The sequence below is a fragment of the Anguilla anguilla genome, chromosome 1 (genome assembly GCF_013347855.1).
Source record: "Anguilla anguilla isolate fAngAng1 chromosome 1, fAngAng1.pri, whole genome shotgun sequence".
NCBI classification, from domain to species: Eukaryota; Metazoa; Chordata; class Actinopteri; order Anguilliformes; family Anguillidae; genus Anguilla; species Anguilla anguilla.
This window is the reverse complement of record NC_049201.1, coordinates 53209469-53281557: the sequence shown is the minus strand read 5'-3', so window position 1 is coordinate 53281557 and position 72089 is coordinate 53209469. Positions and strand designations below refer to the sequence as shown.

General features: G+C 42.7%; 3 protein-coding genes across 4 annotated transcripts; 1 reads left to right on the top strand and 2 right to left on the bottom strand.

Moving 5' to 3' along the window:
- Positions 1 to 16244: 16244 nt before the first annotated feature.
- Positions 16245 to 22362, bottom strand: tent5aa (terminal nucleotidyltransferase 5Aa). The gene is made up of 2 exons (XM_035387597.1): positions 20629 to 22362; positions 16245 to 19955 (listed from the first exon to the last, which is right to left on the bottom strand). The coding sequence occupies exons 1-2, from the start codon at positions 21052 to 21054 to the stop codon at positions 19176 to 19178; spliced, it is 1206 nt and encodes a 401-aa protein (XP_035243488.1). The 5' UTR covers positions 21055 to 22362; the 3' UTR covers positions 16245 to 19175.
- An 11041-nt stretch (positions 22363 to 33403) lies between these two features.
- ibtk (inhibitor of Bruton agammaglobulinemia tyrosine kinase) lies at positions 33404 to 59327 on the bottom strand. Of its 2 annotated transcripts, none has more exons than XM_035421489.1 (28): positions 59028 to 59327; positions 55895 to 56893; positions 55063 to 55159; positions 54683 to 54807; positions 53460 to 53570; positions 53124 to 53288; positions 52848 to 52965; positions 52020 to 52200; positions 51753 to 51876; positions 51375 to 51552; positions 50024 to 50183; positions 48883 to 49482; positions 48218 to 48304; positions 47583 to 47665; positions 47233 to 47270; positions 46984 to 47080; positions 46594 to 46695; positions 43870 to 43987; positions 43668 to 43728; positions 43413 to 43540; positions 41760 to 41872; positions 41466 to 41599; positions 40184 to 40305; positions 39623 to 39718; positions 39298 to 39438; positions 38926 to 39135; positions 36253 to 36385; positions 33404 to 34762 (listed from the first exon to the last, which is right to left on the bottom strand). In XM_035421489.1, the coding sequence occupies exons 2-28, from the start codon at positions 56219 to 56221 to the stop codon at positions 34637 to 34639; spliced, it is 3975 nt and encodes a 1324-aa protein (XP_035277380.1). In that variant the 5' UTR covers positions 56222 to 56893; positions 59028 to 59327; the 3' UTR covers positions 33404 to 34636. The 2 variants fall into 2 exon arrangements, with proteins under 2 accessions (XP_035277380.1, XP_035277371.1); XM_035421480.1 differs by having other exon boundaries at positions 39298 to 39441; positions 59028 to 59325.
- Positions 59328 to 64861: 5534 nt separating this feature from the next.
- tpbgb (trophoblast glycoprotein b) lies at positions 64862 to 68244 on the top strand. The gene has a single exon (XM_035395207.1). It carries the CDS (start codon positions 65434 to 65436, stop codon positions 66568 to 66570), a length of 1137 nt encoding a protein of 378 aa, XP_035251098.1. The 5' UTR covers positions 64862 to 65433; the 3' UTR covers positions 66571 to 68244.
- The last annotated feature ends 3845 nt before the right edge of the window (positions 68245 to 72089 follow it).

Here is a 72089-nt window from a genome sequence, read left to right as displayed (position 1 = left end):
CAGCATGTCTGGGAGAAAGCCAGGGCAATCTGTCAGTGCTGTGGTTTGATCTTGCAAATGGCTTTGGCACTATACCACACAAGCTGGTGCAGCTCACACTGACAAAACACCATGTCACAGCAGAGTCAGAGACTTCATTGCTTACTACTACAGCAACTGCAGGATGAGAGCCTCCTCTGGAGCAGCCACAAGATCGAGGTTGGATGATCACAGGGTGCATGCAGCGCAAAGAGGCGAGTGATTCGAAGGCAGCCAGAGTCAGAATTGAGGTGAGGTGAGGACTGGGAGAAAGTGAAAAGCTGAGGAAGCAAGCAGGATCAAGGCTGTGCCACAACAGTCTGGTGGGAGTGGTGACTCGAGGCAGTGCTGGACTGGGATACTTTCCATCTTCCCATATTGACACTACCATAGGGAAGGAGATGCACCACCTAGTCCAGGAGGAGCTGTGGAGGAGAGGTCTTACAAAATGGTGGCAATGAGACCACACGGCGCCTGGATGACATGGGGCCATGCATAACTCAGGACTTCATGGGAACAAGCAGTCGTCTCCCTTGAAACAAACCATTACCTTCTTCAGAGCTGCGGAGCACCTAAGAGCCTCTGCAAAACCATCGGGAGTAAACTTGACCTCTGCAAAGGCCTGGTTAGTTTTTGCTCCTGCACACAGGCAATACGAATGACTGAAACGCCACACAATTTCCAGTGGAATTCAGGCCATGTGCAGTCTGACACTTTACCAAAAGGGTTGTAAATCTGCCGTGAGCAGCTAAAAAGATTAATTTACATTGTTTTAATCTTTTTGTCTGTCCAAAGAGATGAAAGCTTCATTGGGGCAGTTTTATTATGCGTACTTTTGGCTTCTGCAGGTGTCTGTACATAGTCCATTGAATTTTATCTACTATGACCGTATGACCTATCACCATAAAAAGGCCATATTTCTGAATTAATATCCATGAATAAAAGTGTGTCCTCAGTTTTGAGACACACTTACACACCCATACTCAGCAGAAACACGCACACACACACACACACACACTTTTTGTTTGTTTTTACTGTTTTTATTTACTAAAAGCTTTTTTCCCAGTGAAAACACCTGTGACTATGCTTATGAACACATCTGAGTAAGATGGTTCGATCAGGCTTGCAGGCAAGTTCTTCAGGAGAGTGAAACTGAAACGGCCTACTGAGACATATCCTTGTTCCATTCATAAATCTGAGGTCTTTTCCACAGTGGGACGGCCGCCTTGTCTGTACATGCCACATAGTTCACTTCATTCACAGTATGTGGAAAAAGTGTTTTTCCTGCTCTCGCGTCTTTAAGCAGAGAAACAGCTGGGCTCCTGCACCTCAGGGTTTGAGCTGGAGTGTAAATATGAGCTGACCCCTTCCTGCCCACCCGTCTACTTCCTCAAGCAATTGAATTAACTCTTTTGTGTGATTGATGTACAGCTCTCTCTCGCTCACACTTTCACATCCACAAATATGCATGTACATTATTACCATTACTGTAGAGTCAACAGTGTTGCAAATTACAATCTATTTTCAAATCAGTCTTTATGCTCTCTCTCTCTCTCTCTCTGACTGGTACAGAATGAGAATGTGAATAATGGCCTATGTGAATAATGGAAACTGTTCAGGTCATTTTGTGAACGTTTTCTACACGCTGTCACTGATAGACCAACCAGTAGCTGTGAACTCATCCATTATGTGCAGTACAGCTCTATAATTTGAGTTTATTGAAATTATTGTGGGTAGTTTGCTAGATCTGTGTGTGTGTGTGTGTGTGTGTGCGTGTGTTTGTGGGGGGGTTCTGAATTTACGCACACAGGCAGAGTGAATGGGGATAAATCTGAATTTATACATACTGGCAGAGTGAGTGGGGGTTACATGGCCCCTGTGGGTGTTTGTGTGTGAGAGAGAGACAGAGAAGAGAAAGAAATATCCTATGGTTTTCACCCTGTAGAACATGGAATCAGATTGTTGCCCTGTTGCAATGAGTCACTTGTAAAATGATCACTGGTAAAAGTGAATCAAAGTGTAAAATCCATTCCACATTTATACAGTTTCTACCCCAAGTCAAAAAGAGCTGAAAGCCTGCCGTCTGGCAGCATAATTCTCCATGGCTGTGACATGAACTCATCCTTTTTTAAATAATAGAACTCCCCAAGGTATTACACAATGGGCATGTTTTCATTTATCTTAAAGCACACATAAAAAGGACCAACCTGAAAACTGGCCTGTTTTAATACAGGCAACGTTTTAAAAAAACTTTCTAAATCTGTCATGATCCAAGCCAGTTGTATTGATTGGCTGGCTGCGAGCGATGGCGTTTGGTTGGCGTGTGGAGCTGGTGGAGGGTCCAATGGGGGCCACAGTGTCCACATCTAATGAGAAACAGAACTCATTTCCTCACTCGTCCCGGACCTACGACAACAGGCCAAAAACAGTGCACCGGCGTGGCGCTACACAACATCAGTATTGTTTCAGCTGTGAAACTGCTGTTGCCATGGAGCCACAGAGCCTGAGCCATCAATTTCACCAAATGTACACAATATACCATGAAAATACAGTAACCAGAGAGAGAAAAAGGAAATATGTGCTTCCATCAATGTTTTGATATGTTTTTTGTTTCTGTATACTTTCCTTTTGAACATTTTTAACGGAAATATAAGTCATTCTGATGAATATCATTCATCAAAAAGCGAGTGTGCTTGTCTTGGCACGAGGCCCCTGGTGTGATTGTTTGGTAATGAGTCGGTTGTCTCCTGCTGGCAGGTCTGTGGTGCATTAGCAGTCCTGCCTGTAGCATCCCACTGTTAACACAAGAAAAAATTATAAGCCCTGAGAAGCAGGAGTAAATTCCAGCTATGGCAGCTGATAAGATGGCTGTTCAGCTTCTGGTTCACAAAGGCTAAGCTGATCCAGGTTGGACTGTTTTAGCTTCTAACTGGCTCTGTCTGATGGAACCAACTGGGCTGGGTTGTACTCACACCCATTTGTCCAAATGCTGATTACATTTGACACATTATGAATTTATACAGCTGTACATTTATACAGACATTTTTTTAGATGGTTCATATTAAGTCCCTTGTTAAAGTCTGCAACAGCTAAGTCTCACAGATTATTCAAGTAAGCACCCTTCTGGTTCAGTTTCCTGCACAATGACATGCTCTGCTGCCAACCTAACCTTTAGTATATGGGTGGTTATCCTGATCCAATGTGTGTGTGTGTGTGTGTGTGTGTGTGTGCGTGTGTGCGTGTGTGCATGTGCTCTTGAGCCTCAAGATTGCTGAGGTGCACAAAATCCAAGATGAAGAAAGAAGAACATACGAGTGAGGAAAGTTTGAGCAATTACACTCTTCATTTCAATTGGTAGTAATTTCAGAAAGCCTGTGATTTCTATGAAGGCATCTGTCATCTTCAGAGATATACTTACCTGTGTGCAGGTGTGTGGCTGAGTGGGGATTCCACTGCCGAAGGTATGATGATGATAACGTGATAATTACTGTCATCACAGGGAGGGTAAGTATAGCTGAGAGCCATGCTGCAGAAGAAAACAGGGGACCTTCTGTCAAAGCAGGAGAGAGAGAGAGAGAGAGAGAGAGAGAGAGAGAGAGAGAGAGAGAGAGAGAGAGAGAGAGAGAAGCACTGTTATGGACAGAGTTCTGCTTTCACCGTAAAGCACTGGTTGCAGTTTATAAGCCTTTTACCAGCGTAGTTTTAACTTAAATGAACTCTCAAGTAGAGAGCAATGTTAAAAATTGCTACAACTTTCCAATGAACCATCAAAACTGATAAGACGTGTAAACCTTGCCAAGTCAAATCGCTCTCAGTCCCACTAACTGCTGTTTCTACTATTATCACATCTAATTTCTCATTCTCTGCTGTTTCAGAAATATATAGCCTCTGGCAAGAGGCCCGACAGTATTGCGTATAGAATTAAAAATAGCGCACACATTGTACACACATGTGCACATGTACTTTATAGCACTGTTTACATTTATAGCATTTTCTTCGTTGTTGTCATTAACCAATTTTATCTGTTACTTATTCTTTTTTTCCCCAAAATGGAAAGCTAAATTATATTCTTGGTCTGTATCACAACTGCAATTTTTTTCTGTTGGTTTTGGAGAACACAGACTCCAAAGATTGAATGCCCCCCCTACAGTCCTACATGCAGCCACCTCCCTTTTCCAGCAGCTGAACTGTGTAAGCAATGTGCCTGAAAACTGAACTTAATGCACAGCTGGTGTAGGTACACTGCAAGCATCAGATCAAACTGAGGAGCCTCTAATTGCACCATCACGTGGCATATATCCTGCTATTCAAACCTCCCCTCCTTTGGAAAAGCTATGGACAATAATGTACTGCCCTGTGGAACTCCAGGCCACAGACGTCATTGGCACAGTCAGGATTTAATTATGTGGGTACTTGACATTTTGGGTTTTACGCATTGTATATATAAATATGTGAAATAGCATATTGCATTATTTTTGAGTTTGTCTCACTTTAGAGTTTTCTGTAAATGGTTTTTAAAATGCCACACAGTGTCAAGTCTTACCATACATTTTCTTGTAGATACCTCAGTAAAAAAGAATGCATTACATTCCACTGCTCAGCAGCTGGTCTCATTCAGAATGGACAGCATACAGTAGCTTGCATTTTTCCAAATCTATTAAGAGGGCAGTATGTTTACTGACATAGTACAGATCAAAGTTTGTTGTTTAAAAATATTAAATTTTGGCTGCTAAAAGCCCATTTCACTAAGTCCCAGACACACTGTCTGAATACCTTGGCACAAGTGCAGTTTCTAAGGGAAATAATTATGTATATTCTCTGTTCGTGAGGGTGTGGTCACAGGTCAGCTTCAGTAGGTTTATTTGAGTGTATTCTTGTTGTTTTTGGTTTCTTTGGTCATCTGCTGCTTGGATGAGTTCACAATGCCATCTGGAAATAAAGAGCAGGAGCCTCATCATTCAGAGAGGCCAAGCCCCACTTTCAGAATCCTAGCAGTAATCAGTTCCGGCTATGACTCTCAGAGAAGCCCCCTTAGGAATGCCTGCATGACTGTATAAATGTGTGTGTGTGTGTGTGTGTGTGTGTCTGTGGGTGAGTGTTTGTCAGAATATGCTCACAGACGTATGTATGTCCCCTCTCTTACATGCATGCTGACTGTTCAACAAAAAGTGGTTGTTGGGTTGGATTGCATTTCCTCATCACTGCTCCTCTCAATAGCAAAACACCAAATTTAGGCTATTGATTTTCAGTGAAAAGTGAGAAAAGCATCCAACATTTTGTCAGTGTTTTCAGTTAACAGTCTTGTAGAATGCTTTTTTCACGTTCTACCATATACTCATCGGTATAAATAGTTTTACGGCATTTCCTTCTCTGAATATGTATTAGAGAGAGTTTGAATTTTTAACTGTAAAACTCTTCTGCTCTTCCAGTGTGGAAAGTTACTAAGGGGGAAACTGAACAAAAGAGAACAGCTGTCAGACACTGAATCATTTTAGTGTTCTTTTAGGAGAGTGACTACAGTCCAAGGCAGGCCCCGAAGTAGAAACACACACACACACACACACACACACACACACACAGACAGACAGGCAGACAGACAGACACTCATAAACACTCCCGCACATACACATTTACACTCACAGACACTATTCTCAAGAACATGTGCAAACCCACTTACACACATATACATATTAATACACATTTACACCCACTAAATATTCACATTTAAACTAACACATTAATCACATGCACATATTCACTGACCTACACTAACACACCAACATGTACACGTACATGCACACACAAACAGACACACACACACACAAATACAGAGAGAGAGAGAGACAGACAGACACACATACACACGCTCGCACAAAAATGTACACTCTCATACACTAATTTGTACACATTTGCACATATGCACACACACATTCTCTCTCAAGAACATAGGTGCAAACACACTTCTGCATGAAAAAAAATTTACACACACTTCAGTCAGGACCACTGTAATCAAGGTAAAATCTTTATTGACAATAAAGGCATTATATTTATGTTTGGAGGTATGACTCTGTTCTGGAAGCTCTCCCGCCAACCGCGCAGCAAGCGTGGATAAGGCCGGGAGGCCAGCAGCCAAACCCCCCTAGAGGGGTACACACAGAACAGATCCAGCAGCAATGCAAATTTTTTTTTTGTTTTTTTTTACACATAGGGATGGAGCAATGCAAATTCTTAACACATAGGGATGGAGCTGGGGTGGTGGAGGGGATTTACAAAGCAACGTGCAGCAAGCTTGCATGTAGGAGGAGCAGCCGAATGAGTAGAGGGAGGCTTAAGTAGTTTAAGTAGACCGTCCTGTTATGTGAATGTACTGTGATAGGTGAACATCACCCAGCTGAGCCATCAGCTGATTCGGCCGGAGCGGCTTGACTCTCGTGGCCTGCCAGAACTACGCGATGCTCCATATATGGCCATATTTACTATGTATGCTGCAATTTACCATCAAGGCCACAAAATTCTGCGACGCCGCATGTTTTCAATTTAGCAGGGTATTTACTAGGACTAGTCATGTAAATGAGCACAGCCGCAGAGAGTTCATTTAAATGCACGGCCAGTATTTCACATGGCAGGGAAAGCAGCATTGTCTTAATGCTGTAACAGAATCCATCAGTTCAAGCGAGCACAGACAGGCATGCTTCCTCCAACAAAGGGTGTGCAGCCAGACATTCACTCTGCAGTCCTTCACCTTGAACTGGGCAGTCACAGCATTGACCCAGTAAGCTGCATACACACTCTGAGAATGCAAAATGGAGACTCCTGACTGAAAAGAAGAGTGTCTCTTTCTCAGTGAGATGAAGAAGATCCCACGAAGTGAAACCCTCCCACCCTGGCCAAAGCAAAGGCCAATGACATATCACCTCATGTGGCTTTCAGACAGTCAGCCCTGGCACACAGTTGAGATTCGACACCAGATCGCAGGGCATATTCACATGTATGTGGGGGCATTCTCACACTTAAACATGCTGCTTGTCATCTTGGTCTTCGTCTGAGCCCAGTGATGTTCTGGTGGTCATGTTCAGGGGCTAATCGTTCCACTTCACCCTGCACCCCTGCAACACTGTTAATGGCACCCCTGTGGACGAACACACAGATAGAGTAAGACACGGGTGACAGTTTTTACATACACTCGGCAATCAGAGGTTAAGCTGTGCACTCGTTTCACATGCTACTTTCCACATGTTGACATTTTATAGATATATTTTACCAGACTGGGGCACAGGGGGGATAAATTAGAAATTCTGAAGTCCTAGTGGAAGCAAAGCCTTAAATACAAAGAAGCTGTTCTTCATCAGTCACGCTGGATCAGAGAGGTCAGAGCCAGAAGGATCCTTACAGAGCGCTGCTGGCTTATGTGACCATGCCACAGCTGAGCTCTGACAAACCGCACAGTAAAATGTTCAGTGTTAATTCAACTCTGTCTGAGTTTATATGAGTCCACTCTGGCCATAGTGGACTCATATAAACTCTGTAATAGTGGATTTAAAACTGAACCTTTTCCTGTACATGAGCAAAAGCTGCACAACTAAGTCATGAAGCTCAATTTCCCAAGATACACTGTGGCAATTACTGCCAATCACATGTACAGTCCTGGTCCAGCTGCCTGAACCACTCTGGCTGGCAGACAGAGATTACAGTGCTGTGTTTAAACACTTCCTCAACATGAGAAAGCGGTTGAGAGGTAGAGGAAAAGCAGTGTTGCAGCCGATGCCAAAAGATGTCAAAGTAAATATGACCAATAATTAGGACTGTGCCCTATCACCCAGATCATTTTAAGCGCCTCCAGATCTTCCGGCCAACATGGAAGAGCTACATTTTGAAGTCTTAGTGTTTGCCTTTAGAAAAAATAAACAGTTTTTAAGCTATTCATTCAGTGTATTATAAGATTGCAGTCAGACATGAAACATGCTCTGAGTGCTCTTATCTTTTTGCGTGCTTGTGTGTATGTGTGTGAATGTACGTGTATGCATGTGCATGCATGTGTGCATACATGTGCATGTATGTATATTTTTGTGCATGCATGTGAGTGCACATGTATGTATTTGTATGCCTTTAAACTGTATGTGCGTGCATGTGGATGGACACCATAGTGGGAAGGTCGTTCAGGAGGAAAGTATGGAGTTCAGACCATTTTGCTGCAGTAATGTCCACCCATAAGGTACTCCTCTGGAGCATCACATGCATGCCATTTGTTTCTTCTGAGTTCCTCTTTCTTCCATATCAACTGTTCTCTGTTGTTGACACACAAACCTGCCCTGTGTCTTGTTGCTGTCCAATGTCTGTACCCCCTGTTTCCCATCCCTGTGCCCTGTTGTCCAACACCCTTTTAATTCCTCCCTTCCTTCCTTCTCGACTCCATACAGCACAGCCCCCCACCCCCAACCACCATCTTCAAATCTCCAAAAGTCCCTGCTTTCCAAATGGCGTTCATAAACACACCATTGAGTTAATGCACGTGTCCTGACGCCCAGGTGCACAGTAGTGTTTACCTGCTGAGTCAGTGCCCAGGTGTGGCCCAGACTCCTGTTTACCCTCAGCCTGTTTGTCCCAAATGAGAGCGTGGCTTGACGTCGGTGCCGATAGACCAACACTGGGAGGAGGGCTGGCCCTGCACTCACTGATCCATCATCCTCACCATGGCTGACACCCTCTGGCAGTGGTGACCTGACACGGTTAAACAGTAAAGCAACACAACGCCACATAGATAAAGCCAAATCTCTGTCAGCAGCAACGAAGGAGTGAAGTTTAACAAATCCGACAATATGCTGAACGCCTACCCTCGAACTTTGGAAATTGAGAAATGTGTAGTTTCTTTACAGCTGGACTGAATTGAATCTTGCTGCTTTTGCTGTTGTGAATCTTTTATTATTATCATTGACAATGGTATTCCTGCCCCAGACTGGGTTTCTGTGCTGTTTATTGTTTGTGACGTACCACCCTGCTGTCGAAAATGGAAAGAGACAACTTTATTTCTTAATTCCCTGGTAAACGACAGAACGGGGGGGGGGGGGGGGGGGGGGGGGTTATAGTCTAATTTACAGATGTTCAGTCTTCCAAGATTGCGAGTGATGATATGTCACTGTTGTAACAGTATAGAACAACAACAGTAATGTGGAACAGCAGTCAGAATAGCAGTGTGGAGAATTGGTCAAAGCAGCAATGCTGAGCAGTGGCCCGAGCAGCTGTGTGGAGCAGAGTGGGGCAGTTGTCAGAGCCTTTGTGTCAAGCATTTCTCTTGTTTTTTATTTTTATTCCTGCCCAACTTCCAAATGCGGTACCTCTAAACACACACAGAAATGCTGTAAAAGCAGCCACTGGCGAAAAGAGCTGCACAGTAGATAGAACCAGCCAGCATTTTAGGGGGTTTGTACTGGTTATGCCCCCTGTCATCACTGCAGAAGACTGCCAGTGGTATGAGAATGAAGAAGAGGAAGATTTAACAGGGGTTCATGGGGGGAGGGGGGGGGAGGAGGGGAGTGTAATGCCATTGATAGGAGGGTCTCAGATCTTGGGTGAGAGCTTCTCACTCTGGTTCACTGTGATCTTTCTTAGCCAGAGGTTGTGCAACAGTGTGAGAATTAAGTATTTTCTCTCAGGTACATAAATACGCTTTCTTAAAGATGGGGATAAATCTTTAAGTCGATTCAGAAAGTCAAGCATGTGAGGGAGAGGAGTTATGAGGGAACAGTAAGAGGAAGGCAGAGAGTAGGCAAGGATTGGCTGTTCTGATAGTCTTCCTGCCCCTACTTCACTGTTGGGCTTTTCTGAGATTACTCACCAAACTAATTCCCTAGGTGACCACACACTGCGATAAGGGATAGTTGGTTAAACAGTATAATTCACATAACATTAACCCTGACATAAAAAATACATGCTTTTAGCCTTTTCTGTCTTCTATTTTTATTGCCATATATTTATTGTCACTTTATTAGGTACACATATCTAGTACAAAGTAGTACACATTCTTTGTGATATGGATTCAACAAGGTGCTGGAAATATTCCTGAAGGATTTTTGACCATATTGACTCAACAGCATCACACAGTTCCTGCAGATTTTTTGGCCACACTTTCATGCAGCACACCACCAGTTCCACCTCATCCCAAAGGTGCTCTACTGCAGTGGTTCCCAAACCTTGGTCTGGGAACCTCCTGTGTATACTGCTTTTCGTTCCAACCACAGTTGCAATCCCAAAATTTTTACAAGCTGTTGGACAAACACCAACTAAACCTCTTAACCATGTCTGCATGTTTTATGTATAGAGTTTCAGCCACATGATTCACTGTTTGGAGAAGCAGGCTATTTGCATTAACTAGCAGGTGTACAGTACCTAATAAATTGGCCACTGAATGTATATCTTAATATAACGCCTCAATCAATTCCTATTTTCACTTTTTGTCTCTAGTGTGAAACTATCCTTATTCTAAAACCTGTGAATACAGTATATATATATTTTATTCACAGTAGAGGCTTGAGACTAATGGCACTACTCCAGTAGCACTGCTCAATGTTGCCCTTGTTCAGTGGGTGAATGCTGAACTATTTTGAGCTCTGTGATTGATAGTGCCATCCATGTATTTGTGATACTCATTTCAGGCCAGTTCTCATGAGATCCAAAAAAAAACACTGGTAATTCACCAGCTCAATTCACTGTGCACAAATACTGACATGGAAGCACTGATAAATCACTTTTGAAATCACAAGAAAAATGGTTGCAAAAGTGTAGACATGTTGGGGTTGTAGAATTTTGGGAGTGGACAGAAATTTTACTGTGTGGAAAACAGGCAAAATGTGGCTTTTCCTGAAATGTGATTTTCTTTTTCCTCTGTACCTTTCACCTTCCTCTTTCCCCTTTCTCTTCTCCCACTCCTCCCTCTCCTGTCCTCTGACCCTCTCTCCCTGTCTTAGGCTCACTCACAAAGTGTGGATGATTATCTCCATGGCTTGTGCAGTTAGTCTCACTCACTAAAACCAGCCCTGCTAACCTCAATGAAACTAATCCCTGAGACATGAGGAACACCTTCTGTCTTGGCCTTCCCTCTCGGCACTGTAAAGAAAACACAAGATCCACAAATTCTGGATAAAGACAAACTCACCAGGCTTCTTTCTTTCTTCTTTCAGTTCAATTCAGTTAAATTTCATTCAAATAAAATTCTAGTGCAAATGAACTCAATCATCAGCATGTATGTAAAACATAGACAAAGTTATGTTCTTTGAACAGATATTTATAAAAAATTTTATTACTCTAAAAATAGAATATGGTCCCCTTTTGTTTTCCTATTTTCAACTGGATTCAAATAATATAATACCACCAGTCCCCATTTACTTTTGACTCTTACAAGGCAACCCAATTCCTGGTCAATACAGGCATTTTTCCCATTTTTTAGTCATTGAGATTAAAGGGTTTTAAGTAGTTTGTCAACTTCTCATGATAAAACATTTGATATAATAGCTTACAACATATGATTGTGAGATGGTTATTTAGGCATTTTCCCTGTTTTCATATCAAGCATGATCATTTTATTTTAGATCATTTTTGGTCAGAGTATACTTTCTCTTCCTTTGAAGTTATATCTACTGTATCTTATAATTTCCTTTGTTAACAGTGATGTATCAGATATGATCAGCAAAAACAATAAAATGATTTTTAAAAAGCACTATATTCATATTTACCTCAGTCATATTAGTCATGTTTAAGCTTATTTTACGCTGGATAAACAGTGGTATTCCAGTGTTTTGGCATCCCTGGTCAAATTGCATGTTTTGTTGATTTTTTAAAGTGAAAAAACATTAACACTAAAACATTAACTTCTGCATGCCAGGGAACAAACTTAATTTATTAATGACAATGCACAATCACTTTTTATTTGCTGAATTTAACAGATTGAAAAAATAAAACAGTAAATGTGACTTGTGCAAAGGTTTGGGCACCCTGTCAGTCAATAACACCACCCTTGGAAGAAATCTCAACTTCCAAACATTCTTGTAGCCAGCTAACTTTCTATTCTTGCTTCGGGCAATTTTCCCGTTCTTCCTTACAGTACTCTTCTAGTTCATAAATATTCCAAGGTCTTCTTGCATGCATTACATGTTTGAGAGCTCCCCACAGATTGTCAATAATAGAAAGTCTGGAGACTGCGAAGGCCATTCCAAAACCTTAACCTTTCATTCCTTTGAGTAATTTGTGATAGATTTTGAGGTATATTTTGCATAATTGTTGAAATATCCAACCTCTTTTCAGTTTCAGATTATTTCACAGTCTTAGGGACCTTTTTGTTGAGATTTATTTGAATAATTATTCCTTCCACCCACACAGTATTTCCTGTATCACTGGCTGCCACACCACCCAAAAGCATAATAGACCCACCCTCATGCTTAATGGTTGGCAAGGTGTTCTTTTCTTCAAACGCTTCCTCTATTTTTCTGCAGATGTATCTTTGGTGGTGGCGGCCAAAGAGTTCCATTTCAGTTTGATCAGTCCACAGAACCTTGTTCCAAAATGTCTCTGGCTTTCCAAAGTGTTGTCTTGCATATATGCAGACATTGACTTTGGGATGAGACCGCAGGAAAGGTTTCCTTCTGAAAACTCCCACACAGATAATTTTTGTGTGTCAGTCTCCCACTATTTCGGTATCAGCTAAACCTTTCTGCAGGTGCTTTGCAGTGATATGTGGGGTTTGCTTTGCATATATGATCGGTCTATGAGCAGTTTTATCAGAGATTTTTCTTGATCTCCCAGATCATGCCTTGACTTAAACAGTTCCCCTTACATTTCATCCATGATGTTTCTGACAGTTAAAGTTCTGAGCTGGAATCATTTAGATATGTTCTTATAACTAGGGCCACCAGTTTGTCTCCACCATGTTACCAGATGGGATTTACACTTGTATCTCAATGGTTATCCTCTAGGGGTCCCCATAGGCACTACACAGCACAGTCAAGTGACTGATTGTACAATTGAGTTTCTAATGGAGACATTTATAAAAACAATGAGTTGATTGGGAGAGTCAGGAACAAAAATGAACATGGATGGAAGTTAAATACCACAGAAGTCATGTCTTTGAACCAGCAATCCTCACTCCTGGTCAGCTGGGTCTGCTGTATGCAGTTTCCTCCTTCTGTCCATGGACATTCTGGTTAGGCTATTTGGCAGGGGGGGGGGGGGGGGGGCATTAACAGGGCATTTCTGTAAAAGAGCATGCATGCTCAGTCAACCTACCCTGCATACACAAAGGTTAATTCAATCAATTACAAACATAATCATAAAACATCAACAGAGTAAACAAAAAACTCTAAATTAACTATGACACTTGAACGCATTTACTGCATGAAGAAATGATGGTGTCACAAATTCTACTGAAGTCATGGTGAGCATTGCATCTCACACGTCATACAGAAATCATGATGTCACAAGCTCTATACAAAAATAGTGATGCCACAGTCGATGGTCAATTGGAAAGGTCACATAACTTCTTACGGAACACGTTATGTCACACATTCCATTCCTTACAGAAGCAGTCATGTCACACTTCATGCAGAACAGATGATGTCACACACTCAATAAAGAACTGGCTCTCACACACTCCTTGCAGAAGTGATGGTGCCACACATTCCACTGAGACGTGATGATAGACTATATCCATCATAATCATATTGGTTGCAGAAATGCAATGTTTTATACTGACAAGTCAATTATATAGCTGCTTGTATTTGTTTAAAGTGTACTTACATTTATCCTCCCGCTGAGACTCTTCAAGGTGACAGCTGATCCAGTGGTAATGTGCTAATTAACGCTGTGAGCAGTATTTAGTCACTGAACAGATTCAGTTCTGTCTGACTGCAACTGATGATGTGCAGAACGTGCAATCGATACAGCCACAAAGGTCTGTTGCATTCAGGACCTGTTTCTGGGGCAGTGGTTTTCATTACAAGCTTGTAGCTTTAGCACAGTCACTTCTGTGGTATTTGATTATGGTCTTTCTTGTTGTGCGGAGTCTACGGTTCCACTCTGTCTGTTTATTGTTTTTCAATGGAAAAAAAATGTCCTTCTTCAAATGACTGCCTGTCAAAGATGGGCCCACATCATAAATCAAACCAGGAGTCATGCCTGTCCACATCAGGGTGGCGGCAATCCCAGCATTTTTTTTCTGTTTTACCAGAGAGTGCTCTTGCGCCAAGCACAATGGTGCGTTCCAGCAGTTCCTTATTCTATGAAACGTTCATCTGGAAAAAATGCCTCATGGAAAAGGGAAGAGAATGAGAGATAGAGATAGAGAGTGAAATCCCATGAAAAGTCTAGCCATGCTCCATTCCATAAGTGGAAAATGCATTAGCAAAGAAGACAAAACTTGCCCCCCCCCCTCCCCCTCCTCCCCCTTCCACCCCCTAATACTTGTAACCCATTGCTTGAAAGTGGTCATAGCTGTCTCAGGGTCTTCCAATGTCTTCACCAAGATTGTCTCTAAAATAAACTGCTTCAGGACTGCTTGTTGCCAGGAAGTGTCACTACCTAATTTGTTGTCAGTCCTACTTTGATTCTCAGAACCACAAGAAATTAAAGTGAGATTACTTTATTTGAAGCCATAGTGAATCAAACTGGAGCAGATTTTTGAGTTAAAGCGAAAGCAGTTTGTACTAAACCAATTGTGCTGAAGTTATTACTGCAAAATCCAATAGTAGGCCCATTTCTGGCAGACAATGGTAGTCACATGATGGTAGTCACATGATTTTGGTTTGAAATTATGCTTGTTTTTTGGCAAAAGCACAGACTGACAAGAGTTATTTCCAGTTTTGTCTTTTTCATCCAATTTGGCCAAATTTCCACTGATTTCAGTGACTGGTGCGATAGAAAAGCCAAATGGCATTTTGCCATTTTTGTCTATTTTTCTTAACTTAATAAAAGCACACAGTCTGTGAAAAATTGCATATTTAGATTGGTAGTATAGCTGCTCTGTTTTGTCTGAAACAAATAATGTTCAGAAAGGGTGATGTCTTCTCGAAAATATGATTTTAGTCTGGTTGGCTACAGGTTTATAGAATCAATGATGCTCTTTGTTCTACAATTAAAGTTGGAGTATTAATGTATCCCTGTTTATTTTTTTAGTTGTTACTCATAGTGTTTGGTAGCTAGCTTTCAATTACTGCTATTTTTCCAACTGGTACCAAGGCTTAATGTAACATTATGATTATACAGAGGCAGACTATTACAGGCACTGTAATAGTCTCAGTGTATGCCTCAGTGTCTGCTCAGGTAAACAGCTGACCCATTTGGGAATACAGGGATGATCGCTGGAACACTTATGAGTAGAAACGGTGCTGTTATGTATGAGGGCTGCTCGACACAGTTTGGTCACACTTCCTGCGGTGAGTGCACTGGGGAAACTGAGCTGGCCCACAGTTACCTCCCGGAGCACAGCACAGAGGGGCACGCTATATAAGTAGATCTCAGAGATTATCTGGGAAACTGGAATAGGTCTGTGTGCATATGTGTGTGAGCAAGAGAGAGAGAGACAGACAAACACACACAGAGAAAGAGAGAGAGACCTCCTGTAGCTCAGCATTCTATTGCTCTAGTGCTCTAGTGTCTAAGCTGTAAACAAGCTTTAGTGAAACAGATAATATCCTTATCATCGCTTCCAAATATAGAGCACTTTCTCTCTCACTTTCTCGCTGCTTCCCCTAATGAGAATTACTGCCTTCCTCCCTGTTGACAACACCCCCCACACACATTAATGCCAGGGGCATTCTCACTGGTTTGCTTTTAAAGACTTGGTCAATTTACTGTCCGAACACTATCTGTATGCACTATGAGACCTGATCACAGTCGTCCATGTTGAAATTATATTGTACCTATTGGACTTTCAAAAGTTTGTAACACTGAACAGACAGAGGACTGTATGTGGAGATGGAACAGTCGTTCTGGTATGATGACCACACCACACTGGGTGGATAACCATAGTCCTTATCTGTCGACAATGCAATGCCCAAAATGCTGGCCTGATGACCATACATATATGTCATACAAATATAATTTTTTAAAGACAATCCATGTAAAATATTGGTAATAAAAATGAGTGCATTTGTCTTTTTTTTTTCTCCCACATACAAACCTCATTACTGTAGTATGTATTTTTCTGTTGCTTTACTCTTTAAAGAGAGACTGATGCTGTGACATGGTTTTTGATTTTTTTTTAATGATGAAAACAACTTTTATTTTCAACCCACAGGAGACATGTACATTTACAAAAAGCTGTTCAGAAATGTTCCATGTGCAATTTGACAAAAAAGCGGAGTGACAACTGTAATATTCAATCCATTTACAAAAAGTCATTACAAAAAAACAAATATGATAGGCTCTTTTTCAAGTACCAGAACAGATTGATTGCAAAATACACCCAAACAGAGGCAAAAGTAACAATGTGTCCGACACCGCATTTGGACTTTAACCCACTGGACGTTAAAAGTCAAGCTGAATCAGCCATTTCATATCTGCGGAACCAGACTGTTCAAACCATGTTCATTGCACATCCTACTGAGTATTATAAAGCTTACCAAAAATAAAAGAATAAATAGAAAACAGAGAGCAGTTGCTGGTAGGACTGTGCTGGTAAAAAGATGGAACACAATATAAGGGAACAGCGAGTTAAATTGTAAAGGGTCGGCACTGGCAGTGGTCTGAAATCGAACCAGCTCATGATGCACCCACAGACTCTCCTCTATGCAAAATACACTGCATTCACTGCCCCAGTGACTGTGGGGCAGAAGTCAGAGGTCAGGGTTCAGAGCTTTGGTATCGAGACAAAAATCAGGCCCAAAGAGAGAGGTAGGGTTCCTCTACTAAGCCACTGTATGCCAGGGCATACAGTCTAAGGACAGTGTCTAAAAAGAGATAAATATGAGACTCCAGTCACCTCTGCCGACACAGCTTCATGCTCCACCTTTTCAAGAACACATAGCTATGGCTTTACCCTCACCTTTCCCAGTAATGCAAATGTGATGGATGGGTGATGTTGAAAATAAAATGGTGTGTGGTTCAGACCCATGTGAAACTGACAAAGGGGAGAGAACCAGAACCTTCAAGAAAAGGATGGAGGTTATTTTCATGTGAATACTTTAGACCAAAAGAAGCAATACCTCTTCACCAGCTGCACCTCTCTCTCCAGAATCTCATATTATCAATTATAACTTCCTCCTGCAGTCTCTCTCCTCTCTTTCTTCCCTTCCCTCTCTCTTGCTTTCCCAGTTCTTGCTCTTGTGCCCTTCCCCTCACCTTATTCCGCCCCAGTGACATTGCAAGACATCCCCTTTCCCGATAATTCAGGACAGCCAACAACAGACCAATGTTGTATCGACGGCCAGCCAAAGTAGGGTTAGGCTGCAGGACCCCAGGGCACAGAGCAGTGGCCCAGCAGGTGGGTCAAGCGCAAACACAGCCCGGCTGGTTCAAGAGCTTCAGCAGTAGCTGCAGAATTCCCTGTCCAGGTGTTACATCAAATTCTGTCCCCACACAGAAAAGAAACCTATAGAGGCACATGCACGCACACAGGCATGCACGCACGCACAGACACAGCCTTCTTATAAATCAGGTCTTTATATTTAGTCTCAGGCAGCTTCATTCACCCTGCTGCCTGCGAGCTAGACTGTATCTTTCTAAGCTGGGCTGTACCTATCCTAGAACTGCACTGTAGTTTGTGAATTGGCCCTTACCCTGGGAAAGCAAAAATATGTAATTGTAGCATTGTAAAAAATGAGGAAGGTAAGGACAAATGCACATTGCAACAAAAAAACAACTAAAACACAAGTATTGCTTTGCCGCAGATACCTGCAACCCCCCACCGCATCTCGATCAATCAATGTAAAGAAAAAGATGAAAATCATGTCATTTTTAAATGAATGACAGCCAATGACAGTATATACACTGTATATACCACACTGTGAAAAACATTCAGATAAGAGACACGTTGAACAGAGTTCCACATAAAACGAGAATAAATAGGAATGTGAACCATAACAATGCTCTCATACACAACATACTTCCCCTTTTCACTTTTTTACTGCAGCTTTGAAACACTCGCAATATCTTGAGACATCCTCTCTACAACTGCTCACACACTACTGCACGATGCCACACTGCCTACATCTAAGCCAGCTGAGACAGCGAGCAAGAACCTTACAAGTACACTGACACCAGCGCTACATTTCAACAATTCTTTCATACATACATTCACAAGCTTTAGAGCTCCACAGTGTGTCCCTGACTGTGGAAAAAAAATGGGTTTACTCACAAAACAATACAAACTTTTAGATTTCTCTTGCCCACAGTAGGCAGTTAGGCACTTGATAGATATTAGACACATGCTTCACATATACAAACATAGCATTTTTTTATCTTTGTTTTGACTGGTTTGCTTTTATTTTCTTCAACGTGGGTATTTTAAAAAATCTTTGGTTTTGTAAACACATCATGGTAATTTTATCTGTTCTTATCTAATTTAGCTTTCCAGACTGCTGCTTGCACAGGGATGTGGCCTCACCTGCCTGCCGCCACGGTGGCTGAGGGAGTCTGACGCTACCCGCAGGGTGTTTGCTGAGCACGCTGCCAAGTGGCATGCCTGACCAAGCCAGAAGCCCTCGTGCATGCAGCTACAGTCAGTCTGAGAAAGCTCAGCGTCAAAGCTGCGCGCTAACTTCCGTTCCTGTTCTGCCGACTGCACAATCAGACAGAAATACCTCTCTGGGAGAAGGATTCTATGGCCAGTGTTTCAGCCAAGCATCGATGGGTGTTTAGATCAGGTCCCCCCCACCTTACCCAGCAGGCTAGCGGGGAGAGAGGGGCAGATGGCGGTTGGGGAGGGGGGGGGGGGGGGCTTGCTTGGTTTTAGACCTGTAGGTTTTCACCACAGCCCCCTCTGTGTCCTGTAATCCCATGGCAGGGACTCAGTTCTACGTATTGTCACCGACTCTCCACAGAGCAGACCCCATCAGCCCTTTGAAAAAATGTGGGAGACAAAACACACAACGCAGAACAGAACAGGAGGGAAGCCCACCCACCAAACTAAGGTGTACCCCTGGACCCCTCTCCCTCTCCCTTCACCTCTCCCTCGCTCAGTTGCAGGGCAGCCAGGTGGAGAAGGCGTGCTGTCGACAGGTGAAGACAGGCTGCACCTGGGCGATGTAGTAGTTGCTGAAGTTGCCATCGGCCACATACGGAGCGGGCTGGTAGTAGCAGGTGACGTTGGCCACGTTGGGGATGACGTTCTGCTCGGCCAGCACGCGCACGGCCAGCATGGTGATGAGGCTCAGGGTCTGCCGCCGCTCGTGGCCCATCAGGCACACCGTGCTCTCGTTCACCACCTCGTGCAGCGTCATCAGGTAGTCGTACTTACGGTCTTCCAGCCCCACAAAGTGGTTCTGCAGGTAGGACTCCAGCTTGCGCTGCTGCTCGCCGATGTCCGGGAAGTCGATGAAGAAGCGCGAGCACATGTAGCGCTGCAGTGACTTCATCTCGCTCTCGGAGGCCGCGTGGAAACCGCGCACCAGCAGGTGGCAGTACTTCAGCAGCCCGCCGCCCCGGATCTCCTCCGGGTTGCGGGTGCAGATGACCTTGTGCCGCAGGTGGTCCAGGGCGGCACCGAAGTCCCCGTACACACTCTCCCCGATGATGGTGGGGTGGAAGGTGGCCGACATGGGGTTCTCTGAGCACTCGTGAAACAGGAGCAGGGAGTCCAGCTTGATCTGGAAGGAGTCCACGCTGAACTCAAACTGCCGCCTCAGTGAGTCTACGAACTTGAGCTCCACATTCTTGCCACTGTTGTTGGACAGGGAGATCAGGCTCCAGCGGTCAGAGTCGTTACAGACCTTCACCATTTTCTGGACATAGGCCTCCTACATAACCAAGAGAGATTGTACACAAGCTCACCTTTCATTTTCCTCTTCTAGAGGTAGCATGACAATTTTAAAAGCAACACCAAATTACAATAAAATACTTCTATGTATCAATTATGTACATAAAGTGCAGCATAACAGGACTTAGAAAGAAGTTCCATAGAGGATATTTGTACTTTCTATTACTTTAACAATATAACCTATTAATAATGTCTCTATTTCTTCAAATTGCAGGAATATGACAGCACGATTGTAACTATGGTAGAAAGACATAGGAAGCATACTGAAAATAATACAAAATGCCGTAAATCTGTACTTTAATTTTCTACTTAGTAAAACACGACCCTTTATTTGCTCAGATTTAATATAGGTAAAAACCTTCCCTACCTACCTAGCCTACGGAATCTAGGTAGATGAAGTGGCAGGATCCGTTTTAAATTGGTTTAGTCAAATCCACTTAGTTGTAGAAAACCCAACATTTTACTATAGATAAACTTGCTAAATGCATTTCATTCCCTAGGCTACGCGCACATTAGCTACTTTTCCCAATACAGTTCAAAACCAATGAACCAATGCATTGTTTAACTTCGTTGTAGCCTATAGTCTATTATTTTCGATTTAGCACGGGGTTAAATAGTATCAAACACATGCAAATAAAAATGAGACGGTTTACCTTTAAAGTTAATGGGGTAATTTTCTCCTTGTTCACCCCTTCTGGCAAGAAATCCAGGAGACAATCTAAAACTATATCCTTAACAGTCTGAAATTCGCCTTCCCCTTTTAGATCCGCGCAAAAGATGAGGTCAAGGTCCTTGTACCCCAATCCGCTGTCCTCGTGCAAGACGTGGCTCGCCGCTGACCCGTTTAACCGTACATCTCGAACAGTGATCTGTTTCTCGTCCATTCGACTCCTCACTGCTTTTACTATTTGTCGTGGTTTCATCTCCAAGGTGGGGAAGTTGCCCCGACCGTGGATGGGGATGGTGTCCGTCAGGATCTTGTCCAAACGCTGGACTTGCTCCCAGCTGAGAACACTAAAGTTGCTGCCCTCCAAGTCCAGTCTATTTCCAGCAGCGGTACCATTATCGTCTTCAGCCATCACGATTAGAAAAGGACAAATACAGATTTAAACAAAACAAAACAAAAAAAAACTTCTTATTACCTCTGTCCGTGTTCAGGTTTGCACTCAAAGTCAGATATGGTATGGTTCAGATGTACCAAAGTGATCCACATCGGTGATTTGGTTTCTTCCAACTGCGCGTCCCCTCAGTTCGGAAAAAATGGCAATTGAATACTTATTCAAATTAGTAAGAACTGACCGCTGCAAACTTAGGCTCCTTCTCCGCGGTACTCTACTCTTGTGGAGTGACTAAAGAAGAGGACTTCACTTCGCAGTTATTTCTTTCTTTACTGTCTCCCCTTCCTTTTATGAACGTCAAATTCTCCTCGTTTGTCTGTCGGGGTCCCTAGAGCCCTTCTAGATCTGAAAATTACCGTCTCGTACTGGTTTGTATACCGTTGGTTTTCTGAAGTTCCGGCAGTGACTCCATCGCCTGAAGGCACGCCTATAATTTGCATGAATATTCGGGTTGCACTTGGCACGCTCCCCCAACGAGGATTCTTCTGCGGAATTCCTTCCTGAAAGCTTTAACTCATGAGTCCTACATTTTCGCATCTGCCGAGCAATTACAGCAAATTCAATTCAAGTTAGGACGGAATCGCACAAAAAGTGAACACTGAAATAAATTATTGTTTCGATGTATGCCAAATAGTCTTATGTGAATGCAATTTGAACTAAAATTTGGCCATCTGCAATAACTCAGTTTTATCACAGTTAACTATTATCTGTCCATTGAACTTTTATGCAGGTTTTACAAGCAGGTGGACTGAGCTGCGCCCCTCTGAGCTAAGATGCGAGGAATGTCAAATGAATACTGAAAAGCTTCGCCTCAAGCTACCTTCAGCAAGGAAGGTATATTTGACTGACAGCTGTCTTCACCAATCACTGCGTCGTATGTGGGTTCAGCCCCTTCTCTTTTCAAGTCTAATCAACGGTATACATGATATTTGTCCGAGTAAAGGGAGACCGTTAAATATATTCAACAGGCTGATTTTAACGTGCTGTTATGTACACCTTTATTCACCTAACAATTTGCAAGGTCGAGATCAAACATAAAGGTTTAATTTGAACTTTTCAATATAGAAGTGAATCTGAACATTGAAATTGAATTTTCCTGCCTTCGACGCAAATCATGCCAGATTGTAGCCTATTGTAAATTATGTATTGTTGAGTGGAACCATTGGAAAATTAATGGAAACCATTGTTTTAAGGATGGAAATTCTTAAAGTATTTTTCAAGGATGGTAGACCCATAACAGGCTCAAATTGCACCGTCAGTAATATCAAATTTTGACAATAGGCTATATTTTAAAATAATGACTGACCAATTTTATTATTATTATTATTATTATTCGTTATATGTGTACAAGTGCATATATATATATATATATATATATATATATATATATATATATATATCCGTCCAGGGACACATTCACTCTCTTAGTCCATTTCTTTGCCTGTAGAGATACAGTACGGTACGATACTCTGGGACTGGAAGGATCTATGTGGCCCTCTAGAGGAGTAAAAGTCACTGCCACATTTTATCCTATAAAGTGTCTCTGCAACTATATACCTGTATATACACTATGTACATATATGACTCGATAGAAATGCAGTATTTTTTGTACACACTCATTCTATGAGCCTCTACGTTCAGCTCATCCCAAAGGTGCTCTATTGGATTGAGATCTGGAGACTATGCAGGCCACTGAAGTAAATTGAAGTCACTATCATGTTGGTGGAGCCAGCTTGAAAAGATGCATGCTTTACAGCATGATGCATTATACTGCTGGATGTATCAATTTGAAATAAGGTAGACTGTGGCTATGAAAGGATGCACATTGTTAGCAACAGTGCTTAGGTATACTGTAACATTCAAATGATGTTCAATTTATATTATAGTGCCTAATGTGTGCAAATAAACCATTCTCCACACCATTATACCACCAGCAGCAGCCTGCACCCTTGACACAGGGCAGGATGGATCCATGTTTATGCCAAATTCTGATATGCATGGCACAGCAGAAATCAAAATTGACTTGACATGGTGATGTTATTCCAGTCTATTTCCAGTCTATGAGGATCTTAGCTGCCAGGAGTCAAAACCTGCCTAGTCTTCTGCTTCTGTAGCCAGTCCACTTCAAGGTGTGATGCAATGTCCGTTCAGAGATGCCCTTCTGCACACCACTGTTGTATACAGTTGTTGTTTGAGCATTTGTGACCTTTCTGTTAGCTTGAACAAGCATGCCCATTCTCTTCTGACCTCTTTCTATAACAATGAGTTTTTTCCCAGAACTTCTGCTGTCATGTGTCATGAGTTTAGAGACTCATGTGCCCATGAAAATCCACGGAAAGTAGCTGTTTCTGAGATGGCTCCAAAAATCATTGCTCATTGGTTGAACAACAACTGAACTTCTGCAGCATGTCTGCATGCTTTATATATTGAGTTGCAAGGTGTACCTAATAAAATAATTATTTATATATCTATATACTGTTTATGAGGAGGTGCATTCAGTTGTTAGACCAATGATTAGCGTGTGTCTGTGAAGCAAATAGATCAGTGTATGTGTGTCTGGGTGTATGTACTGTGCTATGTATGTGTGTTCTGGGAGTGTATGTGCGCAAGTTTGTCGGTGCCATGTTTATGTCCCTCGTATCATTTTTGGTCTGATAGCACAGGATTTGTGAGGTGCATTGCTGTCCAATAATTATGTGTTGATGAGAGCACTTGAGAGCACTGCAGGAGATTCACCACCTCACTACATATCTTCTGTCTGCCATCCCATCTCCTTTCCTGTAGTGTTACACTCTGTCTGCACCTCTGCCCAAAACACACCTGTGTGTGTCAGCAGCACCAGCAGGTGGGAATGACGTGCCCGGTCTATTGCCATCAGCCTCTTCTGTGGTACTGACCCACAACATCACTAGGCAGCCCTGATTCTTTACAGCTGCTGGCCAAATTGCAAAAGAAAAAAGTCCAGATGTTTTATTTCCTTCCTGCCATTTTATCAATTTTATATGGATTTAGTATTGCTGGTCTTCTGAATTGTATAAACTGCTTTGTTATCATCCAGCTGGGAGAGGGAAGGAGACAGAGAGGCTGTGGGAAAATCTTAGATTAACTTAGTCCAGGAGTACGGCATCTGAGGCAGAAAACCCAAACTAGGAAAACAACGCTACATCCATCTGACACCATTTTGACACCAGCTCTTATTTGAGGCTCACTAGTATCTGTGCCATGGGTCACCCATCTGGACCAAGGGAGAGCACTGGGAGCTTGTACAACTCAAACAGTTGCTCCATTGTGAGGCTTACTATGAGCTGGGCCCTTTTGTCAGAGATTCAGTTCTAGGCCTTGGCTGTGTCATCAGCCAACTATGACCCAGAGTCCACTGTAGTGGGAAACACTGGCCTCACTTTACCAGAGGTAGGGCATGCTGATGTTGGCCAGGATTGAAAATGATATCCTTACAAATTTATATTCAATGAAATACAATATTCTCCCAGCCACAGAAAATGGCACATGTTGACATGTCTGTCGTATGTAATTTCCATGTTGTGCTGGACTTGGAGAAGGGGCAGTGTAAAATGAGGGAAAAAGTTAGAGTAACCACAAAAATTTCAGAAAAACAGAAAAATCTAATGCTGTCTCCCATCCCCAACCCAGAGAGGGACAGCAGCAATAGAGCTGTAGGGTTCACGTGCTGACAGTAAGAGTTCTGGATCTGAGCAAATTCGTTTTTGACTGATGGAACGCACAGACAGTTTCTTTCTGGGGGGGGGGGGGGGGGCAGGAAGGGACAGGGGTGGGGGCAGAGTAGACTTAGGTACAATGTCAAGGAGGGGCACGTCATCCAGAATCCATCAGCAAGCGCAAAGCTCTGCGTCACTGCAGCCACCCAGTCCAGTAAACCCAGATTATCCCATTTACTCTAACACTGTATTACCCCAGAGGAAAGTGGCTACGAGGCATGTCCACTGTGACATACACCGATCACCAACTATGGCCGCACTCTCTTACACTGACCACAACTACACATTCACTTACCATGACTGCATACTCGCACAATTATCACTGACCACAACCACACATCCACCTATCACTGACCACGACCATACACCAATCACTGGCTGACCACAAACTCATACACCAGTCACTCACTATGAATGCACACTCACCCACCAATAACACACTGCGACCGCACATCACATCATATTACATTACACACAGGCATTTAACAGGTGTCCTTATCCAGAGTTACTAACACAAGTGTTACATGTTTACATAGTATCCATTTGAACAGCTAGATGTATACTGAGCAATTTAGATGTAGTGCCTTTTTCGCTCAAGGGTACAATTGCAGTGCCCCAGCAAGCCCATTTCCCTAACAATAATACTACACTGTAGACCTACACACACATTCATACACCAATCCCTGACAATGACCACACACTGACACCTATGCCAGTGATTGCAGTCACATTGCTAACTACACAATCATATACTCACCTGTGACTGCGAGTTGGATCACAACCGCACACTGACTGCAGTCATACGCTAACCACTGACCGTGGTCGTACACTTTTACCCTAAGAAAATAAGGAAAATAGCAGGAAAATAATGATCATACATACATACACTAATGCTCCAAAAACTGAAGATCAGGAAAGCTTTCGGAAAGATCATCCCTCGCAAATGCTATCACGCATCTGGAATAGTACATTACCCCCAATTGTTAAAATGTACATTTTTAAAAATAATAATTTAGAGGTTGTACTTTCCAGGTTTACAACGCTTTAAAATGTGCCGGCTCCCTCTATTATGTGCTTCACTTCCATTTTCCTCAGTTGTTGAATTCAAGTTTCCACTGAGACAAGATGTTGGCTTCCCTTGCAGTATCAGGATAAAATATCGAAGGTAATTAATTACAGGCAGGGCCACTGTTATACTTAAAGGTGCTACTTATTTCAGACTATGAGTGAATGAATATCCTCATTATAACAAGCACAAAGAGAGAGAGAAACAGGCTCTGCTTAAAGTAAGTGTTTAGTTGGAGACACTAAACATAGGAAATTTAATACGATATGTGCTTCAAAAGTTCTTTTCCTAAGTTCCTGCTACCAACCAAAATCCTGTTGAAGTGGGACATGCATGTTAAATTAAAAATGTGTAATGAATTCTGTGTGTCCTTATGTGCCCCATTACAGTACGAGAAGGGCTGAGGGGGCCTCTGGTCTTCTGGGGGGATGTGGGGGCATGGGGGGGGGGGGGGGGGGGGGGGGGGCTTCAACATCCAGTGACCAGGCTGCCTTCTCTTTCTTCATAAGAGCACATTTTACAGCCATGAGTTTGTCTTCTGGGTCTATTAAAAAGCAGCCTCAGACAGTCTGGCCTAATAAAACGAAGGAGGGGGCCAGAGGCTCTCCCGAAAAAGAGTGCAGCCGAAGAACGACTTTATGAGGCCCCAAAATGTAGACGTGAATGCCACATCACCTCCTCCCACTCATTAAGCCCTCAGCAGGGGCTTCATACTGAGACCTAATTTCATCTCTCATTTCTCATCTCCCCTTAAACTACCCCTTCTCAGCTGCTCCCAAAAACCAATCTGCCGTCTGAAATGATAAGGGACAAGCCTGGAAGACAGCCGGTGATTGGTGAGTGCAAATAGATTTTGAAGATCTAATTGAGGGGGCACGTTAATGTTTTAATTAAGAGGCCTTAACGAGCAGAGGAGATGCAGAGATTATGCTCAGTGTTTCATCCTCTTGGCCCCAGGAGAGACGGTAAGGTCCAGGGTCTCTTGGAGGAGTGATTAGAATTTCAATCTCATTAGATGGCATACAGCATACCTGTGCTTAGGCCTGCCAACGAGGCAATAATATGTGTTCATTCATTTATAAACATGAGCTTCATCAATGGACCTTCACCCCATGTACTGACTGTGCATAAAACAGGTGGAAACAGGACCCAGACTTAGGGCAGCCTGGTTTTAATACATAACACAATGTGTGGCATCATTGGGTAATGGGAGCGAGACATATAGGTTCCCATTCAAAGCACAGTGGCAGTGGAGTTTTGTGGGTCGAGGGCAGCCCATGATTGTATCATCTTGGCTGTTTAAATAGCAAGCGCCCAAGCCGGGACGAACCGGGATGAACGTCCAACTTTGAGGTCCCAGGAGGAATGGGAGGCTTCCTCATCCCTGTTTTTAAACCTTTTTCCTGAATCTTGCTCCTGGCCCAAAAGAAATTCTTGGAGAGATGGCCTCCAGATTCCTTGATCTGCTGCAGAGGGAGAGCAAGGAATTCCTGGAGTCGGCCGAGTCAGAGAATCCAGCAGGTTTCCGACAGAAGCAAGTCCCACAAATCTCAGACGTCACTGAGTAGGACAGGGTCAAGCTTTATCTTTGAGGTCAGGCGGAGATGTCAGACAGGAGTATTTATAGATGTTTCCTCACAGAGTCGTACAGGGTAATATGAACTACTCTGATATAGCGCATATCCTTCTCCCTCTTTGTCCAATTCTCTCTGTCTCTTACTCTCAATATTTCTCGCCAAATCAACTGAGAAACTCTCTATGCCACAATTCTCAGAGAGGGCAGATATCTCAGCTCGGCTATTGGCATCACTCTGGAACTATTCTAAAAAATACTTTTCACTACACTTCACATCATCACAGAGTCATTATGCATTTATTTAGTCCTCACCCCTGCACTAAGCACTGCAAAAACACCACACTCATCACATCATCAACCCACTTCCTGTCAGGAAGAAAAAACATGCCCCACAAAGGAGCCAATAATAATGCTTCCTAATTCCTACAGGCGACATAAAAATCTAAAAACAGTGAACCAAGCAAGCAAAGAACAATGTCAGCAATCTGGTCCATCAGAAAAGGACCTGCTGTAACCGTCTCCCTACCCTCCTATTGGCACAAGATTCAAGTGTTAAATAGAAAGTTATAAGCAAGAAAAACGTCCCTGATTCACTGGTATTTTTCATTAAAGCAGTCTTTCCGTGGATGAGTCCATGAGGGTTTTAATGAGGATTCTAACCACTTGTCTGCCATAGGAATCCACAGCAGGTGCAGTCTGGGAGATGAGACCCCTCAGGAATGGGTAATGGAAAGGTCTTTGGAGGTTGGCGTTTGATTATTAAGGGTTTGTGATTTATTTGGCATGGGCAGACTCTGCAGCTAAGGAGGAAGTGAGGCTGCTGAAGTGCTTGACTAAGTGATGCATTTAGCAGACTCTCTCTGTGAAACAGACTCTGCTGTACAAACACTGAAATTGGTCAAGCACCTGCCCTGAAATGGGCCAAACCCTCACCCGAATACAGGCCCTGCTGTATAAACCCTCAGCCTGAAACAGCCCAACACATGCAGGTCACATCTCTGTGCGATTCTAGACTGACCACAGCCATGCCTGTTTCACGACTGACAGCACCTATGAACCAGCTGATGTTCAGTAGCTGAGCAAGTGAGGAGATGGAGCTGCAGTCTAAGCCCCCAGTGAGCTGTCGCTGGGCAGCGAGACAGAACGTGTGGCCCTGCACATCCCAAGACGGCTGACGTCACGAAAAAAGTGGCAGGAAATAGCTGACACGTTCTGGGCACGTTGAGAAATGGGCTTTGCCTTTGACCTTAACTATTTAAAGTAGGCAGCTGATCCCTGCTAACTGGCTCCATGACCGATAAGTGGGATTGGAGGGCTGGACACAGCCGTTCTGCTGTGTGTGTGCGCGTGTGCGTGTGTGTCTGTGTGCGCACGTACGTGTGTGTGTGTGTGTACGTGTGGAGAGAGGATGATAAACAGGGGCTGGTGGCAGTAGGGGTGTGTAGAGGTCTTTAATAGAATTCCCATCTGATCCTGTCTTTTTTTATTTTTCTCTTAGTTCTCAATTTTGAAAGTGACATGACGCAAAGTGTCAAAGAAATAATTAGGCGACAAGGAGCATGCACTCTTTGTTTTTCCTCTGCCTTCACATTGGACCCACGTGCCGTCAACTCACAGGAAACGGCTGTCAACCGCTGCAAACTGCAGACTGCAGCATGAAGGCCTGGGCTCCTGGGTTCTGCACACAACCAGATCCTTACACACAACCTGCGAGATTCTATGCATCATCTACAGCGGCTACTGTATGTGCCAGATACATGCAGCCTGCAGTTCTGTGTGCGCTGTGTGCTGGGCCTATTCCCAGAGAGAGCAAATGAAACACAGCTCCGTTCCAGCAAAGCAGTGTTCTGCGGCTCCACTGCCTCTGACCTAAGGACACTGGTCACACGATGTAGCATAGAGGTGGCAATGGACAGCAGCTGGTTGTAACAGCTCACTTCTTTTTTAGCTGAGAGGAAAGAGAGAATCTGTTTGTGAACTGGAAAAAAAATGTTTGCACAAGAGGGAGGCCGTTGGCCATCAAGGTTCACCTCCCAAAAACCACAGTGGGCTGTTTCTAAACTGAAAAAAATAGAGAACTGGTTCACATGTTCTTTCCTTTTTTTCTGTTGAATGAGTCCAGCTTTGTTCAAACATAATTTATCTGTTTTGCTATTGAATATTTGTTGGTTCATTCAAGGGAAATACTAGTATAGCAGACCAATAGTGAATCCAAAAATGGTGACACACTGTGCAAGTTTAAAACTCCTGAGTGAGATACCTTACTCCTATGTATTCCTCAGGTTCCATTGTCCATTAATGTAGTATATAACAAATCCAACCAGTTAAGAGCAAGAAACCCAACCTAGCAATGACCTCCGGCGCTGAATTTCAGTAGCCCTATGGGAGGCCTAGGGATTACAGAACTCTGTTCTCATATTGATTACTGTTTGAGTGATTATCCTCCTCAGCAGGGTGTCTGTTATCCTTCTGGACCCAGAGGAGAAGCAACTCTAGCCTGCAGGAAGACCTAAGAGAGGTGTATCTTGCATCCTAGTCTGTCAACCCACAGTGAAAAAATGAATTTTGAAGCATTTCTCCTGATGATGATGCCTGATGGACTTTCCACTGGCTGGATGGAACAGTTGGCAGGGCCATTCTGCTGGGAAAAATTAGGAGTCCTGTCTGTGTAGTAGACTTTATGGAAAGGACATAGCTGTATTTTTTGCAAGTGTGTCTTTCTCAGAATTGTTTTTCTAATTTCATTTATTTGTTTCATCGTTTGAAGTGGTCCCACCATTGAAATGGCACTCAATTTTATTCATATTCTCATGTTTAGTAGGTGCCAGATTGTGAACTGCTCTTTACTTTGGGTTCATTAGGCTAGTGCTGTCTAACCATGAATGTCCTCCATGAATGTTTGAGCACATTGAGCAACCTAAGCAACAACACCACAGGACTGGGTAATCTCATAACTTCCTGTTTTAGATGCATAATGTCGATTAATAGAGTTCATGACCTGTTCAAGCCTTGCCCTGTTTATTGAGACTGACATAGATCTGCAGGACTTTCTGCTGCATGGAGATCTCAGTAACTCAGCCTACACCTCAGTTTTAAATTGAATCAAATTTTATCTGTAATGTACAATTTCATACTCATGGAGGTATGGAAGTGTTTCCTGGAAACTTGGGAGTAGATTGTAGTTAACAGTTAAAGCAGTGAAAAGTTTTTAAAAATAAAGCGTTAATCTCCACCACATACCATCCTCCAGGGACCAAAGACCCTGCCACCACAGGGTTCTCATTTAGCCATCCGCAATTCATCACTTTCAGTGACTTTAATTGAAATAAATGGGCAATTAGCATTCATCTCAGTTTCTATTTTCCCCTAAGACCGCAGGAAAGGGCTGTACCTGAAAATGATACTAATCACTGCTCTGATGGTAATGGACTTTATCCGATAGGGTCAGTGTGCCCAGGATTAATAGATCATTACTCATGACTCACGTAACTCTGATGATCTGTTAGCAAACAGAATGATGCAGACTGCAATCTGTAAGACACAAACAGAGATGGCTTGTTAGCTGTTAGTTTGCACTGATGATTAAGAAAAAGGACAGAACTGTAACAGTGTTTCACTTCTTCCTCAAATATCATAGATATAACAGCCCCCAACCAAAAGGAAATTCATTAAAAATGGCAAAAATAAAAGGTGATTGAGATAGCATTTCTGCATGGTTGCGTGGTTCAATCAGCATTAGCATCAACATCAATTGACAACAGTCTTACGATCTATCCTGTATACAATAATAATTGCATTTAGTATTTATGTCTTGCTTGTTATAGGTGTGCATTGCATTTCCATTGCTTGTTGGATCTCAAAGCACTATGCAGGAGCTGGCCAGTTACAAGGAATTTATTCTGCAGACAGCTATCTATCGAAGAGGGTAACAAACAACATATCATTGCATGTGGGAAAGTGACTCACCGGAAGTTAATGTTGAGGGTTCAATAGGAGGAAATAACAACCAGCCATGAATTAGACCCACCCCCTTTAAAACATCTTATTTCTTCACTCATACCCACAGACAGGGACAGGCATTAGGACTGAAAGAGGAAACAGATGGCAATATGGAGAGTAAGAACGTACTGTAAAAGCACTACATTGTAGTGTTGTTGTCTATATTGTGCCTTCAAAAAGTTTTCACCCAGTGAAAAAATTATTTCAATGCATTCAATTGTATTTGTAAAAGGACAAAATACGAAGAGGTTCAAATGAGGTGAATGCTTTCTGAAGGCACTGTACTTGTTTGTGCTTTTGGCAATATGCTTTGTGGCAGATGTGGTGGTGATTTGGGGACAAAATAGTGTGCACTGTCCAGAAGTACTTAATTCTCAATTCAGCAGACATGCCCAAATCCCTCCTCAAATCCCCACACCAGTTCACCTCCAGCACTTCTTCTACCTCAACCTGCTCAGTAGTGGATTTCCCACCTTATTTGTGAATAGTGAACCTACAACACACAGTAAAATATCTACCTAAGGCTCATCATCCTTCTGTAATGCTTTCCTTTTGGGATTGGCAGTGTTCACAGAAGCACAGCAAGAGACACTGGAATCAAGTGTCATCAGAAAGGGCAGAACAATGATCCAAAAGAATTACATGTTTTTTTATTAGAATAGGTATGTGTTTTTTTTTTTTTTTTTGTGCATGAAATCTGTTTTGATGTGCATTTTCCTTTTTAAATCTGAGGTGCTGTAAAATGCATCAAATGCATTTTTTGTGTGTATTCTGGTTGAAGCCATTACTGCATCTGGAGGTATGTTTTTGTAGAATCTGCGCCAGGGCCCATCTCCCAGTCTCTGGAATCAAGTGCATCAGCCCCGTCCCTTAACTCAACAGGGGGAAGCTGGCAGCCATATTTAATAATAACCAGCCCTAACAGTTGGCTGGAAGAGTACAGGGATCTGTAGGAGTGACAAGCTGCTTAATGTAGGCTTAATATACTTTCATATGCTTAAGGGCTCTATTCAGACTGCAAATATAAAAATTCAACTTAAATCCAAAAATTCTGCACCTTAATTGTTTCAACACGTGGAGTTTGGTTCTTAGAAAGTGCACAAGTGAAAGGGAGCTAGATATAGATACGGGCATGAAATTATAAATTAAAAGTTACATTACATTGTCTTAGCCTCTTAATGAGTTTAAAATTAAAATGATTCTGTAAATTTGACATCATATCTGAGATGTCGTATCCAACATTTATTCAATCGATGGTTCAAAGCATGCCTTGTGAATTAACATACAGGTTCAACACCCAGGGTAGAGTTGAGCCACCACCAGCTCCTCACTAAAATTAGGCTTGTGTTATTCTCTACCACCTTCATCACTTCTGTATTTGAACAGGTATCTGTTGCTGGTGCAAAGGAAAAATGTGTGCTTAACCTCAGCAAATTTACCTTTCCTAGAGTGCAGAAGGAAGTGCCTCCCAATATTGGAGAAGAGCAGGTTCGCAAGGTGAAGCTGAATATCTTCTCAGAAAACACATATAACTTTGATTTAACATAAAATGTTCAAGCGGGTGCATACATCTGCCAAGTGTGAATAATATTCCAACTTCAAAATGAAGTGATACAATTTGCATCATCATCTTGGAGTTTGGGTCATGCATGCTTGTATGTATATAAGCATTTTTTTCTTCCTATCATATCTAATATTACAATGCAGAACCAGGTAGCAGTGTTGTATGCTTACTGAAGGGGTTTCAGGATCAAATCCCAGATGGGGCATGGCCATGGTCCCCTTGAGCAGGAATCGCTTGAGTAAAATATCCAGGTGGATAAATGGGCAGTCTAAAAATGACGGTCGTTTAAGGGCACCTGGATAAAAATCTCTGCTAAACAAATAAATACTTCTACGATGAGACACAAGACAGGGGACAGGAAGCAGACATCATTGCACAGAAGGGTTTATTGCCTGCCTTTGCACTAATCAGCTCAAGCTACGTCTCAGACAAAGTTCTCAAGATGTATTCTGAACTTGGTAACACTGGAGCAACCAAGCCGCCCACTCAACACTTCAAATACACAATGAGCACTGTCAGCTGAGCGAGCCACTTCCAGAGGAGTTGTACGTGCATGTGTGTGTGTGTATACATGTGTGTGTGTGTGTGTATGTGTGTCTGTGTGTGCGTGCACACAAGTCTCGGACTGTGGACCTGGGGTTGCAGTATGTGTACTGTATATACAGGTAGATGTGCATGTGAGTGTATTTCAATCTGTGTGTACCCACACATGGATGTACATGCCTGTGAGTGCAAGTATGTGTGTGTGTGTATGTGCGTGTGAATGTGTCAGTGAGTAAGAGAGAGATAAGAGGCAGGGGTTGCTGAGATCATCAGTTCTGTTTTAAAGGCTGCGCTGATAGGAATCTAGTCAGACCGCACACAAAAGGTGACGAACCAATAGACAATATCTCACTTCAATTCCCATGCTCTCCCTGTTATACGCACGCACAAATGCACACATGTTTCTGAAGCGTATGCCCTGCCAAGGCTATATTTTTTATTAGAATCCTATATGTATATCAATACATTCTAGAAAGTAAAGTGGATATATAGAACATATAGTGTATCTTAGCATGTATATTGTGCGTTTTCCAGCCAAGCTCAGAAGTCAGACTCAGGCTTGAGGAGCTTGTGGGCTTCTCTGGCAGTGACAGTCTGTCAGGCTGTCAAGCACAGTCGCTCAGCAGCATTTCAACTTGCACCATGCATCCACACGCTGTCCCCATCCACCATAAAGCTAACAAAAAGGCTGCTGGGTAACACCAGCCAGACTAAAGTTTCCTCTGACAGACTACCCCCCCCCTTCTCAGCATCATCTTTGGCAGCTCCTCACACCCATCAACCCGCACTGTCCCCAAGAACCCCCACCCCCAGCCTCCCCTACCCCAAAGTGTCATCGGACCCTTTTGGAGAGAGAATTTTCCAGTTACAGGCAATAAAACCCATTAATTTGTCAACAGAGGGAGGAACGGATGGGTAAAACACAGGAAGTGAGGAGTAAAGACGAATCAGAGCAGTTTTGCTAAACTAAAGACGTCGAGGTACTGAGGGTCATCTTAGAGGGTAATAATGAAAGTGTGCTCTGATAGGCTGCACAGTTACGTTGCAGGAACACGGTCTCAGTGTTTATTCCATCTGGGGGTAGCAACGGGGCCCTGGGAGGCCCTCTCTACCACAATGAACTCCTCTGGGTTGTTGGCAGCCCTGTAATGCAGTAGAAGGTCCTGGATAGCTCTCTCTTCGATCTGAGAGAGAGATAGAGAGTGGGGGGGGGGGGGGGGGACAGAGAGATCATGAAAATACAATATCCACCTTTCATCACAGTTCCTTCTTTATCAGTCTGACATATAGCCTTTATTACCCACTTGCAACTGCATTCTTCAAGACTGCAGCTTGAGAGAAACAGCAGGAAAGAGATAGGGGGATAGAAAGAAGGATAGATAGAGAGAAGAGCTTTTATTACACCCTACCCTTTCCTTCTATCCTTCACAACCTCCAAAAATGTATTTTCTTATTTGGGAACCTGAGTTGCTTCTGCTTGGTCACAACTAAGACATACTTCCTGGGACAAACTGAGCCATATTTAACCTGGATGTGGTAAAAGACAACACATTTGGCAACAAAGTGTCCCATAGCAAGTGCACTTGGGGACATATGCTGAAATTGTGCAGTCGGATATCTAACTTTTAGATTATCACCTTGGAGGAGCAGAAAATATAATCTTATCTGGCAAACTTGCTCTGTGTGACCACAGGAATGCTGTCTGCTCTCTCTGTCTGCCCTCCCCTTCTGAAACAAAATGAACATCCTTGGGCAATTAGTCACGCTGAAGGTCTTCTATATTGTGTGTATACAAACCTGGTGTGTCCTCCAGTTCTTTCAGTTTGAAAGATTTATTGCTTTATTATTTGAGGACACAGCACATCAGAATTATTGGGAGTCAGAGATCCAGCGTGACAGAATGCAAAGTCTGAATGCAATCTCTGATATTTAAATTAAATCATTGATTGAGAATCTTAATTGCTATATACAGGAGATAATGGTTGTTGATCACCTGACAACTGAAATCAAAATTTTTTGGAAGCAGTCCCAGTTCTAAGCGGTAAGCAATGCAGCGCAATTTGGTTTTGTTACATGGAGAATATTTTGCCAGAAGGTGGAGATTACAAGTGGCTGGATTTAACAATTACATGTCTAAAAATATCACCTCTGTTATTAGAAGCAGAACATCCATGTTTTTAGAGGTATTCAATAGCTGAGCTAGATTATGTCCTAATATATTCATGTTTGATCTCTTAATAAAAAGGCTAAAACCATACATCTTTTGATAGTGCTTAGCCCTGCTTTCAACAACATAAGGCAACTTTAATACATACATTCCTGTGATTACCGCTATTTTTTCCAGTTCCGTTGTTTTCCGTTTTTACCATTTTCGCAATTTCCTTCCTCACTTGTCCTGACAGCATATCTTTCAGAAACTCTATTAGAAGACTTTTATTGAATATTTTATATATATATATATATATATATATATATATATGATTAACACCTTTATTAAAATAAGCACTTTTTTCTCCATAACTTTCCTCACTAGTGCAACATCACTCAGCCCAGGAGTGAGTGTTAAGGGACAGAGTGACACGTGAGTGTATTGGTGCATGTTACAGGTGACTGTTAAGGGTTAGTGCTGCAGGTGAGCATTACAGATTGGCGCTAACAGTGACAGGTGAGTTACCTGGATCAGTGCTAGGGGTTTCTCTCTGCTCCGGATCAGTGCCGCCTCCTGCTGCCTCTCCTCCTCTATGATGGAAGCGAAGGTTACCATGGAGCCCGTGGGGGGACTGCCCACTGCTCCCAGCACCCAGGGCCTAGTGAGTAAAAGGAACATGAAGTCAGGCAGGGGGATTCACAAGCATTTTCCCAAAAGACGTCTGCAATATACGGAACAAAATTGGACCCGGTCGGGTACACTTCTCATTTCCTATTCATTACACTTCCCATGAGAACTCCCTAACCATTTTATTGATCTCCGTTCATTTCCATTTACAAGAGCAGCCAAACATTATTTTCTCAGTTTGAACTAGGTGTATTTAGGGCTATTTATCATAAATTTTACTAGGCCCATTGTATGGTTGCACGGTACATTATGCTAGGAAGACCATGGTTTGAGAGCATTTTCCTTCATTTTCTTTGTGACTTCACTACTGCTACACTGTATGTTCAATCATATTGACATCAATATTCTCATGTTGCCATGATGATTGCATAATATTAATCCAACAAGATCCTGCAACAAGCATTACTAGATTCGCGTGAACATCTTCACAAAGTTTTGAAGTTATTATTTTCTTTAATTTTCTTCATTTATGAGTAAATGTGCAAATGAAATAAACCCTGGCATACTTGTATGTAATAAACATGTAATAAGTATGTGTGTATGTGCGGGTGCATGCCCTCCAGCACTGAGGCAGTTGACTAGGATCTGTAAATGAAAGTGTTACCTGGGTGTTCAGCATTTACTCAACAGACTACAGGATGTGTGAACCAGTCCGCTCATGTAAGCCTTAGGACTGTGTACATTAAATAATAATTTCAGCTATTTAACCCAGACTCGTAACATGAAAACATTTAAATTTACAAACCATATTCCTTATTTACACATACACCCTCTCACTTTCACACAAAACACTCATCTCATTCTCACCCCACTCCTCTTCTCCCCCCAGGGGCTAAAGCGCTGCTTTTACACACCATACCACACCGATCAGGCTTGCGTCGCCAACACTGCACATACAACTTATCAAAAAACCAATCTGATAAAACTGGCTCAATCTCCAAGCAGACAGGGCGGAGAGAAAATCATTCTGCACAATATACAATAACGCCATATTAAAACATTACCTTATCTCCAATAACACCTTATTAAAATATTACGCCACCTACAATAACACCTCATTAAATGGTGGTCACATCTGCAATGACATCTTTATGTGGAACTGCAGGCCCACCCGATACAGAACTATTATTTTGTGAGTCGTGTCTCACGCAGTTTTGAAGTTTGCAAAATGATAAGCTTGCGCAGAAAGGTTGTGGCAACGTGCCACGTAAACAGGCAGCGGAAACTGAAGGAAGAAGAGAGACAGAATTAAATACCCGAAATCTAAGGAATCCTGAAGGGAGGCCATTTTAAGGGGTCTGGAGATTAAAACACAAGGGAACTCCTTCCCCAGACCATTACAGACAGGCTATTTAATCTGCACACAGGTTCCTTTAACACCGCTGTCACATTTCAGACTGAAGCTACTGAACGTTGTCACTCACTGCTGATACTATTAATAGTGGCTTATTCTCACTGCATACATTTGCTTCAGTGGAATTATGTCCGCTGATCCTGTGTGTCTTTATAACCATCTTATCTGTTTTGGAGGCTTTTACTCTGAGCTCCTCCGTTCTGCTGCGGTTGCTTTGCTGTGGTTAGGTCTCACTTGCAAAGGAGTCTTCAGATCGCAATGTGACATCGTAGCGAGATAAGGGTTGTAGATAAATGCACAGAGGCGCCACTGTTAACAGTGTTCACTATGTGTTCAAATGGATGTCATAAAAATAAGTGAAAATGGCACAGACCAGTGCTTCAACTGCTTAATCTGCCAGCAGTTACCACTGAGCATTTCCTGCCGCTTATTTCTCCAAAGAAACTGGACAACAAGCATTTTCTACTGGCGCCCTACGGCACATTCAGAGCAGAAATAAAAGAGCCCAACAGAGCCACCTGGAGGACAGGATATGAACTGCACAGGCGGTGAGAGGACAGGAAAACAGTCATTACACCGAGACAAAAACAACAATAAAAGCACAGCGGTCGGATGAAGCCGTTTCTCTAGAACAAAATGTTTTGAATGTGATTTAGTGGGTAAACAGTCAGGGCTTTAAAGGTTAACCATCAGGCTCACCAGACTTCAAACTGCAGAGAAATCTTCCTGGTGCACAAAGCCACAGACATTCTGATCAGTCTTCTGACTAACGGCACACTGAAGACGATGGTGGTGAAAATGTCTGTGCATTTCTGTTTGTTCCACATACGTAATTATTATGTGCTTTAATAATTATTATAATGTAAAAAAAACATACATTTATCTTTAGAGTGTAGAAGCCCTCCGGTCTGCAGCTACACACTCACCCACTCTGTGAGGATTCTAAGCTTTTGCATTTTGTGTGTTCTGTGATAATAATTACAAATGAAATTAAAACAAGGAAAATTAAACCACAGTGCACGCAAAGCACTATCCAGAAAGTATGAACAGTATAGTTAAAAGGCTGTGACACTTACATGACAATAATTAAATTGAGGTGAACTATCTGTGCATCATCTCTACATTTGAGGGCATGTGTGTCTCCCTGGTCTCCTTACCCAGCTGGTTTTTCGGGGCTGTTCACTTCAGCATGCTTAAATGTCACCTTCCGAGTGGCAGAAATCGGACTCGCTGCACCAGTCAGAGGTGCTACAGAGGTTTTGCCTAGGCCAACCACAGTTGCTTCAGCAGGTCTGACCCGCCTCTCTTCCTCCTCAAGGAGGTCCCGGAATGACTGGGAGGTTGTGGGAGACGGAAGTTGCGTTGCCCTGGAAACAAATAAGTAACATACCCAAATGTCAGCAATACGCAAGCATGCTACGTTGCAGGGCTCTACGTAAAGATTAGATACCCTGTACAACTGACATCTGCCTCATTCTGTCTATCCGTCAGTGCACTCATTATATTGAGACAACTTTGCTAAAACCCACCACGCCTTCCCATTCTTGGACGGAGTGAGCACAGGGGGCGACTTTGCTGTGACACCCTCTGCCCCACCCTCCTTGGTCGCCATGGCGAGCATCTTCCTCTGCTTCTGGGAGAGTTTGGCCGGAAATGGGGAGGGCTTGCTGCTGCTGTCAATCAAGAGGGAGGGTCGGAGTCATTTAGAGTTACGGGCTTTGAGGTCAGGAACGCCAATGTGGAAATGCACTATTCATTAAGAATGACTACACTGTATCTAACTAAAGATCACAAACACACGTCTGTTCATCCACAGTCTGAAGGAACTGCTGCAGACAGAACAAAGGCACTTACGATACAGGGCTTTTGGGTGTGGCTCCCAGACTCTGCAAGCTTGCCTCCGTCTCCATGATGGACCTGAGGAGCAGCACTGGAGGTGGAGGAACCGCACTGGGGGAGGAGTAAGAGAAAAACTCAATCACTCAGGAGACTGCCCTGCTGTGACAGAAGGCTGCACAGACAGGCTGTCCCTGGGACAGTACAAACCACAGGGAGTGCATTGGGGTCCCATCACCCTGAAACAGGGGTCACCCAAAGCCCTAACAAACCAGGTAAGGCGCATTGACTGATTTAATTAGCTTACTCCACTACCAGTAAATACTAAGTAAGACAAGGGTGGTCAATGCACCTCAATAGTAAGCTTGGTAATAAGTCAACCACTCCAGTAGAGTCACAGGCCATGTCCAATCAGGGGTATTTACAAGATGATTTAAATTGGAATGTTTCAGCAGCTACAACAGTAGAGACTTCTCCATTTCAAGATTGAAAGCACAAAGATGGCGCTGACCGTCTGGTTAGTCTACACTCAGCATTGCGTGGGGGCATGCAGGACCCCGGACCTCTGACCCTACTCACGGTGCATGAGGCTGGGGGATGGGCTGAGGGGCAGAGCTCTTGGGAAGAGTGGGTGGTCTGTTCAATGCAGGAGGGGTTTTGGGTGGGCTCCTCAGGTTCAGCATGTGAGATTTCTCCTCCAGCTGTAAGAAGCAGAAGCACCATACTGTGACCCAGACCCTGCGTCTAACAGTGATAACACTGCCATTCTGGAGCAGTAAGACAGGTGAGTACAGCTATGAGTATGCGTGTGTGTGTCTAAGAGTGTGCATATGTGTGTGTGTGTGTGTGTGTGTATGTGTGTGTGTAAGAGTGTGCATGTGTGTGTGAGTGTCTCTGTGGGAATAACTATGTGCAAGAGTGTGCATGTGTGTGTGTGTGTGTGTGTATAACGGTGTGTTGGTATAATGGCAAGGAAACTGATAACGAGAGAAGTATCATGCTCTGAGTATCAGGGGCATTGCTAAACAGACAAGCATGACTGGATCAAAATGGAGTTAAACGTCATAAAATGTTCATCACTATATATTTAAAGTATTTATGGGTCACTGGACTACTGTTGTGACTCTTACACAACCTGCTGGTCATCATACCGATACAGTAATTATATACTGACTGACAATTAATGCTTGTGAAATGATGTCATTTTCAAAACATTTCCACCAGCATCGAAACTCTGCGATGTTGATTGGTTGGCCTGTTCATGATTATTCCTTACCGGCTTAGGCAGCAATCTTGCCATGTTTTGATGTTAGCCAGCTATGCTAGCTGTAATAGCAGAGACAGTATCAGAGCTGCCATTACGACAGATGGTCTATTACAGGCTTATCACCACTGTAGGGAATAACACAACAAAATAAATGATTTGTAAAATGTATTGAAAATACTAATAAAGAGATCTCATTGTGTTGAGTATCACATTTTTATTATGCATTGGGGATGTGAAAAGTGATGAGCATTGCAGGGTCCCATAGGCTAGCATGCTAGAACTAAACCTGTGCAAACTCAGTTTACAAGGCCATTGATGAACAGACTTGCCATACTGGTACCAGACATTGTCTAGTTCATCCAGACCATTATTTGATGGTGCAATGCCAAAGATTTCTGCAGCTATTAATTGCAATGAAAGGGAGAAAACAGGAGGAATTTCATTTTTTTTCCTTTCCCAAAGAACGATGAATGGTATGTGTCTTGCATTTTGATTGAAGATTGATGTTTGTGTGTGTGTGTGTGTGTGTGTGTGTGTGCATGGGTGTATGTGTGTGTGTGCATGCGTGCATGTGTGCCTATGTGTGTGGGGTACCTCCGCAGTCTCTTGGAACACAGGGGAGTGAAGGTCTCTGGGGCTCCCCACTCCAGCGTAGCTCCCCTCAGAGTCTGACGTCAACATCTCCTGCAAGGACTCCATGGAGCCAGTCTTCCCTGCCTTTGCCAGCTCTGCGCACACACACACACACACAGGGGAGAGGTATGACGTGTGTGTGTGTGTCTACGTGTGTTAAATAAGGTGTGTGACGTGTTAGACAGGTGAGTGGTGTGACCCTAGTGTGTCAGAGGTTCAGGTGAGGGCTAGTCATGATGAAGTGGACATGGCTACCTGAAGGGGGCGGGCTCTGGATGATGTCAGACAGATTGTACCCCCCTGAGCTGTCAGAACGTCGCCGTGGTTTCCGTTTAGCTTTGATCTTTGCTTTCTTCAGCAGTGTTTCCCTGAGAGGAAGAGGAAGAGTAAGAATGTGTGTGCAAATTATTTTTAAAAAATGGTCTGTTTTAAGTGTTTTAATCTGATGAGACTTAAAATCTTATTTTTTCCCCCTCACACAGAAAATATGAACTTGTTTTAAGTTATTTAATGCTTGATAAGTCAAATTCTCTTGAAACGAGTCAAACTGTCTCACCTCATTGGAGACATCTTTTGTCTCATTCAGTAAAAGAGTAACAGAAATAAGATTTTATGTCTAATTAAAGCCGCAAGCGGCGTTGGGAGGGGTCCAAGCATTGGCACTATTGCGCCCCCTATGGAGCGATTCTAAAATGGCTTTGTCCTCATGATCATATACCTTCACCCAACATATCTACTGAATATCATGGTGAGCAATAGATTGGAATATGTGTCTGACCTAGTAAAATATTGATGATTAATGGCCAAATTTGTGCTAAGAGAAGCTGTCGGATGACTTAGTTGCGTCGCCATGGATGTGCCCTGGCCGCTTCCCATAAAGGCCTTTACTATGTCGTAACACTTAGATGGCATGTTGTAACACTTAGATGGCCCGGCGTGTATGTAGAGCTGCAGCGATTCCATGCCGCAACTAAAAAAGGCGTCACACTAGTGTTGTCACGATACCAAAATTTTGACTTTGATACCGACGCCAGGTTTAGTATCACAATACTCAATACTGAAATGATATTGATTCAATACTCGGTACCTAACGATACTGAAATTACCTTAATAGATCAGAAACGTAATGTCCACAAGGGTTGACCTCATTTTTGAATTCACGGTTTATTAAAAACCTGGTTTATTAACAACCTTTAAGTTGAAGCCTGTTCAACATATTAATAAGCATAGGCCTATAGTGTACAACACTAAACAATAGAAAAATATATTAAATATATTTCAAAAATTAAACAGTTGTAAACTAAATAATCTTTAAACATGTTTTTCACCTTTAAATAGATCTAAAAACAGCATATTTTAATAACAATACAGCATCTTCCTATAATAAAATATTTCCATATTAGAACACCTATTGCTATTGAAGTGAACTGAGTCGAAGCTTACGCTGTATCAAGGAGTGAGTGCGCAAGCGCACATCACCTCACTTGGCAACCTTAGTTGCTACTGCCATCTTGCAAATATTCTGACAAATTACACTTTTCATCCTTTCAATCAGTAATGCGGGAGACACATTTCCCTGGCTTTTACATTTGACACGAAACTACCGAACGTCGAAAAATTCTAATACCGAACCGTTTCTTCTGTTAAGCAGCTTCGCTGCTTGGACCCCTAATAATAATCCTAACAGATACAATAGGGTTCCACCAGCTTCGCTGCTTGGACCCCTAAATATAAGACTTAAATACTTGTTAAGACTGATGTTTTTTTTGTTTTTTTTTGCAGTGCAGGCAGGCCATAGACAGTGTATTATATCTAAATTCTCTCCTGTTCCTTCAGGGGTCTGTATCCTTAGCAAGGAAATGAGATAGCCTGCCCCTAGTGTAATGCTGGGTATATGTGTAGCAGTACCTGCTGATGGAGTCCAGCTCTTTGTCGGTTTGAGTGCTAATTGTGGAGTCCCAGTCTTTGTCCTGATAGGCACTGAGATCAGGGGCATCGGGAGAGGGGGTGATCACACGCTTCTGCATAGCAGGGATCTGAAGGGAACACAGGTCAGTTACAGCAGAGGCAAAATCACAGTTTGAGTTTTGTGACTTGTTCAGTTGGCTCTTTGTGATTGGTTTATACTTACAATTGTAAGTCTGGAGAAGGATGACGACTCACCATGCTCCTGTAAGCAGTGGACAGCTCCAGAAGTACATCGTCACTCAGAACATCCAGAGCTCTGGAAGCAGAAGACAAAGACAGACAGACGGACACATTGAGAGGTAGGGTTCAAATGAAGATCTTAGGTTCAGACATGCAGTGTTTTTAATAATCGGTGCACATGCACATCACCAAAGTTCTGTTCAGGGCACACGCTTACCGTGATTCCAGCAGGGCGGCGATGTTAAGTGAGATGAATTGGTGGCAGGACAGCTTGAGCTGCTCTGCGTTGTACATTACAGCAAACTCCAGCAGCTCCGCAGCATTCTTCAGAGTCACTGTGAGAGCCAATAATATTGCAGATCTCACACTCATCAAATCACATCACAGCATCACTCCTTTCTATGACATCACACAACACAGGCCACTACTGAGGCAGACGACAGCATACATAGACATACATAGAGCACCATAGGATTTTTTATGAGAAGAACAACTTGGATATTTTTGTTCCTTTATCTGTAAATGTAGAATGCCTATTCCGCCAATTTATTATCCGGTAATCATTTATTCATTTTATCTTGTAGATTTACTACTTGACATGAGACGAAATATTTTTGTATTGAATTTTGCAATGCAATTCACCTGTGATATGAAATGTGGCCTTGTATCATGTATTATGAAATTAGATTACAATAAACTCCTGCATAACCACCCCCTACATACAGTAAGAGACCAACCAGATTATCCAATGCACCCGTTTTAATTTTTAAATTCTAATCGAGCATGGCAGCCCGGCGAGGTGGAAACCTTTATGGGAGTGCAGTGCATTAACTTCACGTGCACACACACTCTCTTAGAGCAAGCGAGGACTACTGGACCTCCTCACCAGATGTGACTGTCATTGTTCACCATGCCGTTAAAATGAGAAAATGGGAACAAAATGTTTTGAGGAATTAATTAAATTTTGCATATTCACATTTAGAAACTGCATGGTCTGCCAAGCTTATTTTCATTTTTACCGGTTTATCCACCTTCTATGCACTTGCCTCCCCTCTGGTGCAACTGAGGTTTTGCAGGAGCATACCAGACCTGCCAACCTGCACGCATTTTGTGTACCAACCACGCAATTCTTGGTCAAAATACGCAGGTACGAAATGCCAGCTGAAACTACGCAATATATATATATATATATATATATTACATAATAATATATTACAATCGAATAATACAAAACAATACCGTACATTTATTCGGTATTTAAACTACATCCCTCGGATTGAACCAGATGCTACGACCGTGTGCTTGTGGTTCTGTAACCCCTCCCCGCATTGCTGAGGTAAAATGGGAAGTGGGGAGTAATAATCAACAAGTAATGTTAACATATAAAACGTTAAAACATGTTCGGTAACTTTACGAGATGATGCATTTCACGGGGTATATCGTAATGAGATAAATTTGTGTATATAGTTAGCCGTAGCAGTAGCTCGCATACGATTTAGCCTCGTTAGGAGACGTGCGAATAACTGATGGAGTAATTTAGCTGCAGTAACTCAAACGCTACGGAGACTCCGTGTTCAAACTTTGAATCGCGCACGCTCTGTTGGAGCAAAGTGACCATTGCAAAGGTGTTTGACTACAGACTGCTAACGTGGCAAATAATTCCTATTATTGCAGCCAGTCACCCGACCAGCCTTGCAGTTAGAAAATAATCATGATGTCAGAGTACGAGGATACTAACAAGGAGAGAGAGAGAGAGAGCAGCAGACCGACTTAAAAGAAGCGAGTCCATGCCCCCCAGAAGTTCCTCGCAAAATATCAGGAGCAATGGCCGTGCCTCCGCCCCTCAAAACGTCCGTTTTTCACATTGTGCAATTATGATTTTGACATTAGCCACCAAGGAGCTTCAGGTAATAATTTAGCTAAACCTCTAGTTACAAAGGCCTACATTCCTAGATAATTTTTCAACTGAATACTTTTTTTTTCATTAGTCTTATATGATGTGTGCCTATATAAGCTGATTCAATTATTTAATTTATTTAATTATTTATTTAATTATTAAATAAAAATGGAAATCATGAACAGAAACTTGGTTTTATTCATAATTGACAGTGTTTTACATCGCAACATAAGTTTTTTTTTTACATTACAACATAAGTTTCTGTAAATACTTGAAAATGAAAACATGTTACAATATACAAAATAAATTATTTCCATTTTTATTAAATAATTGAATGCAATTCACTTAACTGATGGTTATCAGTTTGTATAAGCATACATATCATATAATGAAATATTAATCATGAAAAATTTGTTTTAAGCAGGTATACTCAAACTTCTGACTTGCAAGTGTATCGTAATATAGCCCAGTGCAGTGCAAGTGATATTTTAGAATCAGGTCAAATTATACAATTTTGCCTGATCACTTCAACAGTCAAAACTAGAATTATGAAGAAAGGCTTGTGTGTGCGTGCAAAGCGAAGTGGTGCGAAAGCATGTGAACTAAGCATTACACTGACTATTGTGGTACTCAAAATATTTTCCTAAGGTTGGCAGGTCTGGTGTACTGTGCCATGGGAGAGATTAATATGGCTTCATAAAAACAATGATGACTGGTAAATCACTTCATTAGGCTACGCATATTAAACACTGAAGCTTTTTAAACCCAGGTGTTCATTCAGTAAAGCTTGTTTTGAAAATGGCACATACCTTTTTTTGGTAAAAACACACTGCACCACAGGATAGCATACTGTGAGCCCTATATGTGGATATGACTCATACAGTCACGTTGTCTCATAGCCTATTTGTGTACTGAAGTTCCACTTATTATTTCAGACGTTTTGCAGCCTTATTTATTGTGCTTCAGCAAAAATAATGTATTACCATGAGGCCAATTAAGCAAGCTGAAATGGAGCCACTGTGAAAAGGACAGAAAGGTACGCACAGTTCTCGGTGATGGCCACCTCACACATCTCTTTAAGGCGGGTGATGAGGAGCTGGTCTGCCACCACCAGCACGTTGCAGACAAACTCCACGTTCTCACACTCTGCAGGGTGGGAGGAGAGAGGCAGCACTTAGCACATTGCCACTGTTAGAGAACGCAGTCCTGTGTCTCCTGTACTGAAGTGCTGCTCTGAAGGCAATAGTATATAAACGCTAATGTCTGTGCATGTACAAACATATCCATAACCATGAATCTGTGTCTGGCTCAAAGAGTGTTAATTATCCTTTTCTGTAGTACCACTGTACTGTTGACCCTTGTGAATGCACTTTTGTATGGTTTGTAAAGTTGCTCTTTATAAGAGTGTTAGCAAAATGTAATGTATGACGTCACCTTTGACAGTGGCCGACTCGTCGGTGTACACATAGTCCAGAATGACCTGCAGGATGGCAGCACTGGTGGGCATCTCCAGTGCAGTACAGCTTGTGGCCTGCAGGGGACAGACACACACCAAACAGGCCCTCACGCACAGCAGCCCCACTGAGTGACAGGCAGAGCACAAGCCCGGCTGAGAACACTAATGTTGCATCATCATGCTCCAATCAGTACACTTGCTCTGCATGACTTTGAGGGCAGACTCACCTCAATCCAGCTGTTTCCCAGCATGCTGTTGAAGTATTCTGTGAGCAACACAATAAACATACATATATCAGCTTTACACTTTAAAGCTCAATAATACAGTGTGCTATAGTGTTTAACAAAACTGGGTCTAGTAACCTGGATGATCTAGGTTACATTTCACACAAGGGAACAATTGCTTCATTAAGCCAACTCTACACACTCAAAGTAAGAAAGAAAAATGCAATCTAAATATCTCATATAATTACCTCATATAATTCACATGTGGAGAAAGTGGTCTTTACATTAAGTAATGTAATACTTAAAATACAACCATTTTTAATATTTACATTTTAAATACAGAAGAAACTCACCCAGTCTAGCACAAAGCACACACTTGTGGCACGCAAACTCCTTCCCATCTTCAGACTTCAGAGTGACATCACAAAGGTAGGAGCTGAAGGTGGGGCAATGCAGTCTGTTATTTACATGGCATTTTTACTGGGCGTTAAAACAGCATGAATGGCTTTTCCCCTACATACTGCACATGCTTGTGTGCTGACATGTCACACAGGATGACAACATGCGGTATCTGTCAATCAACAGTTGTGTGAAGAGAAATGCCTCAACTGAGGATTAGAAAAATGTTCTAGAAATGTTTAGAAAAAAACGTAACTGGAAAAATTGAATTAAAATTTTTTATTTATTTATTTGCATCTTAAAAAATTGTATATAGCCCACTTATAGCTTTTTTCTCATCAAAGAACATTGTCAAACAAACAAGCCCACGCTGGAGAAAAAGCTCTTTGACAACTTTAAATGGGTTTGCTGTTCTAAAAGGGGTTTAGGCACACAAATAAAAAATGAAAATTAAAAATGAGTACTCCAGTAAGCGAAGGACGAATTGGCTTGTAACCATTTATGAAAATCATAAAATATCCCACCCCTAATTACTCTTTACCAGGCCATAATAAAAATGATTAAATATTGAAAATAAATGAACACGTACCACTTTTTTTGCTGAAATTTGGGTTTACTTCCAGTCTTCTTGTGAATGACGTTGATTTTCCCATTTTCATACCTGACACCATCCAGTCTGAAAGACAGAGTTGTCCAGGTGAGATACTAAACCAGCCTGGCAGCAAAAAAATTCACTAAAGAGGTCAGGTAATTTAAGAATAATTTGTTTATATTTTAGCATTTCACAAATTACATATTTTAGACTTTAAAAACATTGATTAAGATAAAAATTAACCTTGTTTACACATCCTGGGTTATAATGTAATCATGAAATATATAAACGTGTAATAAATAGACAAATGTCTAGAATAGATTTATGATATAATGATATTATTTAGACATGCTTCAGTGTAGCAGGGATTGGATAAAGACAACTTGTCACAAGGTTAACTATTCTATTGGATAATGGCTCAAACCATAGGGTGGTCATGTTAGAGGGTTTTGAGATTAAAGCTCACGAGTCCCAGCTCTAACACCAATATTTTACAGTAGTGAGCATCTGTTAATTATTAAATTATCTTGTTCGTAGGTAAACCAAGTGCTAAGCACAATTCAGGTAGGAAAATGGTGAGCATTGTTGGGCTGAATGGCCTGTTCTTGTCATTATGTTATGTTATGTAAAAATATGGTCCTTTCACAGGACATTGTCTTTACCGTGCACACAGACTGCCCATTCCCAGTTTCTTGGCCACGCCCTGTAGAGTCTTCACGGGGTTGGCCCCGCCCTCACTGGCCCCACCCCCTTTGTTCTTCTTGCTGGTCTTGCTGCTTTTGTTGCTCTGCGACTGGGGCAAGGAACGGTACACCTCCAGGGCAGCGCGACCCCGCAAGGTGTCTGGCAGGCTCAGGCCCCGGGGCGTGTCCTGGGGGGCGGGAGCAGACGGAGGGAGGCTGGGGCGGAACCCGTGGACCAGCAGCTCGCAGGAGTCCGTGTAGATGTACCGCAGCACCTGCTCCAGCATGTCTGCCGGGACCTTCTCCAGGACCAGGAGGTCACAGCCGGACGCGTCGCTGCTCCTCCTCACCCCGTCTTCCTCCTCCTCCTCGTCAGCCCCACCCGGCTCAGAGGACGGGTACAGCTGCTTGCGGAAGAACTCGGAGCGCATGGACAGGATGTACTTGTGGGCGGGGAAGGCTCGGCTCCCGGCCTGCAGAGTGACATCATGGATGCTGTCCGTCTCCTCGGCCGAGGTCAGCAGGTTCAGGAAGTGTTGGGAGAAGGAGGAAGGGGAAACGCTGGGTACCTCAAACAGACTGGGGGGGGGAGGGGGCGGGTTGAGATGGGAATGGCAGCTTTAAGTCACCAGCTTAACATGACATGACTGACATATGGATGAAATTGGGAACTCCATGAGGAGATATGTTCCCATTTTCACCTAATAAAAAAGAAATAGCTGAATGGCCATCGTTAATAAGAATATTTTATATCTCTCAAAAGTAACACTCAAAAATCTTATATAACTTGATTCCTTCTGCCAAGGTTGTGCAAAGTGCACTTGTTGTGCCAGCCCAAATAGGAAATTAGCCAACAAGCTTGACAACTTGGTTAGGAAACTAGCTAAACAGCCTGGTAAGCAAACTAGCTAGACAGCCCTGTCAGCCTTGACATGTCACTGACATATTTCCACATTCAAAAAACTTCTGACTACTTTTCATAATTGAAATGCCCATAAGCTGAACACTGACTGGCCATGTCTAATTCATGTATTACAGTGTGCCAAGCCAAGAAAAGGCATATTTGTTCAACAGGCATAGAACCAGGAGGCTCAAATTTGTACCAGAGACTAGTCAGTACCTGGCTTTGGGGTCAGACTGCAGAACCCCAAAGTTGCGTCCCTTAGAGTCCGTGGTGATGCTGACAGCTCTGTGGACATAGGGCAGCCTCTCCAGGCGGATTCGCTCATAGGCAGCGCTGACCTCAGAGTGAGCAGCTAGCTCCACCCCACTTCCTGTGTCTGACCAAGCAATACAGGACAAATTCAGGTTCCACAACCCAGACACAAACACACAAACACACATTTCTGCATAGACGCACAAAAGCACCTAACAACATGTGCATATTCACAAGCTCACAGAAACACTCAGGTATTAAAGAGGAGCTCCAGTGGCTACTGACTATATTGACAAACAAAATAAAAATCCTACAGTTCAGTGTAAAAGAGGGTGATTCAAGGTTAATACCACACGGTGTTCATATTATAAATACTGAAATAGTTGAAAAGTTGGGTGTGTCTTCTTGGGAGGTCCTCTACCTTTTAATTTCCTCCTCTCTCATTTAAAAAGAAAAACTGGTGTTGTCAGCAGTGACAACATCGCCGGAAACAAGTTGTGACAGGGCATTAATTGAGAATCAATGTTCCCCTCAGAACTGAGGACAGCCAACATTAGCTTTCTTCTTGCAGTCAAATTGACAATCATTATACCAATGTATTGTTCATCATTCTCATCTCCACATATCTCCATTGGGCCTTGCTTTCCTACTGACGCGTGAAATAGAGACTAGTGAATTCCACCTTAGCCGTCAGCCTTCGGCACAGCTCTTCTACTGTGTGACGTTCTAGCAACTCCATCAAACCAGCTGCTGTGATTTATTTTTGGCCCCCAAAAACATCAATAGGCCCAGACAGTTTTTGTGTATAAGGAGAGTTTGTGATTTAAGCAAGAAAATTCACTTCAAGTACAGTAACTTTAAAGTACCACGTACAGCAATGCTATGCCTCCAGAGGTTATATCTGTTTATATTGCCAAACTGTTCTCTTAAATTACGTTATTAATTATTTTCAGTTGGAACTATTCCATCAGTACAAGCAACCAGATACTGCTGCGTAAACGAAAAGAAGTTCTGACACCGTATTGAAAAGATATTTATGCTTGTAATTGTGAATAAACACTATGAATATATAATGTGTTCATACCTACATCCAGTATGCCACTAAGTCTCAGAAATGTAGTACATTTTGATCCTTCCGAGGGCTAGAATTTCTGTCTTTAAACCAAAATCTATTGTACTTTCAAGTGTATTTTAGGATTAATGTTAATGTCCAATTCAAAGATGTGAGAATTTAACTTCCCAACCAAAAAATTTACATTTTCCCTGAAGTCCATCTTTAAAAATGAAAAAAAACAGAGGAGCCACGCCCCCTCACCTTTCTTGTCTCCGCCCTTCTTTTGTTCAGACAGCCATTGGCCACTGAACCCCTCCCCCTCCTGGGTGACAAACATCATGTGATTCTTGCTGAGCGCGATGTCCGACATGAACACCTGCCGCCCATACGCCCACCTGCACTGCTTCACTGAGCTGCCTGTGGCCTTCCAGCTGAACACCTGAGAGAGATGAACACATGACTACAGAACACCAGACAGAGATGAACACAGGACTACAGTACACCTGATAGGATGAACACATGATTGCACAAAACCTGAGAAAGACTAACACACAACTACACAACACCTAGGAGAACTGAACCAGAATGCACAAGGCTACAGCACTGTTCAGGGAAAAGGACCCACACACACAAACCTACCCTTCCAGCCTGGTCCAGGGCCAGAATAGACACCTTCTCCCCACCTGCTTCGTTCAGCACCTGAGGGGCCACGCGGTGATCCAGGCTACCTCCGCCCACCACCACCTTTTTAATGTTCAGCTGCCTGCTCAGAGGGGGAGAAACAGGCTGTGTATCAGAGGTTGAGCTGCCTGATACAGAGAGGGAGACCGAGAGAGAGAGAGAGACAGAGACAGAGGGAGAGATTTAAATGCTCTGTGGGATGCTCTCAGGGAGGGAGGGGCTCACCTAGATGCTAGCTTCTTACACTGGTAGTCGGTCAGCAGGTAAACATCTCCCTTCTCCGTCACACAAACAGTGGCCCCGTTGCTGGCGGCTGCCATGGCGATGGTCACTTCCTTGTGGTGAAGGGCAGACACCTGACGAGGCGCGGTCACACACCTCACTCCATTTGGATCCTGGAGGTAGCCTGCACATACACACACATGCGCATGGGCACACACACATTTACACACACATAAGCAACCAAGAGAACTAGACTGCAAATTAAATCTCATAAATGTTGTGAGTTAAATGTTATTTTTTATTTTACTTCGAAATTCATAAGTATAGGTCTTACTCTGAAGACATAATCTATTCATCTTACTGGTTAAAGATGAATACACATTGTGTTTACAAACTTTCATGCATTGCAGTAATAAAATTTTTGTCTCAGTTTGTGTGTCTCCTCCCTCCCAAGTGGAATGAGCATGAGTTCACTGCAGGTGTGTCAGGGTGTGACTTAAAGGGACTTAAACTTGAGAACAAAAGGACACGTTCACAATCTGTATCGCCAAACCCATGGATTACAGGCAGCGGAATGACACGCCATCGATTGTGTGTGCCTCAATCACTAACTTTATAGTCCACTCCCAGCAGAAGGTAGATGAGCACAGGTATATCTGGGAAATGTAGGAAAGAGCTTCTGGAGCAGTATTTCAAGAGACTGACCAAGAAAGTAAAAGGAGTTCAATTGCTATGATTTTTGTGAGCCCTCAATGCAGGGATGACTAAAACAGGATACCATCCAATACTGTTGGGTGTGTCAAGGAACTGTAAAATGTGGGCGTGGCTTACCCAGCTGGCCCCCATTCAGGCCCATGGTATAAACCGCCTCTCGAGTCCACAGGACCGTGTGGAACCTTCCTGCTGCTACACCAATAACAGTCCTCCCTTTCAGACACTTGGATGATACCTGTCGTCCCATTTAACAAACAAAGATCATTCAATGTCCAGTCTACCACAAATAGCACTCCCAATGCTTGGCTCTCTCGCTCTCTCTCTCGGTCGGTTTCACACACACAAACACACACACACACACACACACACACACGATGGCGGAGACAGTCTTGCCTGTTTTGGCTGGTGGGCGGAGGCTGGAGGCGGGACCAGGCCCAGCTGATGGAAGGTGTTGAGACCGAAGGTGTATACATAGCCCTCCTCCGTCAGTACCACAGTGTGATCCTTTGCTGCAGCCACTTGAGAGCAGTGATGGAGGCTCTCTACCATCCGTGGCACCTACACACACACACACACACACACACGCACACACACACACACACAGTAATTAAGTTAAGTTAAGTTAAATTAAGTTAAGTTAAGTAGAATACAGTACAGGTAGACACAGGGGAGACAGACTTGGGTAAAGATAAGCAAACACAGGTGAGTAATATGTGGAGAAAGTCTTGCCATATATGTCTGTTCATCTCCATGTCCTAGTCGACCCCCTTGTCCATGTCCACAGGTAAACACCCTCCCATTCTGAGATAGGAACACCGAGTGGAATTTACACAGCACCACCTAAAAAATAAACATACATACCTGAGACACACATCTGTGAGAAAGCACAATGCAAGTCACGAACCCACATGCACAAACACACACACACACACACACATGCACAAGAGCACACGCACACATACACACACACGCACGCACATATATACGCACCCATGTACGCACATATGTACACACGCACACACGCATGCATGCACACACACACACGCACGCGCGCACACACAGATCAGGGAATGCATAAGCTGGCTGTCTGCCCTCAGCTCACTGTGTGTTTTAACCTGATTAAAAGGAAATGTTAATGCTCAAACTCTCTTCCACAGCCTGGCAGATCACCGGCAACAGTGCAGCAGTGCATAAGATGGCCCAGGTATTCCCACACAGTAAAAGAAAGCCATTTGTCGTTACCAATTAATACTCAAGCCATCAGACCTGGCAGACAGCAGCAGAGCAAGAAGACTGGGATGTGGAACATGGACTGAGGTCAGGGTTGGTGAAACAAGATCCCCACATGCTGGCAGTGACCCAAAGGGGTCACCCAGAAGAGGCCGGACAGGAGCCTGACCCCCCGCGCTTCCTCTGGACAAGGTACCAGCTCCCCCACAGCGGGGGTTATGAGGCTATTGTGGGTGGTCCCCACCAAACACACGCTGTTACCCGTCCATCATCTAGTTACAATGAAGCAGCTCATCCTGCTGCTTTCATACTCATCACTGCAAGTGGGGCACTAAGGTACAGCAGTTTTACTGCATAAATCAGTAGTCACATAATATTTTCATCATTTCTATTTATAATCAGCCAGCCTCTATCTTTCTCATTTTGAATGGATATGGTTAGTGTTTATTACTATTAATATTAGTACGGAGCATAGCAAGAAAAAATGGTCCATTAACAAATGAGGTTTAATCCTGAAATTAATCACAATAAAACAGTCACAACATTCCACTGACATGTAGAAAGACCTGTGCTTGGTCAGTGATGCTGTTCTTATTAAGTTCAGTTTTCTTTCACACAGCAGTGGAATCTACATGAAGGAACCACCCAAGCACAGTCAGGTTTTCCCTCACAGCACGTGTTCACCAAGAGACGACGCGGACAGGACAGGATCGGTGGAGTACCTGTTTGATATAGACGCCCGTCCTGGCGAACACGTCCACTATCTCCGGGTGGTGACGGCTCTCCTGATTCCCATGGCCCAGGCTGAAGTTGGTGTTGTTGCCCCAAGTATAGACCTCCGTAGGGTCTACAGGAGGAACAGAATCCACATTCACAACAATGCAGCCTGCATCTAAATTCACCTGCCACCACAGCTGACCCTGAGCTCAGCTGTAAATCACATGGGAATCTTGCTTGCATCACTTGCCAGTGTTCAGCCTTCATTAACCTGAGCTGTAACTAGCTTTCCAAGACTTTATGGGTCTCTGCATCAGTCAATAACAGTTTAACCTGACGATGTCTGGATCGTGCACAGTGTGCCTCAGTGTTAAACAGCCCTCACCCGAGTTACGGAAAACCACGTGTGTTGGCCTGTCTTTCATGGTGAGGTCCAGCGCGGTGAGGCCCTCTCTGTCCTGGGTGGTGAGGCATCCCCCTCGCTGGAAGAGACGCAACAGGCCTGAACGTTTTCTGGCACAACAAGCAGCTTCATCTTATATACCATATCTTCTCAGGTGAATGTATCAGCCCGGTTAACTGGCTATGCTAGAGTATCATTTATTCTGTAACTTTGTTGTAACTGACTAAAAGAGCGTAACCCACCAAATAAGAAACAAAACCAAAAAGTGTAAGATGCAGAAAACAGAACTCTTCCAAAACTGGGTCTGAGTCTGAGATGATGCCTCAGGGTTGTACTCATAAGAGTTTTACCTATATTTTCATATGGAACATATGCAATATAAATGACATAGTTTTGACTGTAATAAAAAAAACCAGGTTAACAAAAATGTCTGGTTTACATATCTGTGGTAACAATGATTATTTCAATTTAATGAGAATTTACATTACATACTACACATCTCCTATGTGGATCTTATTGTATGTCACTTTGAAAAAAAGCCAAATAAATGTAATTTAATGTAATAAATCGATAGTACAGGACATCCCATTTTCAAGATGCTTTACATATGTAATAGCATGTTAAACTGTCACTCCATTTTAGCCTATTGGGGGTGCTAGATGACTGGGTCAACAGTTAATCCCCAATCAGAGGGTGGTCCTATTAGACACAATATCTCATCATAAAGAATTCTGAGAATCCCGAGTTCAGCACCAGATCCGGGCAAGCCAACGCTGCCTGTGTCACTGGCTGTCCCCGTTGGGATGTCCGTTACCTTGACGACGGCCACCAGGCAGTGGAGGTGGCCGTAGAAGGCGCTGCGGTGCGCGGCAGTCCAGCCGGACTCCCGGTCCTTGAGCAGCAGGTCGGCACCACTCTTGCTCTCCAGCAGCCACTCCAGGAGGGCGCGCCGGCCCAGCGAGGCGGCCAGGTGCAGCGCCGTGCGCCCGTGCCGGTCCCGCAGCGTGGCCCAGTTGTGGCAGTGGCCCAGCAGGAAGGCCCTGAGCCGGCCCTCGGGCCCGGCGGTCAGCGCCGCCAGCACCTCGTCCGCGTGCGCCAGGGAGCGGCACCTCGGGGTGCAGTCGGGGGTCGCCGAGCTCATCCTGGCCCCGTCGGGCCCCGCGCGACGGCCCTCACACACCGGCTGAAAACGTTAACCGCCCCACTCGCTACGAGCAACCCCCAGCCCCGCTCCAAACCAAGCAGAGACCTTCACCTCTTCAGAACTGCAATATTTACTGCAATAATATTTTTAAATATGTACCGCTAAGAGACAAAACAAACAATGTGAATGGCTCAGGATTCCTTTGATATTAATAAAAAATAATGATACCGACTATAATTATAATGATGTTGTCGAAAACAAAAAAGCTCCACAGTGTAGAGGCAGACTGTCCGTGGTGAGAGTTGGGGTGCTAGGAATGTGCTTGTGTTGGGGTTCCACCGCACCCTAGCGACCCCCAGGCCCTTCTCAGGGCAGATCAATCCACCATGACAGCAGCCATACCCACACAAGGGGCATGCACATTTGGCACATTAAGCAGTATTGCGAAAGGTAACGGATACAAAATCTTTACAAATATATATTCTCTCTGTTTTCAAAAAATACTTTCTTATTATTTCTTCGGCTTCTTCTTCTTACTCTTTCATAGAAAAGGCAAAACTTCCAACTGCTTTCCGTGGATTCCTCCACTAAGTCCTTCCAGCCAGAGGGAAAGGGCCCTCTCCCCCACAACACCACTCAGATTTAAGCCTCCATAATTGTCGAGGGAACCTGGTGGGAGACAGGAAACAGCGTGACTCAACCTACATAAACATACATTTAAACATATATGTTAAATATCCATTTAGCAGAAAATCCAACTTCTTACAACATATTGGATTCAACATATTCACTACACAGAGCTGCCGAGCTGTACAGTAGCTATGTTGGAATACACTTAATGTGCAACTGATGCATTCAGACTACAGGTGCCCAATCAACCAGGGGGAAGGAGCGTGGAGGCGTGATGAGACAAACTCATTCGCATTAAACTCTCTGTCCCTCCCTGCCAACCGCTGTTTTGGTGTGTACGAAGAACGGACAACTCCCGCACTGCACTGACATCATGCACTGAGTCATGACCACATCAGGACAACAGAGCAGGATATGGGCAAATCAAGTCTGAAACAGACATGAAGACCCGTGTCCTGTGTTAGCTACGGGGGCTAACAACTACACAATGTATCATAGCAGACCAGACCAGGTCAGTTCACCAAAAAGTGTTAAAAAAAAGTTGTCACATTTGACAATCTGAATTAAATTTTTATGTATTTCATCACTTCAGGAGGACCACTGCTTGGCTTGTTAGCAAATCAGGTGGGTCGACTAAACATTTCTAAATACTTAATGCGTTTCACAAGTGACCAAAATAGGCAACATCATTTTAATATCAGGGTTGTCAACTCACGCTTTTAGGGTGAGAGACACACTTCTTCTTCACATGCTACCCAAACACAGCTCACAGCAAAGAAAAAGAAATAAACTAAAAGCAAAACTGCTAAACAAATCAGCAGGTTAAATTTATTTTCAGTATGGCAAACAGAAATTGGTTCATACATATCTGTACTTTTGCACAAAACGAATTGCTGCCTGCACTAAGCAGATTGACACGGTTACAACAACAGCTGGAATGTTGAGGTTAGATTCCAGGAGAAAATGAAGTGATGGTCAGACATACGTATCTCCACACAAAACCTTTAGACTATTACAGAGCAGAGAGCAAAGAATATTACTACTACCCCCTAGTTAGTTAACAAAATAGTATGCCTATGCCACAGCGCTGGGAAATGACTGGTAGAAAAATAATCATTTTTAAACCTCGTATCTCAGATCTTTCTAAAACAACATGAAAAAATGAGCTTATTTTTAAAAAGTAGTTTTGAGATCATTAAACAATTCATTTTAACCCTTAATTCACGTAAAGAATTAAGTCAAAGTATTCAAACATTATCCATGTTGGAGAGTAAGTCTTTGCTATGCGACCAATAGTGTTTTGGTCATTTACGGGGGTCAAACTGCAGGTCTTGAAAGCAGAGGTGGGTAGGCCAAAGTGGACATTTTGTCCATAATTTTCTAATGATGATTTGTGTTTTTTTTTTCTTCCCCTCAAAAGTACACCAATGGTCGTTGCTCAAAGGTTACATTATAGGTGTCAAATATCAAAAAGATCTGAGCGGTCAAGGTTAAAACTATTTTCCCCCTGGAATGACCCAAATGTAATTCCACCAATATACTCGCACCAATTTGCTGTCATAAACTCACCTTGACAGCTGTGTGCTCAGAGCTATTTTTACTTGCCCGACCTACTGATATCCCTTTAAGAAATAACTATCTTTGCAGAGAAATCCATTTGCATATGCTGCAAACAGCTGAGCAAATATCTAGCGACCACAGCAGCTATCGTTATCCCTATGACGAGAAAACTTTGCAAAAAAGCTGCGTTTGCTAGCCAAGGATTCGGTCCATGCCAACGGTCGTAATGTTGCAAAACTACAGCTAGCTAAGCACTTTGAAAGCTAATTTAGCTGCTACCACCCTACCGCCCACTGCAGCTAACATTAGCTAATATTAACACAAGTAAGGTATCCAGCTAGCTAGCTTGTGTGCCACTAATTGAATCCAAATGTATATCAAAGCAAGCTAGCTACTCTTTCTGGGAATAATGACAGACCCCGTTTCAGTTTGCAGATATTTCCTAATTAGCATGATAACGACAGTTATTAGCTATCTTTCCAACGCTAGCTTTCTCGATCTATATCGTACGGGTGCACAGCTGGTTAGTGGGGACACTGACGGGACACATCATCGGTGGATGGCAAACTCGCTACAGAGTGCAGATTGTTGAAAACAAATTCCAGTTTCTTACCTGCCGCTAGATGAAGATGACAGCGATGTTTCGGCTAACCTCGACGATGCACATCCAAGAAAACATGGTTAATGAATAGGACAAAATTTGCGTTTTAAGGCGGATATTTTGACAGTTCAACAGTTACTGCAGTACAGCACTCTAGGGGCACCAGCACAGAGGAAGGACCAAGCAACATAGACAACATTGATTGGTGGGATATTATCGAATGCCGTTCCTCTATTGGTCCGTTGTAGAGCAATAGCTCGGAGCTTCCTTAAAGGGACCTAGCTTTGGTTTTATTCGGACCATTGGGACCTATTGGTAATGTACGTGCCGTAGTCCAGTCCAAAAGACGAATTAATTTGTTGTTACAAAATGCTATATAAATATTGAAATACTGCCGAACAGTAAACTACTGCATTCGCGTATGAGCATCAGGAGTTCATGTGCGGTACCGCCCCTCGCCATGTGCAATGCACAGATAGTGAAATGTTCTGCACTGAGGGCAGTTCGAATAGGGAACATCGCCAGGTCTAGGATCACCGCTAAAATGTATTTACCATTATCTAATTAAGTAAACACCGGGTCAGCAAACTGCTGTGTTTGTTATGTGCTATAAAAAATTACGTAACGGAAAAATCCGTCAGGGGGAATTAAAGTAAGTTTAGTGAATGCGAACTGAAAACGAAATTCACTGTGCTGTTATTATGCTTTCATAATTATTGCTTTTTCGTTGAATGGAGAGGACATTTATGTTTTTTACTGTGAAAGTGCAGAAAGTGCAATTTACAGTGTTTGTTGGCCAAAAGCCTTTTGCACCCCAGCCCTGTTACTAAAATCACAGTCCTCAAGGGTCAAGAACTGCTGGTTTTCCATCCTCCTTTTACCTGGGAGTCAGTTATGAAGACAGTCTAGCCAAATTTAAGTATCCCTGGTTTACAGCAGTGGTCCCCAACCCTGTTCCTGTAAATCTACCATCTCATAGGTTTTCACTCCAACCCGAGCTAAGCACCCCTCATTCAATTGCTAAAGATCTTATTGAGCAGCTAATTAGTGGAAACAAGTGAGCCAAATTAGGGTTGAAATGTAACCCTACAGGATGGTAGATCTGGTCTAAAGCAGGGATGCACAACTCTGGTCCTGGAGGGCCGGTCTGTGTGTTGGTTTTTGTTACAACAAATTACCTTAGTTATAGTTTTCTGACGGCTCTGTAAATTACACTACTCCACTCCTGTACTTGTGCGCAGTAAAACCTTTAGGATGCACTTGCAGTCTGTGGCAAATGTCAGATTGCGATATGATGGAGTTAATTAAATGATTAGGTTGGCACAAAATCCTGATTCTACTAATGAGCAGCTTAATTAGGCCTACATCTTTAGCTGTTAAATGAGGTGTGCATTGTCTGGGTTGGAGTGAAAACCTACAGGACAGTAGATCTCCAGGAACAGGGTTGGGAATGACAAGTGATGTCTTGAGGGTTAAAACCGAAGACTGTAAAAACCCTAGTCAAATGATTTTCAGGTCACATGTCGCATAGGTCACAGGTCTCATAGATTTTTAAATAAAAGAAAACATATTTTAACAACAAATTTTAAAATAAAAAGTATGATTGCTCTGAAGCTCCACGTATATACTAAATATGTCAAATATATGTGTGCTTATGGAAAGTGCTGATTCAGTGGTGTACCCTGGTGTCGTCTGTATCTGCTTTAATAAAGATGAAGGATGCAGCTATTTTCAATGAGCCTTGTTTTTTTTTGCTGATTGTACTGCTCTCCTCTTATGACATGCTGAATGAGTTTTATGAGATTGCTCTGATCTTTAAAATAAGCACATAAGACAAGAGTGCAATGAAAGAAATCATGAAATCCTACAGAATAGCCCCGTACATACTGAGGCAATAGGACTGCTTATGTAGGTGAAAGTTAAAAATAAGGGTCAAAGGGTTGAGGGTGGGGATAGGGTTACATGTCAGAGTTTATACACTGTGTTGATCATTGTATGTCATACACAGAAAAATGTACGTTTTTAGTTCAACGGATTACATATGAGTCCAATAGGGACCATGTGTACTCTGTAAGAGTAGATACAACACTGAACATTTTACAGCACATTTTTGCCACAGTTTGCCATGTGTTCAGATTTGAAATCACTCAGTTTGCTGCAAATGTATCATGATCATCTAAAAAGACCAAGGCCAAATGAATAGAATGTGTTTTGTATAAATCTGCTCTGAAATAAATTATAATTGAATTTTTATTTTTGAAGATTTTTTAAAATCATTTTTAAAGATAAATGACAGCTTGAGCTCCAAGGTATAAATAGCTCTACTGGACAGATCAAAGGTCAGGATGGCTAATATCATATGCAAATGAGATGGCCATTCTTGTGGTATCTGCTCATATTAATAAAAAATTGGTTTTTATTATAATAACAATGAGGATTTATACTCTACACACTACCTCCAGCACTAACCTGAAATCTAGTTCAAGTAACTCCAGTGAGTTTGCAAGCTAGATAAATCCAAAGCAATAAGAGCTTGTAACAGCTGAAGGTTGAGTGTCATGGTGTACACCTCTCTAATCTGGATGAATGCCCCCACCCTCTCATTTCAGCCAGTTTGATAGTCTCCAAAGGAAGGCCTTGAAAATAATCTTTGTGAATGAGGAAACTACCCACACTGAACTCTCCCAACTACAACGTGCACCATAGAAATCAGTTTGCTGATGCACAAGATGCACACTGACTATTGCCCCACAGGCCTCCAAGCTATGCTCCATCCACCATAAATAAGATGCACCATCCTCTCCAGCCCAGTAAAGCCAGACCATGCTTTGACCTTACCAGATGTCAGAAATAGAATTGAAATCATACCAAAATGGAAAATTGATAATTGCTCAGAACTAATGCAAATGTTGGTGCAAGGGTGTGCTAGGATGTGCACAGCCTAGCACACACACAGTAAGACCCCAGTACACCCTAGGGTCTTACTATGTGAGTGCTAGGATGTACTGGGGTCTTACTATGTGGGTTCTAGACTGTGCTCGGCTGTGCTAGGGTCTTACAGTACTGTGTGGGTGTTAGGATGCACTAGGGTCTTACTATGTGGGTGCTAGGATGTACTAGGGTTTTACTATGTTACTACATGGATGCTAGGATGTACTGGGTTCTTACTATGTGAGAGCTAGGGTATGGTAGGGTTGCTCCTCATTTATCAATTAAGATTACAAATTGTTGTCATTAGCAACTAATTTAAATGCATGGGAGCTATCAAAAAATTTGACCACCAGCAATCTGCATTGGACATCTGAGAATCTGTAAGACATTAAGTCACTATATTACCCACCCACCACATCCCCCTATTTGAAAGAACAAATGCATTAAATTAAGCTTTAAGTGGTTTACGCAGATATAACAAAAGCCTGCTCTTCTATAATCCACAGGCTGCATTGTAGAGTACTGTCTTGTTTTAAGAATCAAGATAATTTCATAGTTCTGAAGTAAAATTTGCTCACCTAGTCTTGGACTGCATCTTGTCAGTTGTCATGTCATGTAATGTAAGTGCCTGTAATCATTATACTTCAGAAAAAAGCTACAGTATTTCTGCATTTTCAAATACTCAAAATGCAATGTGGTCTCCTTCCTATCATTTTTAAAAATCCATTGCATGTCCTTCCCTCTGTTTCATCTCTTTTTACTGTATTTTGCAATTTGGATATCTGATTTGCTAATCCAGTTTTCATTTACCTTATTAATTACAATTCAGCAAGAGTAAGTACTTGTCTGATACAGTTCTGTGCTTGGGCATGATATTGTGGATTAATTTTGCTAACACCATTTGTCCTGAAGTGTCTTATTGTGAGTGAAGCTGGGGGTGAAGTGTGTGTCGCCAAGCAACTAACAAGCCAACTTTAATTTGTTTCAATACCACAGTAAAATGATGGCACTTTATGAGAAGATTGGCATGTATTATTATTTTCACATTCAGAGTATTTTTATTTCTATTCTATTTTTGTTTTGTTGTTCTGTAACTTTTAAATGATAGCTTAGCCTACAATCAAATGAAATGAGAGAGCCTACACAATAAAATGTCCAGTTTTATTTGAACTCTGACAGAGTACATATGAGTCCAATAGGGACCATATGTACTCTGTAAAAGTTGCTTGAACACTGAACATTTTACTGTTTATGTTAGCCTATTTCTCTGAAATTCTCCAAGCAAAAATCGTCTCTGATTATTGAAATAATGCAACAATGGTTATGGGAAACTAGGCCCTGCTCAACATTAATCTTCCAAATCATAGAGCCTTGTTTCATTAGTTAGGAAATATCTACACAACAAAAATGTCCAGTGTTACTCTAACAGAGTATATATGAGTCTGAGTTGATTTAACACTGAACATTTACTGTGTATGTTCAAGCTTTACAAAACTGGTAGAAGAGGACTTAGTGATGTACCACAAACCTTTGTTATCACAAAGCTTCCCCGATTTGACCAGGGGACACACACATTTGTGCACTTAACGGGAAATTATGCAGAAAAAAAACCACATCAAAAAATGTGTGTGGTCGTATTCACTTTATACGGAAAATGCTGTAGTGTATTTTTTCATTTTCAAAATACAGAATAGCCTATTATATTTTGATAGACGTTTTTTGCCCATATCTGCATACTCGTGGCAATACTATGGGCAAAAAGCTAATGAAAAAAAAAAGAGATACAGGCTGTGGAAGACTGGCATGTGGGTTGCTGGCAAAATAAGGCTTGGGAATAACTGGGCTGTTTTTGTTGTCAGACCACGGTCAAAATGACCATGCCAATGTGTGGTAAGGCAAATAATGTTTCCAAAACTGTAAAAACACGCACCATAAGGCGCGTCCACAATGCAACAGCTAAGGGACCGAACTGTAGGCTACATTCTCACGAACCTACGAGAGGATGAATGTTAACGCGCCATAATAGCATTGTGGTAGTTGGTATCTCACTCTGGCCACAGGGGGGTGCTATTTTTACTTGCAAAAATATTCCCAGTCCACGATCCCACACCATTGGATCCAGATCTCACATGTCTATGAGCTGTAACGTGTTCTCTCAGATAAGAACTCTGAAACACATTAAAATTATCTACATAACAATTAGTTCGTTTGGCGGCTAGTCTGGCAATAATTACACTGGCTTCAAGGGACGCTTGTGTGGCAGAAGAAATTGAGACCATCTGAAAGTTTCAAGAATGCAACCAAGCATCTTCGGGAAGGGTTTTACCACACATAAATACACCCGAACGTCCGCGCTTTGTGTCAAACGTCAGCGGAACAAGTACCAAATTGCTAATGTATCCACTAAATAGTTTCCACATTGTTAGTGACAATGTTTTAAGTAGTCATGGAAGCTATACTGTCTGTCTTTTATAGCCCACTGCAAATAGCATGGGATGATAGGCAGTAGCCTATTCGTTCATATATTTTGCAGGTAGCCTACGTTTTGCTTTTAATGTGGTGCATCTGCTCATTTACACACGTTACTTAATTATACTTTATAAACCATTTTACCAGTTCACCGGTGCATTTTTAAGAAATGTTTGGTTTGAAATTTTAGAGACAATCCAAATGTTGCTCTTGTCAAGTTGTCAGCGCTCAATATATGTATGCCCGCATCACACAGCTATTTTGTAATCTCAGAAATAAATTCTGAGAGGGGATCAATAGTACGTCATGAGAAACTATCGCCGCAAATAGTTTTGAAGCATATTACCGATTACGCAATTAACTTTCCCCGTCCTCCCGCCTAATGGTACATTCCAAGCAGTGGTTTACTGTGAGGCTCCGTGGATCGAATCATTCTTCACAAAACCGAGGAGGGAGCACGGTGAGGCCTGAGACCCCGGAATAGGTGTGGGCGAAAAAGGGCTGTCTTTTTTTCACTCAGTTTATTCACAAGCCGATGTGAACTGTTTGACATTTTTGCTAACTGACTATAACTTGTGTCGACTCGGTCGTGAGTGAATGCCACTGAAATCAACTGAAGGATTAAACAATCGCAACAGGAGACTGGAAAATTACCCTTTATACGAAGCGGAAGACTGGTACCGGGCACGTAAATGTGAGGCATTGAAACTTTTCTCTTTGCTTAAAATTGCACAAGAGTTCTGTTTGCATGTATAGGTGATGAATTGCACCGAGAGAATCAAGTTTTGCCGTGTATTACAGACGTGGAGCGACTTGATCAGACTGAAAGACTGCTTTATTTTCTAACCTACATGAAACCAATGCGAACATTGCAAAAACTGACTCCATAAATAATACTTGACCTCAAACAATCTTAAAAAAAAATAATAATAATCAACGCATCATTTGGGACGTCGCGCTGTTTTCCTGTAACTTTTTGGATTAGCCTATTGACCAGCATTTTGCATAACGTTAAAAAATGCTTGTTGCGTACCCATTACTTATCAAAATTGTACGAAGTCACAAAGGACTTAATAAGTTGAGTCTGGGTTTATTGCTTGTCCTTGAGTTAGTGACGCTAGCCTCATCCCAAAATTGTCCAGTGAATTGCACGTGTACATCGACTGTTGTGGAATGCATTAACCAGGGTTTTACAGCAGTTCCCGAACATCTACCGAAAGACGTCAAGGTCCTTTTCTTAAGTGGCAATAACATAACCCAACTCTCTGTGGACTCGTTCGCAGACCTTTTGACTCAGCTCACTGACCTGCATCTGACAGGCAATAAGATTGAACAGGTTGAAGCAAACACTTTCACCAATTTGCCTAGTCTGCGATTGCTCGACATAAGTAACAACAGATTACTCTCCTTCAGTCCGGAAGCCTTGCTTATCAACAACAGTCTACAGGAGCTCAACCTGAGCAGGTCCCTTTACAATTACTCCTACATCAATGAGATCTCCAACCTGCTCCAGAACGGGACCCCACAGCTGTCCGTGCTGGACCTGTCCAACAACAATCTGCTCTATCTCCCTGAGAACATCTTCTCCAGCTTGTGGAACCTCAGCAGGCTTGACCTGAGGAACAACTCCCTCGTATCCATCAGGAACGGGACCCTGAGGGACCTGCGTCTGCTGAATCTGGACCTGCGGGAGAACTCGCTGAAGGCGCTGCCCGACAGCACTCTGGCAGAGCTCAGCCAGAAGGGAATGCATCTGTGGCTGGGGGACAACCCCTGGAACTGTGACTGCATTGAGGACCTGGTGCTGTGGCTGAGGAAGGCGGAGCAGGTGATGGACAGGCAGGAGCTGGTCTGCGCAGAGCCAGAGAGGCTTAGGCAGGTGCGCCTGCTGCAGGTGAACAGGACCGAGCTCCAGTGCGCCTTCTCGAAGGACATGAAGGGTGTGCTGGAGACATCTTATGTCTTCCTGGGCATGGTGCTGGCACTCATTGGGGTCATCTTCCTGTTTGTCCTCTACCTTAACAGGAAGGGGATCAAGAGGTGGATGTACAACATCCGTGATGCATGCAGAGACCACATGGAGGGCTACCACTATAGATATGAGATCAACTCAGACCCCAGGCTCGCTAACCTCAGCCTCAACTCCGATGTGTGACAGAGGGACAAGGGAGTGAGCGAGAGAAGGGTGGGGGCTGTTTCACCCCCTGTATTAACGGCATGGTGACTTGCTCTAGCTATGCATGACGACTTCTTAGTTACAAAGAGACTCCAGCCCCAAGCCTGCCCCCTCCCTGTAGACTCTTGCCTCTGCTGCAAAATGGGGCTTTAGCTAGCCAGCCCTCTCCAACCACCCCACTGCCCACTGAGGCCGCACCCCCTCTTCCCACCCATGTGATGAGCTCTCTACTGATGTGTTCTGTCATCTTTTGATGTTGTGGAATGCTGCATGGACCGGCAGGTACAGTGAGCCCTGTACCAGGGCATTCTGACAGAGACTGACTGAAAAAAGTACTTTTTTCCATACTGGGCAACTGCAGAGACTGAACAAATTTATGTTGTCATAATGTGACTGAGAAATGCCTATGTGCATATATGCATATGCATATACATGTATACATATTTATATATATATATGTATACTGTAGCGTAGTATATATCCATGCTGACAGCAGTAAGCATTTGCCTTGGGAGATGCCTCATGTTATCCCAGAATTTTTTTTTTTTTTTTTTTTTTTTTTTTTTGCGCAAATGCAGGGTACATGTCATTGTGCTTGTGTAGTGTTTGCTGTTATCAGATGAGTGGATATCTTTTTTTATTATTCTGATTGATGATCAAAATAGTGCAAATTTGCCATCTATAGATGGCTGCCATGGTTATCCCCCCATTCTTCCTGAAATAACTCTGCTTAATGGGGTTGTTTTATTGCAGGTTACAGAGGGAGGTGTAGCTGTGAAATGGAAATCTACTGTAGCTGTGAGAGTAGGAAATCTTGCTGCAGATTTGTTACACACACGCACTCACACACAGAGTTATCTACTTTGTACACATACCACTCATGGTCTATACAATTCATGTGGGCTACATGCATACCAGTGTACCACACTCATGTAGGCACCGTACAAAATGAATAAACTACCCTCACTCCATGTAGAGTACATGCAGTTAATGTTACATTCACTCTATACAAACCACACACACTACATACACCACATGGCCATTCATACTACAGATAGTCAACATATGCCAGGTATGATTTATGGACCAAATTCCGTATAAACTGTACACGCACACTGGCACTAGGAGGACTCAGTAGACACACTGAATATATTGCACACTAAACACAAATTCAGGAGACTGCAGTGTTCACTCATTAGTGAGCAGGAAGTGCTGTGAGAGGAGACAGTCGCTGAGTATCACTCAACCCCCACAAAACAGCAATAACCTGGCTGAGGGGGAAAAGACATAGCGTGAGCACAATAATCTTTATTTGTGACATATGGCCATTAAATTCAGTTAAAATGTGCAGTTGGCTATATTGTTCACTATCAAGCTTTTCAAAATCCTGAAAGTGTAGGAAAGAAGTGGGTGGGGGGTGGGGGTTGGGGGTCTATGCCTAGATCAGCATTCCTGTTTATGGTGCAGGATATGGAAATCACTTCAACAAAATTATCTTTCCTCTGCTTGTATTTATTCATTTAATCGAGAATGTATGCATGTATTTTCCCCTGGGCCCTTTGTGCAATAATGCCATAACATTTCACTTTTTTGCGCTTTTATGATTAAATGCAAAAATTTTGCAATATTAAAATATTCTCTTGAGAATGCAAATGTTTGAAATTGTTTATGCAACTCAGACGGTCATAATCGTTGACACAGTTACCACTAACAGCCTCACAAATTATTATAGATAATTATCATTGGTATTATGGTATTATCATTTTCTTTCTCTCAAGATAACCTTAATAATTTTAAGCTGTAAGGAGCTTTAAAATGTCACGCTTTTCATGTGTGCTCCTGAAGTCCCTTGCGGATGCCTTCTGACATTTGCAACCTTTCCGCTTTTGCGATTAATATTAAAGTGTCAGATTCTGTCAGGAGAGATGGTATATAAAATGTGTATGAACAGAGGTGGCACTGGCTCACCTAGTGTCAAAGACCACCCTCTGAGACTTATTTTCAAAGAAAGGGATGGTGTGTATGTTTGCAGGGAATGTGTGTGCAGAGCTTTGTGGATATAAGGTGATTTATGTGGTAATATTTTTAAGTGAAACATTTATGTGAGATGTTTAATGTTGGTGGTTATTATAGAAAGAATATGGCTGTTTCAGATTGAAGTGCAGTGTTACTAAATTCTGAAGAGGAGCCACTCTTGAACAAGACCATCAGTCAAACAGCAACACAGTCTGCTGCTCAAATTAGGTTTTTTTTTTATTTTCGCTGTCATTATAGATGACATTCAGTCACACTGCAGTAAAAGTAGCCTACTACAGCTAATACCCAAGTCCCCATATGCAGTCTCATATTCCTTGAACAATGAATGGAATTCCTGATGATGAAGTGCCCTTGCAACTATAAACTTGATGAGATTAACTAACTCCTAGCTGCATCATGTTCTGTAGCTCTTGATTTCTGAGTTTTGACTCAGAAATCGCACCCAATGGCGGTTGGTGAGCTGAAAACAGACAGGGGCAGAAAACTTACCATTAAACTGCTCATACTCTGTCTTGTAACAAGGTGCCAGTCGCCAGGTAAATGCATGGCTTCTTTATTCATATGTTAGGGAGATTACACAAGTTCAATTTAGAAAAAAAAGTTTTAATCATTAAGTATAGATGTAATGAAAAACCTACACCACTCTATGAATTCCTGCATTAGCTTTAAGCACAACCTGCAATAAAGGCCATCTAACAAAACCTGCATTTCAAGATGATTTAACGTATAGTATATGCACATTTTACATCTTTGTCATGAGTAGCCTATTCTCGAGTCCGAGCTGGGCAGATTGCATTGTAGTTGGAGTGAAAAGCATTGAAAAGGCGATCTAAGTTAAAAGTTGATGCTCTTCTGACAAATGAGCCACAAAACCAGGTCTGGAGAGCCGCATGTGGCTCGCAACCCACATAATGAGTATTGTGGCATTACTTCATGCAAATGGAAACATTTGAGGTTGTGGAGCAGTGGCCAGGGCAGCAGTATGGAAGGGTGCTCAATAATCTAGCCTTTTAGACAAAATAAAAATTTATTTTGATTTCAGGCCACAACATTTTTGTTGTTATCAGGGGAAAGACTCATCTCTCCCCTAATTATTCCCTATGGGAAGTGAAATGTGAATATATAGGCTAAGTATGATGCAGTATGTTACAGGATTTCAAATAAGGGTAAATGCAAGCACATACAACTATAAATATCTCGTTCAAAATTGATTTATTTTCTGTTGTTGTCTACTCTGTTGTTGAATACCAATCTTGGGGGTCTTTCAGACTTTTGTCACGTCATTGAGCCAATGGTGTATGAATATTGCCAAAGTATTTTTCTTATTTGTGGTTTCACACAAGATTATGTGGGGACAAGAGCAGTTTCCTGGTAACAGGCATTTGTCCTTGCATCAGTATCATTTCTGGTTTTGGACAGGCCTTGGGGTCCTGATCAACCGCAATTAGGGTTGAACCTGTAAATTAAATTGGAGTTTTGTTTCTCTTCTTGTGAAATACTGTCTTCCCATAAAGAGTAACTTAGACTTTTTTTCTGAGATCAGTCCTTAAATTTCAGATTTGTTTTTTGAATTCAGTTTTTTTGGGCAACTGTCCACACAGTAATTTTATGGGGCCATATCGGATTTGTGTGTTTACAGTTACTGGCTTGTGACTCTTTGCTCAAATGACTACATCGGTTGTCATAGTAACTATGCTGGGGTGCATACACGGACTGAGGGTGCTGGTGATTTGTGGAAGGTCATTGTAGAAAGTAGCTAGCTTGGGCTCCTGCTGTGGAAGATTAGTGTGCTCTCTTGATGAGAATTAGCCTATCTGCAGTCATGGTAGGGAGCACATTCAGCTCACCTTAGTGCAGAGACAGCGTCCGTGACAGAGGACGATGAGATGCTGCTCTTTTGTTTCCTGCTGCGGTCACAGTGCAGTGGGTGGTATGGATGCATGACAGGAATGGTTTTCTTCTTGAATGTCCCTTCCAGTTTGGTATTTCATGAGACACCCCCTCCCCACAGTGATATGAGAAGGGACACTTCAGCATGACCACTGACTTGCTTTCTCCATTATGTTTATTATTTCTGTCATGAAATTACATTGTAATTTTAACACTGTGTTGCTTGGGGGGGAAGAAACCAAAAAGCGAGTGAGAGGACACAAAATAAGATTTGACCAGTCGGACACAAGCTACAGATATTGGATATGTAATGGATTTAGGACCACATAGGAATGAGTGCACTGAGTACTCATGATTATTTGCTATGTAAACTTCAAGGAAAATGTCTAATGCGTATTGGATGTGATAAATAAAATCAGTGTGAGTCACCTGTCTAAACACAGCCGTAATGTGTGGTGACACTGCTGGCAAGGCTACACCCGCTTAGGGAACCGCTCCCACCCCCCGAGCACCAGGGGTGAGCGGTTTTGGGAATTTACTATCTTGCGTTTCCACAGTGACCGCCTGCTCCCCTTGCACAGTTGCTGTATTGTGAACCACAGATTTTTATTAATGGCTGTGTACAGTACAGCCTTGTCATGGCTCATGGAGCAGGTGTAATTATGAGCCAGACAAAAGAGGCTGGTGAAGGAGGGGGATGGGTTTGATATGGGGGAATGTTCTGGCAGCGCTGGGCCAGCACAGAGCCCTTCTGTGTTTATTAAAACAGTCTCCAAACAATTTGGATGTGTAGCTCCCTCACTTCATTCAAGCCGCTGATCCCAGGAAGATAGACTTGTCGAATTTGAGGGAAAGCCTTTCTTGTCAGTTGCAAAAAACCTAAGTTTTTTCCACAATTAGGCCTAACACTTGGTGTGTTTATTTGCTTCACTTTACTCTGTTGGAAGTAAAACATATACACCTTCTAATGCTCAATCTTAAGTGATGCCATCAGACCTTTCATACATGCCAGAAGCTAAAGGTGTGAGAATTAGCCCGGAGCATTATAATTATTGAGAACCATCAGTCCTGCATGTGCATGTAGATGCACACTAAATAAATCTGTTTTGCATGCATGTCTACACCAGCACCTGGCATTCTCTTCTGGAGAGCAATGGGAAACTGTGAACACATTCACACTGACGTGGCACAAAATACACACACCCCCTCCCTTCTCATATAGGTATGGGATCTCTGCCAGTGTATCAGTGTTTAAACATGCACCATATCTTGGCTTCTATCTCGGTTGTGGCTGATTAGAGTCACGGGTATCCGATTAACAGATTCCAGAAGGTCTTAATCATACTCTGTGTGTTATTTTTTTCTGGAAGGCAGCAGCTTTGCTCCCCTCTCTGGCTGCTGGCTCATTCACCCAGGTAGTGACCTTTTAAGGAAGCACTGTAGTAGAAGGCAGTCTCTGTGGAGGACATTCACATTTGGGTTTACATTAATTTGTCTCCTCAACAGCTGTTTACACAGATTTCCCTCGTGTTAAGCCAAGTCTGGCTCAGGATTGTGTGTGTGTGTGTGCG

Coding starts and splice junctions, on each gene's coding strand:
- tent5aa (XM_035387597.1), bottom strand. CDS start 21,054: ATGGCTGAAGACGATAATGGTACCGCTGCTGGAAATAGACTGGACTTG. Junction 19,956..20,628: donor TTACCCCATTAACTTTAAAG/GTAAACCGTCTC, acceptor TTGGTTATGTAG/GAGGCCTATGTCCAGAAAAT.
- ibtk (XM_035421480.1), bottom strand. CDS start 56,221: ATGAGCTCGGCGACCCCCGACTGCACCCCGAGGTGCCGCTCCCTGGCG. Junction 43,988..46,593: donor GGTGGCCATCACCGAGAACT/GTGCGTACCTTT, acceptor TGGCTCTCACAG/TGACTCTGAAGAATGCTGCG. Junction 43,541..43,667: donor CCACTGCTTACAGGAGCATG/GTGAGTCGTCAT, acceptor TGTTCCCTTCAG/ATCCCTGCTATGCAGAAGCG.
- tpbgb (XM_035395207.1), top strand. CDS start 65,434: ATGCTTGTTGCGTACCCATTACTTATCAAAATTGTACGAAGTCACAAA.